This window comes from Pinus tabuliformis, chromosome J (assembly GCF_031772625.1).
Source record: "Pinus tabuliformis cultivar Carrire ecotype Pingquan chromosome J, CPIR1, whole genome shotgun sequence".
Taxonomy (NCBI): Eukaryota; Viridiplantae; Streptophyta; class Pinopsida; order Pinales; family Pinaceae; genus Pinus; species Pinus tabuliformis.
The window spans coordinates 147,686,131-147,758,219 of record NC_142295.1 but is presented as its reverse complement, the minus strand read 5'-3'; positions in this window follow the sequence as shown (position 1 = coordinate 147,758,219).

Genomic DNA, 72,089 nt, shown 5'->3' with positions numbered 1-72,089 from the left:
TCCAGCACAAATTTCAAAAAATTTTGAGCATTTTGGGTCATTTTTGATTTTTTTTGGCATAAAACAGGTTTTCCTCCCTGACGGGTCGCGCACGACCCTTTCGATTGGCAACTCCATTTTGGAAAAACTCAGCATTTCTGGATTTGTCATGAAAAGTTACACTTGCTCAGCCATTACTAAGAAATTTCACCAAGTTTTGGGCCTCTAGAAAGTCAAAAAAACAAGCAAAAAATGACTTTCTGCCAAATTTTTGACACACAGGGAGCAGTCTTGGGAGATTGCAATTTTGGAGGGGCAAATGACAACCAAATTCAGAAATTCCACTTGGGTTGGAAAGTAGACATCCAGACCTTTCCAACAAGTCCACTTTTGCCTCATTTGGACACCTGCAAGTTCCTCACAAGTGCCTCCAAAGGCGCGTGACCCGTCTAGGAAATGCGCGCGACCCATCAGGCAATTTTCACAATTTTTCACTTACAGCTCATGGATTCGCCCAGCTTTTATTAGTTTTGACTTTTGATGGGATTTTTCACCCTCTTTGATGTAATTTATGTATTTTCATGTTGATATGACACTTATTTACCTTCTCTAGAAGATTCATTCATGAAATAGCATGCATTTAATGAATGAATTGGTTTCCTAGCTTACAGAGGCAAGTTGTTTTGATTGCCTAGTTTTCAGTGCTTAGTTTAGAATTGGTTGAAACAGCTCCTAGAAGGATGAGCTCGACCCCTAGAGGCAGGGAAAGATGTTAGATGGCCTATATTATTTACTTTCTTTCTCATTTTCATGGTTGGACTCTTGAGGGAGAAGCTCTTATTGTATTACTTAATGTATCTCTGCAATTTTTGGCAAAGGAAGACCAGGGCTTTGCAGTCCTTTTTGGGATTCTTGTGGTCACATGTGTTGATGGTGTGTTTCTTTTTGTACTTGTAAGTGTGTTATGTGAATCATTTCCTTACTTTTCTTTCTGCAAATTAGGCAAATGAAGTGTTAAAGTAGAATTCATGACTGTCATGCTCTGCTTTTAAGTTTGCTTAATATCAATGTTTTCAACTGTTTAAGGGGAATTCAAGGTTATTGCTTGCTCTCCTTAACTCCTCATCGATCATTCTCATCCATCCATCTCTATCAAAGGCATCAATACTGTTTCCTACCTTGCCCCAAAGAACCCCCTGCGAAAACTGTGTCCAATCCCCGCACCCGAAATTGCCATTCCCCAATTTTCCACCAAAACTTTAAAAATCCCAAATTTAAACCTCTTGATCAGTTTACTAGCCTAAAATCAGTGTTTTCCTATTGGTCATCTCGCTCATTGAAGATCTTTACTGAGATAGACCGGAGAGAGCCCTCTCCTGCCCCGTAGGGCTAGCTACGAGGCTAAGTGGTTTGATGTTGCCTTGAAGTTTACCTTTCTCAGCCTGAGGTGAAATTTCAAGTGCTAACATATTGGCGACCATACTGGGGAGAAAAACTTGTCTGTTGATTGATGTGTTTGCTTCATAAGTCTTAGACGGAGCCTGAAGTTACGCCAGGTAGCCTTCGAAACGCTTTTGCTTTGCATGAGCGGAAGTAGATAAACGCTGCTTCAGTCAATCTCCGTGAGCTTGTGAATACAGCACTTCAATTGCATTTTACCCCAGTATATTTGTAAACTTTGAACTTGGATGATTAGTTAAGAGTTTTCACAGGCTGATTGGTTATTTGTTCCTTGATTTCCAAACTGGATTCCAGTTCTGGTCGTATATTCAAATCTCATTCATGTCCAGCTGTTTTTGAATATCTTGAAGACATTGATTTTGACGAGAGTTTCGAGTTGTCCTTGTTCAAAACTAAATCTGAAAGTGCACTTGATTCTCTAGTTCCTAACCCTGATTTCGCAGCTGCTCTTGAAATTGAAAGACACAATAAATTGGTTGACAATTTCATCTTAAGATCTCTTCAGTCAGATATTCACGCTACAAATCTTGCTGAGTTCGTTGAAACTATATCTGGTCATATTGGATCTACTATCACGGCGCATGAGCAGTCCAGTCCTCCTTTTATTTCGATTTCTCCTATAGTCACTTATCCGGAATCTACAGTTGGTTCGCCCTCTACATCCCATACCACTTCTCCTCCTCATACTCCTCATACTACAACTACACTCACTCCACCCGCTACTCCTAGACCCAATCTACCTAAAGCAATGGCTGCCCGGTTTGCCCCACTTGCTCTTCCCCAAAATTTGCATGATATGCCAGCTGACTATCAAAGTAAAATCCCTATGTTTGATGGCACTCCACAAAGTATCTCTGCTCAGCAACATATTAACAAAATGACAACTTTCTTTGATCTATATGAGATAGATGAAGAAGATGTTACCATGCGATTGTTCGTGCAAACATTTGGAGGAGAAGTTAGAAAGTGGTTCAGAGGATTGACAGCTAGAAGCATTCCCTCCTTGGAAGCACTTCAGAACCAGTTTCTAGATCGATGGGAAATCAGAAAGGATCCGCTTCAGATTAATGCCGAATACAACAACCTCAAGCGTAATCATGGTGAGTCGGTCCAATATTATATTATCAGATTTAATACGGTTTACAATGCCATTCTAGATGATTTGAGGCCATCAAGAAAGTCAACTCTTCTTAAATTCCCGGATGGTTTTGATCCGGAGATGGCTTACTCATTGAGAGATAGAGATCCTCCTACCTTGGAGGATATGCAGAAAATTGTTGTTAGTGTTGAAGTGAATCTGAATGATAAAAGAGCAAGGATGAAGGCCGAAAAGCGAGTCACAATCAAAGAGGAAGCATCCACATCAGATCAGCTTCTTCGTGAAGTTGAAAAGCTTAAAAGGGCATTTGAAAATGTTCGTATTGATAAGCCGAAGCCTCATATTCGTAATCCTAATTTCTGAGGTGCACAACAGCCACAATATAGAATCAAGAAGCGTGAAACAAAGGCACAAGAGGCAGCAGTTCAGCAGCAAATTAAACCTCCTTTTCAGCAGAATTTTGTTAGCCAAGAATCAGAGGATGAAGGTGATACAGTGGGAGAGGAAAATCACTTCTTCACTCCTGATGATCTGCCCACCTATGTTACAGAAGAAGAAGAGTTGATAAGTCACTCCATCATCCCTCAGGATGAACATTATATCTTGTCAAATGATGCAGCACTTGAAGAAGAAACAGAAGAGTATCAAAGAGGGTACCTAAATGCTTTATCCGCTCAGCAGAGACAATTAAGAAATCGAGTTGTTCCCATAAATCCCATTCAGAAAAGGAAAGATACTTCAGCAAAGAATGATTCAGTTTCCCTACACACAAAAGGAAAAGACATAATTGGTCCTTCAACAAGTCAATCATCATCAGCAAGCAAGATAGATCAGCCATCAAATACACCAAGAGATAAAGTTGAAAAAAGAGACAATCCAGCCAAAGAAGGTGAAAAGGTTTCAGTTTTCAGTTTGGAGAATGAAATTTCAAAGTTGAAAGTGTCCATTCCTTTGACGGAAATCATGAAGAACAGCGCTTACCGAGGCCAAATTTCCAAGATGCTGAATTTTGATCCAATGCTAGACACGGTGAATGTAGAAGATGATCAGCCGGAGCTGATTTTTGGGCCTACTTTAAATGGTGAGTCTCCCGAAAGTGATGTTCCTCCATTCTATATCAGTTTTCGATTGCATGAGTATGTGTTGCACAATGCCATGTTTGACTCGGGAGCTTCACATAATTTGATGCCAAAAGCAATTATGGAAAAGCTGGGACTAGCCATCACAAGGAAATATCATGATTTGTATTCATTCGATTCCAGCCGGGTGAAATGTATTGGTTTGATCAAAGACTTGGTGGTGAGTCTAGATCAAATTCCAGCGAAGAATGTTTTGATGGATGTGGTGGTGGCAGATATTCCTCCGCGGTTCGGCATGTTGCTTTCGAGATCTTGGGGAGCCAAGCTCAAAGGTACACTTCAACTCGATTTTTCCTATGCTACAATTCCGGTCTTTGGTCAGATGAGGAAGTTATATCGGGAACAAAAGATTAAATACATGATCACTAGTAAAGAAAAGCCAGTTAATCATCCTGTAAATTATGTACATACAGATTTAGAGTTTTGTTTGCGGAGGATTTTAATGAGATAGATAGCCAGTTAGTTCAAGCAGAAGATATACCAGACATTTCAGAAAATTTCAGAGAAATTTTGAGAAAGGAAAGTGAAGAAAGGTCCATTGTCATAAAGCCAACAGCTGAAATAAATGGGCAGCAAACAGAAAATGCAGAGACATCACATTTTCAGCACTTAGAGGATGATGAGGATGGTCTTTGGACCATGGATTTTGATGGCGCTGTGGGCAGCGATGGTGCTGGTATAGGTGTGTGGATTCGAAGCCCATTTTCTGTCCGAAACAAAGTCCCAAGCAAGGTACGGGTATGCTCTTACAAATTGGCATTTGATTGTTCAAATAATGAGGCGGAATATGAGGCTCTCATTGCTGGTCTGAAGATCCTCCGTAAGTTGAAGGCAAAGAAGATAGCGGTATATGGCGACTCCGAGTTGGTTATAAAGCAAGTGAAAGGTGAATTTCAGGCCAAACACCATCGTATGCAAGCATATCGAAATGTTGTCCTAGATATCTTGAAACTGTTTTCTGAACATACTTTGACATGTGTGCCCCATATCCAAAATGGTGTTGCGGATGCATTGGCTAAAGCAGCAAGCAATCTAAAAATCCCCATGAATTCCAGCAATAAGTTTGAGATTTATGTGAAGCACCGTCCTACAGTTCCAGATAATCAAAGATGTTGGCAAGTTTTCCAAGATGACGAAGAAATCAAGGATTTTCTGCAAGTTGAAGGTGATTTCAAAGACATCTCCATAGACACGGAAGCTGAAGGAGTAAATCAAATGGATGTGTTGCAGCTTAAGGACAATTTCATTCCTAAGGGCTTGATTCCTTTGGAAGAATTGTTTGATCAAGATGACGTGGCCCGCAAACCCACCTTAAGGCCCACGGAAGGAGGTGTTGAAGAGGTGAATCTCGGGACAGCTGAAAATCCAAAGATGGTGAAGCTATCGAGAGCATTGTCACCTAAGGTAAAGAAAGAATATATCAGATTGTTGTCTTCGTTTTCTAATGTTTTTGCATGGGACTATTCAAATTTGAAAACTTATGACACAAGTATCATTCAGCACACCATTCCCATAAAGCCAAATCAAAAGCCTTTCCGACAAAAATTGAGAAGAATTAATCCTAAGTTGCTGCCATTGATTGAGAAGGAAGTCAACAGGTTGTATAAGTCTGGAATCATAGTGCCAATCAGATTTTCCGACTGGATTTCCAACTTGGTGCCCGTGAGAAAGAAGACCGGCGAGATTCGCTTGTGTATAGACTTTAGAAATCTGAACAAGGTGTCGCTAAAGGACAATTATCCGCTGCCCAAGATGGATCATATATTGCAACGTGTAGTTGGTGCGTCAAGGATGTCTCTACTTGATGGATATTCCGGGTACAATCAGATTTTGGTGCATGAGGATGACCGCGACAAGACTGCATTCACTACTCCATGGGGAACATTTCATTATGCCAAGATGCTATTTGGATTGAAAAATGCAAGTGCAACCTTTCAGCGAGCGATGGACATGGCCTTTGCTAATGAGAAGGATGTATTCTTGGTCGTTTATCTTGATGATTTAACTGTGTTTTCTAAATCTGATGAAGAGCATTTGTATCATTTAACAATGGTGTTTCAAAAGTGCAGAAAATATGGTATCTCATTGAATCCGAAGAAAAGCCTTTTCACTATGAGCGAAGGCAAGCTGTTGGGCCACATCATTTCCAAAGATGGCATTCGTATAGATCCTGCACGTGTGGAAGCAATTCAGCAATTAGAGCAGCCCCGAAACAAGAAGGAGATTCAGTCCTTTAATGGCAAGTTGAATTTTCTGCGTCGTTTCATCCCGAATCTTGCCGAACATCTCAGAGAAATAACCAACATGCTCAAAAAGGACAGCCAGCTCAAATGGACCGAAGAGGCGGTAAAGTCTTTCAATTTGGTAAAGTTAATTTTATCTTCAGCCCCAACTCTAATCAGCCCGGATTATACACAAGATTTTATTTTATTTTCATTTGCTTCTGAGCATACATTGGCAGTTGTGCTGATGCAAAAGAGAGATGGAGTTGAGAAGCCCATAGCTTTTTTCAACCGTATTATAAGGGATGGAGCGCTGAAGTACAATATCATTGAAAAACAAGCATTGGCGTTGGTAAAAGCTTTGAAAGACTTCTGTGTATACATATTAAATTCTCATATTTTAGCATATGTTCCTAATGCAGCTGTTAAAGATGTTTTGGTACAAGCAGAACCGGAAGGAAAGAGGGGTAAGTGGATCACTGCACTATTAGAGTATGATGTGGAAATTAAGCCTACTAAGTTGATCAAGGGTCAAGGTCTTGCTAAGTTGATGGCTGAAACAAATCTCCATGTCCTTGACATCAATTTGATTGCTGCCTTATCCGATGAAGATGAAGAAAATTCAGCTCTACAGGTATCCGATATCTTTGTTTCCTCTCCTTGGTATGCTGATATTGTATATGTGCTTCAAAATTTATCTTCACCCCCTGGGATGCCTCGAAACAAAGCTAGGACATTGAAATTAAAAGCTGCCAAATTTTGCATCATCAAATCTGCACTTTATTGGAAAGACCCCGGTGGTATATTGCTGAATTGTTTAGTCAAGGAAGAAGCTAAGAGAGCTGTTGAGGATTTTCACAAAGGTGACTGTGGGGGCCACTTGTTTTGGAAGACCACGGCTAATAAAATCCTAAGAGCAGGTTTCTATTGGCCTTCATTGTTTTCTGATGTCTATAAAGCAGTTAAGAGTTGTCATGAATGTCAAATTTTTCAAGGAAAGCAAAAATTACAGCCGTTACCACTCAAGCCCATTGAAATCAGTGCACCATTTCAGCAATGGGGCTTGGATTTTATTGGCGAAATCCACCCAGCATCTTCCGGGCAGCATCGATGGATATTGACCGCCACTGATTACTTCACGAAGTGGATTGAAGCCATTCCCACCCGGCAGGCCACGGACTCGGTAATTATTTCTTTCCTTGAGAATAACATATTGTCACGTTTCGGCTGTCCACATAAGTTGATTACAGATAATGCAGCAACATTTAAATCAAAGAAGATGGTTGATTTTTGCTACAAATATAACATCAGTTTGGGGCATTCAACCACCTACCATCCGCAAGGAAATGGGCTGGCCGAATCTTCGAATAAATCTCTAGTCAACATCATAAAGAAATTGCTGGAAATCAATAAAAAGAGCTGGCACAAAAAGTTAGTAAATGCATTATGGGCTGATCGGGTAAGTCAAAAGAAGTCAATTGGTATGTCACCCTTTGAACTGGTTTACAGGACAGATGCAGTGTTTCCTACTTCTCTTAGTATTCTGGTAGCAAAGTTGCTTCAAGAAGCTGATGGTGAGGAGGATCCTATGCAACGGCGGATTAGTCAAATGATTCATTTACAGCAGACACGAGAGGAAGTTCTTCAAAATTCCCTTAAGTTGCAAGAGCGCATAAAGAAAATCTATGACAAAAAAGCCAAACCGGATGATTTTCAGATAGATGATGTTGTTTTGAGATGGGATGCCCGAAATGAAGATAAAGGGAAACATGGAAAATTCGACAACTTGTGGAAAGGTCCCTACAAAATTGCAGCATACCGTGGTCCAAATGCCTTTCTTCTCAAAGAAATGAACAGTGATGATTGTCTCGGTGGGTCGGTAAATGGCCGGCTGCTCAAAAGGTATCATGTTTGAGCATTTTCTGCTCTAGTCACTATCATTTTAATTACCATTTTGCTTCATTCTGCAGCAAGTGTGAACTGATCTTTCATCTTTAGTCTGGGGCCCGCGGTGAAGGCTATAATTCTGAAGATAGAGATTAGTTGGTGTGAGTTTTTCAGGATTGTTTTAATCAGTCCATTTTCTGCACAAAGTTGAGTTAGTTTGTGTCAAAGTTAGTTCGATTTTCAGTCAATTGTCAAAGTAAATAAAGTTGTCCAAATTTGGGTCACATGTGTAAATAATGACTCCATTGCCCAATGATTATAAAGCACTAGTCTGCTCTCCCAGAGGTCTAAGGTTCTTGGTATCTCCAAGGAGCTACCATCCCCATTGGAGCCAATGTTAGAGTCGGTCTAGTAGCCCTCCATCAGCGATCAAAGCTCTTTGCATTTGCATAAGTAGGTGTCTCATTAGTGTCATCTTATTGCATTCCATTAGGCATGCCATAACCCTGATGGAGGAGCTGGTGTCTTTATTCCCCTCTTGGCACTGCAGGATCAGGTTGTTTTAGTCATTAAACTATTTCAAAGTTGTTTGTCTTGTCTTGAGGTCAAAGTTTTAGGTCTAGGGTTTAGGTCCAGTTTGTTTTCAAGGTCACGTCTCTGAAGGTCAATAAGTGCCCAGCAAGCCAGAGGGATGATTTTCAAAGTATTTCTTCGAAAGATTCTATCTTGTGCAGCTAATTTTCACCTTGGATTTAAAAACCTTTTTTTTAAAGCCAAGGTCATTTCACAAAATTTTGTAAAACTTGTAAAAATTCAAAATGATTCAAAGGACAGCATACAACCCTGGCTCCCTTGCCAAGACCCCTCAGAAGCTATCCCTGCAAAAAATTATCAAGGAAAACATCAAATCAATCAATTTCAAGACAAAAGGAAACCAAAAAGACAACAACATTCAAAGTTTAAAAAGTGTCATGGAAAAACATTAGAAAGTGGGTTGTGACATGAAATTTATTCAAAGCAAAGCTATAAAGGCTCTATTTCCCTCCATCAAGCTCCATTGTGCATCCAAGTGATAGAGAAATCAGTTGCAAGAGCGTTTGAGTGAATTCAGTGAGTTTGGGAGGCGCGCGACCCGTCAGGCCACCTCCGCCAGTGTTAATTCTCAACGGGCGCGACCCGTCAAGCGCGCGCGACCTGTTTGGTGAGGCGCGCGACCTATCAGCGTTCCCTCTACACAAAACCGCTAGCAAGATGCCAAGGAACCACAAGTTACTAAATTTTGCAAGGTAGGCCCTCAATCATGAAAAATTATTGCTTGCTACAGTTCAAGAAGATCATGATTGTATTTTTAAAGGTCTTCATTTGCAAGTAAAAGTCTCCATTGTGCTTTTGGGCTTGAAGTTGTCAAAATTGCTAGGGTTTATTATGTTGTTTTGAGGTATCCCTTTTCTTTCCTATTGTCCACCTCCCATTACATATTCCTTATCATTTTATTTAAACTTCCCTTCCAAATTTGCTAAGAGCCTAAAACCCTATCCCTCTCCCCAAGAAATCAAAAAATTAAAATCCTAACCCTACCTCCCATAAGTATCCTTGTAAGTAAAATTGTATAATGATGTATATGCAATGATTTTTCCCCTAAAACTCCCTGTTTCATTATTATTCCCAATTTCCCTTTAAAGTATCCCTTCCCTAACATTTCCCTTGTGCTTCTTGTCCCCTTAAAACAACATTTTAATCAGCAGTTTTCAAAGCAGAAACAGCAGTACATTTCAGCCACTTTGTGTTGGAAATAATACTGAGAGGGGGGGTGAATCAGTATTATCTAACTCTTTTAATAAATCTTCCTTATTTGTTCCTTGAATTATTTTTGCATGTCAGTACCATAAAATAATGAACATGAATAAAGAAAACAGATAGTCACACCAAAGAACACAAGATGTAAGGTGGAAACCCAATGTGGGTGAAAACCACCTGCTGCAATATGTCTCTATCTTCTTTCAAATTAGAAACTCCTTTTACAATGGTTATGTACTGGTGCAGTCATTTACCAGTACGCAGGCTGCAACCTGCAGAGAGCTACAACCCCCTATTTTTTTCTTACAAGGACCACTTTTCATAAATTTTCAAACTGGATCCATAAGCATCAAATGATCATCAATTATAAGAGAATCACCCAATCAACTGTAGTAACCAGATCAACAATAATAGGACCAAACCTAGAACACAGCAATGATAAACAAAGATTTTAAGAGAAGTAAGCAGCTTCACCCATGTACTGCCTGCTTACAGTAAGCACCCTGCTCAATTTCTCGCCTGCTTACGTACGCACCCTGCTCAACTGCTCGCCTGCTTACGTACGCACCCTGCTCAACTGCTCGCCTGCTTACGTACGCACTGTAGTCAACTGCTCACCTGTGTACCTCGCTCTGAGTCCATTGAACTGCCTGCGGACCTCCGCACCTACAACCCTTCTGTGCCTGTGTACCTGCGCACCTGAAACGCTTCGTTCCTGCGTATGTACGCAATTTTCTTTCACTGTACCTGCGTACCTTCGGGCATAGATGATTTCAAGACTTCAGAAATAACCCAGACAGTCAGATCTACAGATTTGAACATGCGCCGAAGAGATCTCAATTCATCAGTAGATTCGCCTTATTTAGATCTAGACATACTCCCAAGAGATCATAATATTTCAGATCTAGCCCTCATAAGATATTCAACCCAAAACATGCTCAAGCCAAATGATCTCCTTTGCTTTATATAGGAAAGCTCTTCCTCAAATCATGGATCAATACCACGGGCCGACACCATAATAACACAATACCGTCGGCTAAATACCAAAGGTTAAACATAAGAAACCCCACGTGTGATTTTTTTGCCTTGAAATGTGTGCACTGGGGGTACGCACCTCCTGAACGGGATAACTGCGGGTATGTACGCACTTTATGTAACACCGACCTGTGTGTACGCACCTTATGTAAGGTGTACCTGCGTACCCCTTATTTTCTTCAATATTTGATAGCTGATCATCAATCTCTGCTGCTGACTTGAAGTACTGTGATCTATCACCTGAATGGGTTGCCATCAAGGACAACACATTAGCCATAATGCCAACACTTTGCTCCTAAAACAATGTCAGAAACCGAAACCAATTATGAGCAAAGTGATGACCATGAGTCAGCTTCAGAGTTTGAGGTACAGAGGAGACCTCACAAAGGTGGAAAGAGCGGTCATCATAGGAGAGAGGAGCCCACCTCTTTGACTGATTTGCAGGCTTGTCCAATTGCAGTCTCATGTTTCCGTTATATGTCTTGTTATGAGTTTTGCGAGAGGATCTCTCAGATTCAGCATCATAGGGAGTTGGCTCGCTTGTTTGTTTTGCATTTGCATGATGGGCATGTGAACCTTGCAGGGGTGGATTTTACATTGACACCTGAGATGATTGCTCAGGCAACAGGGATACCAAATTATGAAGTTTCCTCAGAACCTCAACAGGGACAATGGGAGTGAAATCAGTGGAAATTGGCTTCCTCTGATCAAGCAAATAAACCCCCGCGGACCCTTGGAAGCATAAGATCAGAATAAGGGGTCTTCCATTGAGTAGGTTTAATTAATTAATTAATTTAAACAATTATATAAAATTAATCTAATTATTTTAATTTAATTAATTTAATTTAATTTAATTAATTAAATTAATTAAATTAATGGTTTAATTAATTAAATTAAAGTAATCTAATCTAATTTAATCAATTTAATTAATTTAATCTAATTTAATTCAATTAATTAATTATATTAATTTAACTAAATTAAATTAATCTAATTAATTTAATCAATTTAATTAATTTAATCTAATCTAATTTAATTCAATTAATTAATTATATTAATTTAACTAATTTAATTCAATTAATTAACTATATTAATTTAATTAATTTAATTAATTATAGTAATTATATTAATTAAATCATGATTTAATTCTTAAATAAAAGAAATGAATTTGATCAGATATCAAAATCTTTTAAATAATTAATAAATTAATTTAATTTAATTTGATTTAATTTAAAATTTTTAAAAATTATAAAATTTAATGAAATTGAAAATTAAATATAAATTTAATGAAAATAAATAAATAAAAAATTTTAAATTAAATAATAATTTTAATCAAATAAAATTCAATTTGAAATAATTTTAATCAATTAAAAATAAAAATTCAATTGGTATGAAAAAGAAAAAAAAAAAATTAAATAAATAATAATTTTAATCAAATAATTCATTTGGATAAAAATTTTAAATTAAAAAATCCTAATGAAATTTAAATAAAGTCTTATTAATTGATAAAAAACAAAAATTTACTAACCAACCAATTTATAAAAATTAATAAATAAACCAATTTAATTAATAAAAAAATTAATCAAGCAAGATTTATTTGAATTAAATTAAAATAAAATTATATCATGAGTCGGCCATTATTAGAATTAGGGTTCTTAGTTTATTTATATCCTGGTTGCTTGCTCTCTCCTCTCAATAATAATTTCTCATTCATATTCTTTCTGTTTTGTCCTGATGATGGACCCCCTCTGGGGTTTGAAACGTTGGCAGAATGAACAAGAAACTGTGGATAATCGGGTCATGAAGCTACGGGATACCAAATGTTGGAGAAGTGTGAAACAAGCGCAAAATATTGGACAATGTTCAGTTTGAGCCTTACATTAAACCTGCATTCATGAGACAAGTGACAGGTGTATTTCCTTTCAGATTTTTGAGGAATGAGTATGCTCCATTGATGAGACTTATCATGCGCTATTTCACCTGTGAGGGCAGATTTTCACTTGTGTATTCATATCATATTCGCTTATTGATGCATTTCACACGGGTACGGATGATGAACATCCCGGTTTTCTTGTGCCAGAATATTGAGAGGATGGTGCCTTTGATGCAAAGGAAGAGCCCAGCACAACAATATAGGAGCCTCTATCATTATGGTTTGATTCAGCTTGTGGTCATACATCAGTTGGCACAGCAGGGCATCCCATGGGAAGAGTTTATCTCTCATGAGTTTTTCACAGCACCACTACCACATCCTGAGATTGTTCATGAGGAGGGAGGACCATCACAGCAGCATGATATCCATGAGACTAGACATGTCAGCTCTCCTCCATTGGTCACTTATCAGAGAGGCTACAGGGCCTTATTTGCAGCAGCTCAGCGAGTATTTTCTCCACACCAGGTGGAAGGGGTCTCGCCTTCTTCATCAGCACCACGAGTGTTATCTCCACATCAGGTGGAAGGGGCCTCATCTCTGACAGCAGCACAGGTATCAAAGAGGGGCAAACAGCCCAGGATTGATGAGGGGCCATCAGGTGTTCCAGAAATAGAGGTGGTAGACCTTGATATTAGTTCTCCTAGCCTAGAGTCAAAGGAGATCATTCAGCACCTAAGAGCTGAAAATGATTCATTGCAGCGAAGATTGGAAGGGGCACAATGAACGATCACCTATTTAGAGCAGCGCAACAAGCAGTTGGAGGATGAGCACAATCTTGATGAGTTGCGGAGGATCCATGAGGACCGCAACTTGGCTCAAAAGAGACCCGGCGATTTGGTACCCGTTGAGCGAGAGGCTATGCTTCTTCGGGTCAGTGCTCATTTGGAGAGGTTGCTGGCCAAGGCCAACCAAGATAAGAACTTGCTCCGGAACATGAAAAATCATTATTGGGCACGGATGCACGTATGCAAGGCAAGAATGAAAGTGCTCCAAAGACGGTTGGTCAAAGCACAAAAACAAAGGAAAAGGCCCGACCCCCTCCATATCTTGGCTGAGGCTTCTTTGAAGGAGCATGATACTAAATAACTCAACTCCAGCACAAATTTCAAAAAAAATTGAGCATTTTGGGTCATTTTTTATTTTTTTGGCAAAAAACAGGTTTTCCTCCCTGAAGGCGCGCGACCCTTTCGATTGGCAACTCCATTTTGGAAAAACTCAGCATTTCTGGATTTTTCATGAAAAGTTACACTTGCTCAGCCATTACTAAGAAATTTCACCAAGTTTTGGGCCTCCAGAAAGTCAAAAAACAAGCAAAAAATGACTTTCTGCCACATTTTTGACACACAGGGAGCAGTCTTGGGAGATTGCAATTGTTGAGGGGCAAATGACAACCAAATTCAGAAATTCCACTTGGGTTGGAAAGTAGACATCCAGAACTTTCCAACAAGCCCACTTTTGCCTCATTTGGACACCTGCAAGTGCCTCAAAAGTGCCTCCAAAGGCGCGCGACCCGTCCAGGAAATGCGCGCGACCCATCAGGCAATTTTCACAATTTTTCACTTACAGCTCATGGATTCGCCCAGCTTTTACTAGTTTTGACTTTTGATGGGATTTTTCACCCTCTTTGATGTAATTTATGTATTTTCATGTTGATATGACACTTATTTACCTTCTCTAGAAGATTCATTCATGAAATAGCATGCATTTAATGAATGAATTGGTTTCCTAGCTTATAGAGGCAAGTTGTTTTGATTGCCTAGTTTTCAGTGCTTAGTTTAGAATTGGTTGAAACAGCTCCTAGAAGGATGAGCTCGACCCCTAGAGGTAGGGAAAGATGTTAGATGGCCTATATTATGTACTTTCTTGCTCATTTTCATGGTTGGACTCTTGAGGGAGAAGCTCTTATTGTATTACTTACTGTATCTCTGCAATTTTTGGCAAAGGAAGACCAGGGTTTTGCAGTCCTTTTTGGGATTCTTGTGGTCACATGTGTTGATGGTGTGTTTCTTTTTGTACTTGTAAGTGTGTTATGTGAATCATTTCCTTACTTTTCTTTCTGCAAATTAGGCAAATGAAGTGTTAAAGTAGAATTAATGACTGTCATGCTCTGCTTTTAAGTTTGCTTAATATCAATGTTTTCAACTGTTTAAGGGGAATTCAAGGTTATTGCTTGCTCTCCTTAACTCCTCATCGGTCATTCTCATCCATCCATCTCTATCAAAGGCATCAATATTGTTTCCTACCTTGCCCCAAAGAACCCCCTGCGAAAACTGTGTCCAATCCTCGCACCCGAAATTGCCATTCCCCAATTTTCCACCAAAACTTTAAAAATCCCAAATTTAAACCTCTTGATCAGTTTACTAGCCTAAAATCAGTGTTTTCCTATTGGTCATCTCGCTCATTGAAGATCTTTACTGAGATAGTCCGGAGAGAGCCCTCTCCTGCCCCGTAGGGCTAGCTACGAGGCTAAGTGGTTTGATGTTGCCTTGAAGTTTACCTTTCTCAGCCTGAGGTGAAATTTCAAGCGCTAACATATTGGCGACCATACTGGGGAGAACAACTTGTCTGTTGATTGATGTGTTTGCTTCATAAGTCTTAGACGGAGCCTGAAGTTACGCCAGGTAGCCTTCGAAACGCTTTTGCTTTGCATGAGCGGAAGTAGATAAACGCTGCTTCAGTCAATCTCCGTGAGCTTGTGAATACAGCACTTCAATTGCATTTTACCCCAGTATATTTGTAAACTCTGAACTTGGATGATTAGTTAAGAGTTTTCACAGGCTGATTGGTTATTTGTTCCTTGATTTCCAAACTGGCTTCCAGTTCTGGTCGTATATTCAAATCTCATTCATGTCCAGCTGTTTTTGAGTATCTTGAAGACATTGATTTTGACGAGAGTTTCGAGTTGTCCTTGTTCAAAACTAAATCTGAAAGTGCACTTGATTCTCTAGTTCCTAACCCTGATTTCGCAGCTGCTCTTGAAATTGAAAGACACAATAAATTGGTTGACAATTTCATCTTAAGATCTCTTCAGTCATATATTCACGCTACAAATCTTGCTGAGTTCGTTGAAACTATATCTGGTCATATTGGATCTACTATCACGGCGCATGAGCAATCCAGTCCTCCTTTTATTTCGATTTCTCCTATAGTCACTTATCCAGAATCTACAGTTGGTTCGCCCTCTACATCCCATACCACTTCTCCTCCTCATACTCCTCATACTACAGCTACACTCACTCCACCCGCTACTCCTAGACCCAATCTACCTAAAGCAATGGCTGCCCGGTTTGCCCCACTTGCCCTTCCCCAAAATTTGCATGATATGCCAGCTGACTATCAAAGTAAAATCCCTATGTTTGATGGCACTCCACAAAGTATCTCTGCTCAGCAACATATTGACAAAATGACAAATTTCTTCGATCTATATGAGATAGATGAAGAAGATGTTACCATGCAATTGTTCATGCAAACATTTGGAGGAGAAGTTAGAAAGTGGTTCAGAGGATTGACAGCTAGAAGCATTCCCACCTTGGAAGCACTTCAGAACCAGTTTCTAGATCGATGGGAAATCAGAAAGGATCCGCTTCAGATTAATGCCGAATACAACAACCTCAAGCGTAATCATGGTGAGTCGGTCCAAGATTATATTATCAGATTTAATACGGTTTACAATGCCATTCCAGATGATTTGAGGCCATCAAGAAAGTCAGCTCTTCTTAAATTCCCGGATGGTTTTGATCCGGAGATGGCTTACTCATTGAGAGATAGAGATCCTCCTACCTTGGAGGATATGCAGAAAATTGTTGTTAGTGTTGAAGCGAATCTGAATGATAAAAGAGCAAGGATGAAGGCCGAAAAGCGAGTCACAATCAAAGAGGAAGCATCCACATCAGATCAGCTTCTTCGTGAAGTTGAAAAGCTTAAAAGGGCATTTGAAAATGTTCGTATTGATAAGCCGGAGCTTCAGATTCGTAATCCTAATTTCCGAGGTGCACAGCAGCCACAATATAGAATCAAGCAACGTGAAACAAAGGCATAAGAGGCAGCAGTTCAGCAGCAAATTAAACCTCCTTTTCAGCAAAATTTTGTTAGCCAAGAATCAGAGGATGAAGGTGATACGGTGGGAGAGGAAAATCACTTCTTCACTCCTGATGATCTGCCCACCTATGTTACAGAAGAAGAAGAGTTGATAAATCACTCCATCATCCCTCAGGATGAACATTATATCTTGTCAAATGATGCAGCACTTGAAGAAGAAACAGAAGAGTATCAAAGAGGGTACCTAAATGCTTTATCCGCTCAGCAGAGACAATTAAGAAACCGAGCTGTTCCCATAAATCCCATTCAGAAAAGGAAAGATACTTCAGCAAAGAATGATTCAGTTTCCCTACACACAAAAGGAAAAGACATAATTGGTCCTTCAACAAGTCAATCATCATCAGCAAGCAAGATAGATCAGCCATCAAATACACCAAGAGATAAAGTTGAAAAAAGAGACAATCCGGCCAAAGAAGGTGAAAACGTTTCAGTTTTCAGTTTAGAGAATGAAATTTCAAAGTTGAAAGTGTCCATTCCTTTGACGAAAATCATGAAGAACAGCGCTTACCGAGGTCAAATTTCCAAGATGCTGAATTTTGATCCAATGCTAGACACGGTGAATGTAGAAGATGATCAGCCGGAGCTGATTTTTGGGCCTGCTTTAAATGGTGAGTCTCCCGAAAGTGATGTTCCTCCATTCTATATCAGTTTGCGATTACATGAGTATGTGTTGCACAATGCCATGTTTGACTCGGGAGCTTCACATAATTTGATGCCGAAAGCAATTATGGAAAAGCTGGGACTAGACATCACAAGGAAATATCATGATTTGTATTCATTCGATTCCAGCCGGGTGAAATGTATTGGTTTGATCAAAGACTTGGTGGTGAGTCTAGATCAAATTCCAACGAAGAATGTTTTGATTGATGTGGTGGTGGCGGATATTCCTCCGCGGTTCGGCATGTTGCTTTCGAGATCTTGGGGAGCCAAGCTCAAAGGTACACTTCAGCTCGATTTTTCCTATGCTACAATTCCGGTCTTTGGTCAGATGAGGAAGTTATATCGGGAACAAAAGATGAAATACATGATCACTAGTAAAGAAAAGCCAGTTAATCATCCTGTAAATTATGTACATACAGATTTAGAGTCATTTGTTTTGTTTGTGGAGGATTTTAATGAGATAGATGGCCAGTTAGTTCAAGCAGAAGATATACCAGACATTTCAGAAAATTTCAGAGAAATTTTGAGAAAGGAAAGTGAAGAAAGGTCCGCTGTCATAAAGCCAACAGCTGAAATAAATGGGCAGCAAACAGAAAATGCAGAGACATCACATTTTCAGCACTTAGAGGATGATGAGGATGGTCTTTGGACCATGGATTTTGATGGCGCTGTGGGCAGCGATGGTGCTAGTATAGGTGTGTGGATTCGAAGCCCATTTTCTGTCCGAAACAAAGTCCCAAGCAAGGTACGAGTATGCTCTTACAAATTGGCATTTGATTGTTCAAACAATGAGGCGGAATATGAGGCTCTCATTGCTGGTCTGAAGATCCTCCGGAAGTTGAAGGCAAAGAAGATAGCGGTATATGGCGACTCCGAGTTGGTTATAAAGCAAGTGAAAGGTGAATTTCAGGCCAAACACCCTCGTATGCGAGCATATCGAAATGCTGTCCTAGATATCTTGAAATTGTTTTCTGAACATACTTTGACATGTGTGCCCCGTATCCAAAATGGTGTTGCGGATGCATTGGCTAAAGCAGCAAGCAATCTAAAAATCCCCATGAATTCCAGCAATAAGTTTGAGATTTATGTGAAGCACCGTCCTACAGTTCCAGATAATCAAAGATGTTGGCAAGTTTTCCAAGATGACGAAGAAATCAAGGATTTTCTGCAAGTTGAAGGTGATTTCAAAGACATCTCCATAGACACGGAAGCTGAAGGAGTAAATCAGATGGATGTGTTGCAGCTTAAGGACAATTTCATTACTAAGGGCTTGATTCCTTTGGAAGAGTTGTTTGATCAAGATGACGTGGCCCGCAAACCCACCTTAAGGCCCACGGAAGGAGGTGTTGAAGAGGTGAATCTCGGGACAGCTGAGAATCCAAAGATGGTGAAGCTATCGAGAGCATTGTCACCTAAGGTAAAGAAAAAATATATCAGATAGTTGTCTTCGTTTTCTAATGTTTTTACATGGGACTATTCAGATTTGAAAACTTATGACACAAGTATCATTCAGCACACCATTCCCATAAAGCCAAATCAAAAGCCTTTCCGACAAAAATTGAGAAGAATTAATCCTAAGTTGCTGCCATTGATTGAGAAGGAAGTCAACAGGTTGTATAAGTCTAGAATCATAGTGCCAATCAGATTTTCCGACTGGATTTCCAACATGGTGCCCGTGAGAAAGAAGACCGGCGAGATTCGCTTGTGTATAGACTTTAGAAATCTGAACAAGGTGTCGCTAAAGGACAATTATCCGCTGCCCAAGATGGATCATATATTGCAACGTGTAGTTGGCGCGTCAAGGATGTCTCTACTTGATGGATATTCCGGGTACAATCAAATTTTGGTGCATGAGGATGACCGCGACAAGACTGCATTCACTACTCCATGGGGAACATTTCATTATGCCAAGATGCCATTTGGATTGAAAAATGCAGGTGCAACCTTTCAGCGGGCGATGGACATGGCCTTTGCTAATGAGAAGGATGTCTTCTTGGTCGTTTATCTTGATGATTTAACTATATTTTCTAAATCTGATGAAGAGCATTTGTATCATTTAACAATGGTGTTTCAAAAGTGCAGAAAATATGGTATCTCATTGAATCCGAAGAAAAGCCTTTTCGCTATGAGTGAAGGCAAGCTGTTGGGCCACATCATTTCCAAAGATGGCATTCATATAGATCCTGCACGTGTGGAAGCAATTCAGCAATTAGAGCAGCCCCGAAACAAGAAGGAGATTCAGTCCTTTAATGGCAAGTTGAATTTTATGTGTCGTTTCATCCCGAATCTTGCCGAACATCTCAGAGAAATAACCAACATGCTCAAAAAGGATAGCCAGCTCAAATGGACCGAAGAGGCGGTAAAGTCTTTCAATTTGGTAAAGTTAATTTTATCTTCAGCCCCAACTCTAATCAGCCCGGATTATACACAAGATTTTATTTTATTTTCATTTGCTTCTAAGCATACATTGGCAGCTGTGCTAATGCAAAAGAGAGATGGAGTTGAGAAGCCCATAGCTTTTTTCAACCGTATTATAAGGGATGGAGCGCTGAAGTACAATATCATTGAAAAACAAGCATTGGTGTTGGTAAAAGCTTTGAAAGACTTCCGTGTATACATATTAAATTCTCATATTTTAGCATATGTTCCTAGTGCAGCTGTTAAAGATGTTTTGGTACAAGCAGAACCGGAAGGAAAGAGGGGTAAGTGGATCGCTGCACTATTAGAGTATGATGTGGAAATTAAGCCTACTAAGTTGATCAAGGGTCAAGGTCTTGCTAAGTTGATGGCTGAAACAAATCTCCATGTCCTTGACATCAATTTGATTGCTGCCTTATCCGATGAAGATGAAGAAAATTCAGCTCTACAGGTATCCGATATCTTTGTTTCCTCTCCTTGGTATGCTGATATTGTATATGTGCTTCAAAATTTATCTTCACCCCCTGGGATGCCTCGAAACAAAGCTAGGACATTGAAATTAAAAGCTGCCAAATTTTGCATCATCAAATCTGCACTTTATTGGAAAGACCCCAGTGGTATATTGCTGAATTGTTTAGTCGAGGAAGAAGCTAAGAGAGCTGTTGAGGATTTTCACAAAGGTGACTGTGGGGGCCACTTGTTTTGGAAGACCACGGCTAATAAAATCCTAAGAGTAGGTTTCTATTGGCCTTCATTGTTTTCTGATGTCTATAAAGCAGTTAAGAGTTGTCATGAATGTCAAATTTTTCAAGGAAAGCAGAAATTACAGCCGTTACCACTCAAGCCCATTGAAATCAGTGCACCATTTCAGCAATGGGGCTTGGATTTTATTGGCGAAATCCACCCAGCATCTTCCGGGCAGCATCGATGGATATTGACCGCCACTGATTACTTCACGAAGTGGATTGAAGCCACTCCCACCCGGCAGGCCACGGACTCGGTAATTATTTCTTTCCTTGAGAATAACATATTGTCACGTTTCGGCTGTCCACATAAGTTGATTACAGATAATGCAACAGCATTTAAATCAAAGAAGATGGTTGATTTTTGCTACAAATATAACATCAGTTTGGGGCATTCGACTGCCTACCATCCGCAAGGAAATGGGCTGGCCGAATCTTCGAATAAATCTCTAGTCAACATCATAAAGAAATTGCTGGAAATCAATAAAAAGCGCTGGCACAAAAAGTTAGTAAATGCATTATGGGCTGATCGGGTAAGTCAAAAGAAGTCAATTGGTATGTCACCCTTTGAACTGGTTTACGGGACAGATGCAGTGTTTCCTACTTCTCTTAGTATTCCGGTAGCAAAGTTGCTTCAAGAAGCTGATGGTGAGGAGGATCCTATGCAACGATGGATTAGTCAAATGATTCATTTACAACAGACACGAGAGGAAGTTCTTCAAAATTCCCTTAAGTTGCAAGAGCGCATAAAGAAAATCTATGACAAAAAAGCCAAACCGGATGATTTTCAGATAGATGATGTTGTTTTGAGATAGGATGCCCGAAATGAAGATAAATGGAAACATGGAAAATTCGACAACTTGTGGAAAGGTCCCTACAAAATTGCAGCATACCGTGGTCCAAATGCCTTTCTTCTCAAAGAAATGAACGGTGATGATTGTCTCGGTGGGTCGGTAAATGGTCGGCTGCTCAAAAGGTATCATGTTTGAGCATTTTCTGCTCTAGTCACTATCATTGTAATTACCATTTTACTTCATTCTGCAGCAAGTGTGAACTGATCTTTCATCTTTAGTCTAGGGCCCGCGGTGAAGGCTATAATTCTGAAGATAGAGATTAGTTGGTGTGAGTTTTTCAGGATTGTTTTAATCAATCCATTTTCTGCACAAAGTTGAGTTAGTTTGTGTCAAAGTTAGTTCGATTTTCAGTCAATTGTCAAAGTAAATAAAGTTGTCCAAATTTGGGTCACATGTGTAAATAATGACTCCATTGCCCAATGATTATAAAGCACTGATCTGCTCTCCCAGAGGTCTAAGGTTCTTGGTATCTCCAAGGAGCTACCATCCCCATTGGAGCCAATGTTAGAGTCGGTCTAGTAGCCCTCCATTAGCGATCAAAGCTCTTTGCATTTGCATAAGTAGGTGTCTCATCAGTGTCATCTTATTGCATTCCATTAGGCATGCCATAACCCTGATGGAGGAGCTGGTGTCTTTATTCCCCTCTTGGCACTGCTGGATCAGGTTGTTTTAGTCATTAAACTATTTCAAAGTTGTTTGTCTTGTCTTGAGGTCAAAGTCTTAGGTCTAGGGTTTAGGTCCAGTTTGTTTTCAAGGTCACGTCTCTGAAGGTCAATAAGTGCCCAGCAAGCCAGAGGGATGATTTTCAAAGTATTTCTTCGAAAGATTCTATCTTGTGCAGCTAATTTTCACCTTGGATTTAAAAACCTTGTTTTTAAAGCCAAGGTCATTTCACAAAATTTTGTAAAACTTGTAAAAATTCAAAATGATTCAAAGGACAGCATACAACCCTGGCTCCCTTGCCAAGACCCCTCAGAAGCTATCCCTGCAAAAAATTATCAAGGACAACATCAAATCAATCAATTTCAGGACAAAAGGAAACCAAAAAGACAACAGCATTCAAAGTTTAAAAAGTGTCATGGAAAAACATTAGAAAGTGGGTTGTGACATGAAATTTATTCAAAGCAAGGCTATAAAGGCTCTATTTCCCTCCATCAAGCTCCATTGTGCATCCAAGTGATAGAGAAATCAGTTGCAAGAGCGTTTGAGTGAATTCGGTGAGTTTGGGAGGCGCGCGACCCGTCGAGACTGGCGCGAGACCCGTCAGGCGAGCGCGACCCGTCAGGCCACCTCCGCCAGTGTTAATTCTCAACGGACGCAACCCGTCAAGTGCGCGCGACCTGTTGGGTGAGGCACACCTATCAGCGTTCCCTCTACACAAAACCGCCAGCAAGCTGCCAAGGAACCACAAGTTACTAAATTTTGCAAGGTAGGCCCTCAATCATGAAAAATTATTGCTTGCTACAGTTCAAGAAGATCATGATTGTATTTTTAAAGGTCTTCATTTGCAAGTAAAAGTCTCCATTGTGCTTTTGGGCTTGAAGTTGTCAAAATTGCTAGGGTTTATTATGTTGTTTTGAGGTATCCCTTTTCTTTCCTATTGTCCACCTCCCATTACATATTCCTTATCATTTTATTTAAACTTCCCTTCCAAATTTGCTAAGAGCCTAAAACCCTATCCCTCTCCCCAAGAAATCAAAAAATTAAAATCCTAACCCTACCTCCAATAACATCCTTGTAAGTAAAATTGTATAATGATGTATATGCAATGATTTTTCCCCTAAAACTCCCTGTTTCATTATTATTCCCAATTTCCCTTTAAAGTATCCCTTCCCTAACATTTCCCTTGTGCTTCTTGTCCCCTTAAAACAACATTTTAATCAGCAGTTTTCAAAGCAGAAACAGCAGTACATTTCAGCCACTTTGCTCCTAAAACAATGTCAGAAACCGAAACCAATTATGAGCAAAGTGATGACCATGAGTCAGCTTCAGAGTTTGAGGTACAGAGGAGACCTCACAAAGGTGGAAAGAGCGGTCATCATAGGAGAGAGGAGCCCACCTCTTTGACTGATTTGCAGGCTTGTCCAATTGCAGTCTCATGTTTCCGTTATATGTCTTGTTATGAGTTTTGCGAGAGGATCTCTCAGATTCAGCATCACAGGGAGTTGGCTCGCTTGTTTGTTTTGCATTTGCATGATGGGCATGTGAACCTTGCAGGGGTGGATTTTACATTGACACCTGAGATGATTGCTCAGGCAACAGGGATACCAAATGTTGGAGAAGTGTGGAACAAGCGCAAAATATTGGACAATGTTCAGTTTGAGCCTTACATTAAACTTGCATTCATGAGACAAGTGAAGGGTGTATTTCCTTTCAGATTTTTGAGGAATGAGTATGCTCCATTGATGAGACTTATCATGCGCTATTTCACCTGTGAGAGTAGATTTTCACTTGTGTATTCATATCATATTCGCTTATTGATGCATTTCACACGGGTACGGATGATGAACATCCCGGTTTTCTTGTGCCAGAATATTGAGAGGATGGTGCCTTTGATGCAGAAGAAGAGCCCAGCACAACAATATAGGAGCCTCTATCATTATGGTTTGATTCAGCTTGTGGTCATACATCAGTTGGCACAGCAGGGCATCCCATGGGAAGAGTTTATCTCTCATGAGTTTTTCACAGCACCACTACCACATCCTGAGATTGTTCATGAGGAGGGAGGACCATCACAGCAGCATGATATCCATGAGACTAGACATGTCAGCTCTCCTCCATTGGTCACTTATCAGAGAGGCCACAGGGCCTTATTTGCAGCAGCTCGGCGAGTATTTTCTCCACACCAGGTGGAAGGGGTCTCGCCTTCTTCATCAGCACCACGAGTGTTATCTCCACATCAGGTGGAAGGGGCCTCGTCTCCGATAGCAGCACAGGTATCAGAGAGGGGAAAACAGCCCAAGATTGATGAGGGGCCATCAGGTGTTCCAGACATAGAGGTGGTAGACCTTGATATTAGTTCTCCTAGCCTAGAGTCAAAGGAGATCATTCAACACCTAAGAGCTGAAAATGATTCATTGCAGCGAAGATTGGAAGGGGCACAATGGACGATCACCTATTTAGAGCAGTGCAACAAGCAGTTGGAGGATGAGCACAATCTTGATGAGTTGCGGAGGATCCATGAGGACCGCAACTTGGCTCGAAAGAGACCCAGCGATTTGGTACCCATTGAGCGAGAGGCTATGCTTCTTCAGGTCAATGCTCATTTGGAGAGGTTGCTGGCCAAGGCCAACCAAGATAAGAACTTGCTCCGGAACATGAAAAATCATTATTGGGCACGGATGCACGTATGCAAGGCAAGAATGAAAGTGCTCCAAAGACGGTTGGTCAAAGCACAAAAACAAAGGAAAAGGTCCGACCCCCTCCATATCTTGGCTGAGGCTTCTTTGAAGGAGCATGATACTAAATAACTCAAGTGCAGCACAAATTTCAAAAAAAATTGAGCATTTTGGGTCATTTTTTATTTTTTTTGGCAAAAAACAGGTTTTCCTCCCTGACGGGTCGCGCGCCACACGTGACCCTTTTGATTGGCAACTCCATTTTGGAAAAACTCAGCATTTCTGGATTTGTCATGAAAAGTTACACTTGCTCAGCCATTACTAAGAAATTTCACCAAGTTTTGGGCCTCCAGAAAGTCAAAAAACAAGCAAAAAATGACTTTCTGCCACATTTTTGACACACAGGGAGCAGTCTTGGGAGATTTCAATTTTGGAGGGGCAAATGACAACCAAATTCAGAAATTCCATTTGGGTTGGAAAGTAGACATCCAGACCTTTCCAACAAGCCCACTTTTGCCTCATTTGGACACCTGCAAGTGCCTCCAAAGGCGCGCGACCCGTCCAGGAAATGCGCGCGACCCATCAGGCAATTTTCACAATTTTTCACTTACAGCTCATGGATTCGCCCAGCTTTTACTAGTTTTGACTTTTGATGGGATTTTTCACCCTCTTTGATGTAATTTATGTATTTTCATGTTGATATGACACTTATTTACCTTCTCTAGAAGATTCATTCATGAAATAGCATGCATTTAATGAATGAATTGGTTTCCTAGCTTATAGAGGCAAGTTGTTTTGATTGCCTAGTTTTCAGTGCTTAGTTTAGAATTGGTTGAAACAGCTCCTAGAAGGATGAGCTCGACCCCTAGAGGCAGGGAAAGATGTTAGATGGCCTATATTATGTACTTTCTTGCTCATTTTCATGGTTGGACTCTTGAGGGAGAAGCTCTTATTGTATTACTTACTGTATCTCTGCAATTTTTGGCAAAGGAAGACCAGGGTTTTGCAGTCCTTTTTGGGATTCTTGTGGTCACATGTGTTGATGGTGTGTTTCTTTTTGTACTTGTAAGTGTGTTATGTGAATCATTTCCTTACTTTTCTTTCTGCAAATTAGGCAAATGAAGTGTTAAAGTAGAATTCATGACTGTCATGCTCTGCTTTTAAGTTTGCTTAATATCAATGTTTTCAACTGTTTAAGGGGAATTCAAGGTTATTGCTTGCTCTCCTTAACTCCTCATCGGTCATTCTCATCCATCCATCTCTATCAAAGCATCAATACTGTTTCCTACCTTGCCCCAAAGAACCCCCTGCGAAAACTGTGTCCAATCCCCGCACCCGAAATTGCCATTCCCCAATTTTCCTCCAAAACTTTAAAAATCCCAAACTTAAACCTCTTGATCAATTTACTAGCCTAAAATCAGTGTTTTCCTTTTGGTCATCTCGCTCATTGAAGATCTTTACTGAGATAGACCGGAGAGAGCCCTCTCCTGCCCCGTAGGGCTAGCTACGAGGCTAAGTGGTTTGATGTTGCCTTGAAGTTTACCTTTCTCAGCCTGAGGTGAAATTTCAAGCACTAACAGGTTGTAAAGGAAAAGAAACCTGATAAAACCAATGTATTTGAGGGCTATAATGCTGAAAAACAAACTGATATAGAAAAGTTTGTTTCAGAGTATGATGTCTTGTTTCAAGAACCTAAAGGTTTGCCACCCAAAAAGGGAATAGTACATGATATTATTTTGCAGCAAGATGTTCCATTGCCTAATATTAGGATGTATAGGTTGTCTGCTTTAGAGAATGCTGAAATCAAGAAGCGGGTGTAGGAGTTGCTCAAGAAAGGGTTCATCAGGCTTAGCACATCACCATGTGGGTCATCAATCATTTTGGTGAGAAAGAAAGATGGCTCGTGGAGAATGTGCATTGATTACCGAGCACTGAATAAGATAACAATAAAAAATCGTTACTCCCTTCCTTGCATAGATGATCTTTTAGATCAATTAAAGGAAGCTATTTATTTCACCAAGCTAGATTTGCACATTGGATACCATCAGGTCAGGGTTGCAAAGCAAGATGCATGGAAGACTACTTTCAAAACAAAGCAGGGATTGTATGAATGGCTGGTTATGCCTTTTGGCTTAACTAATGCTCCTACTACTTTCATGAGATTAATGAATGATGTACTCAGACCTTTTCTTGATGATTTTGTTATTGTGTACCTGGATGACATTCTGATTTTTAGTAAAATGTGGGAAGAACATTTAAAGCATGTTAAGCAGACACTAGATGTTTTGAAAAGAGAAAAACTTTATGTTAAACTCTCAAAATGTGAATTTGGCAAAACATCTCTAAACTACTTGGGTCATATAGTAGGGGGAGGTGAATTAAAAATAGATCCCTCTAAAGTGGCAGTCATTGTGAACTGGCCTAAAACCAAGTCTGCTACAGAAGTGAGAAGCTTCTTAGGAGTAGCACAATATTGGAGGAAGTTCATTTCTAACTTTTCCTCAATTGCAGCTTTATATGCTTAAACAGGATTGAATAAGGTGTTTCAGTGGGGAGGAAAACATCAGAAAGCCTTCGACACCTTGAAAGAAAAGATTAGTACAACACCTGTACTAGCACTGCTAGATCTACAAAGACCATTCGAGATCCAAACTAGTTCCAGTGACTATGCCACGAGAGCAGTGTTGACACAGCACGGTAAACCCATATGTTATCATTCTGAGACTTTTGATTCTGCAGTGGTTAACTATCCTACATATGATAAGGAATTGTATGCATTAGTTCAAAGTGTGAAAAATGGAAACATTACTTAATGGGCAAAGAGATAGTAATACATACTGATCATCAACCACTTCAATTTCTACACTCCAAAACTAAGTTGCAAAAATCAATACATTACAGATGGATGGGTTTTCTACAACAGTTTCATTTAGTCATCAGATATAAAAAGGGCATAAATAACAAGGTTGTAGAAATGTTATCTAGACCCATTATGAATGCATCTACCATACTTAAGCATAATTCTGTGCTACATGAAAGCTACATTGAACAATATGCTCAGGATGTGGACTTTAAAGATGCATATGCAACTTTGAGTCAAGGCAAAAGAGTAGAAGAATTGGACTATCACATGAAGGACCAACTCTTATATCATTGTGGGAAACTCTACATTCCACAAACTAAGAGGATAAAGATAATTAGGGAAGCACACACTTCTCTGATATCAGGTCACTTTGGGGTAAGTAAAACAATTGCACAGCTGCAAAGGTTTTACTATTGGCCGAAAACGAATGAGACAGTTTCTAGATATGTAAGAGGGTGCGCTATGTGTTCTAAGAGAAAGCCCAGCAATAGAAAACTAGGCTTGTACACTCCATTGCCAGTTCCTTCTCACCCTTGGGAAAGTGTTTCCATGGATTTTGTTGGAGGACTGCCTAAATCTAGGAAAGGTTATGATTATCTATATGTTGTTGTGGATAGGTTCAGCAAAATCTGTATTTTGGTACCTTGTAATAAACATATTACAGCTGAAAAAACTGCAAAATTGTTCTTTGAACATGTATGGGTTCATTTTGGATTACCCACTTCCATTGTATCTGATCGAGACACCCGATTTGTGGGGAAGTTTTGGTCGAGTCTATGGGAACTAATGGACACCAAACTAAAGAAAAGCACATCTTTTCATCCACAAACAGATGGCTAGACAGAAGTAGTTAACAGAACAGTGATCTAGTTACTGAAAGGATATTGCCACAAACATCCTAAGCTTTGGGATGAACACTTGTGTTATGTGCAGCACGCTTACAACAGAGCCAAACACTCTTCTACATAGAGATCTCCTTTTGAGACCTGTTTTGGTTTCACGCCAAGGTCTCCTTTGGATTTTGTCTTTGGTAAAGATACCATGGTTGATGGACACAGTGATGTGGACAAGGAAACTAGGTTCATTGAACAGATCCAAGAGATCCACCAGGTAGTACAGGAACAGCTGGAAAAGAGCCAGGCCAAGTATAAGGCTAGGCATGAAAAGCATCAGATGGAGCATAGTTTTCAAGTTGGAGACCAAGTCTGGCTGTATATCAGCAAGGACAGGATGCAAGGTGAAGGTAAAAAGCTAAAGCCTTTCAGGTATGGACCCTTTAGGATACTTGATAAGATTGGTGAAAATTATTTTCGCCTTGATTTACCAGCTTACATGCACATCTACTCAGTTGTAAATGAAGATTGCTTGAGACTGTTTGAACCTTCAATGATTGAGGACCCTGAAGAGTAAATTCAACTGCCTTCTATTGATGACCTGCTACCTAAATATCTTAATGAGTTGTAGGAGGACACAGTGCTGGACAGGAAGGTGAGGACAACGTGCAGGGGAGATATGGAGTACCTCAGGATTGGACTTAAGGGTTCAAAGCCAAGCAGTGCAAATTAGATTGAGATTGGACAAGTGAGAAAGCAGTACCCTCACTTAGTCGATGCTTGAAAACCAACTTTTGGTGGTCCAAAAGCTTTTTCAGTGGGAAGGTCGTGATCCGAATTGGATCCATAAAGAACTGTCAAAGGAACCATGACTGTATCAGGTCGGGACAAACATCAAAGAATTTCAAAACAACGATACAAAACACCCCTGAACCAGTGGTAATGGCAGCCAGCGTGGAACGATGAGGACCTCGATCAAAGCACGCTGACCGAGGCCCATGGAGACTACGCGGGAGGCCGAATTAGCCCCTGGGAGGCCCGAATTAGGAAAAGGAGGTGGATTTTGATCACGCATCACTGGGCGAAAAGGGCCAAAATGGAGAAGCCCTAAGCACTCAATCGCGTGGGGAGCCAGAGAACCACAGGCGAAAGGCGAAAAAGTGCTAAAGGACAAAGCGGGACCCGCGCTCCAAAAAAATGGCGGTATTGATCGAGGCACCCTCAAATAATAAGCAGTTTTGGATGGAAGCGGAGTGATCCCACTCAATGATCGATGTGTGGCAAGCGGAGGAGAGAGAAAACCACCATTGATCGCATGCTAACAGTCGAGCAAGTCAACCACACGAAATGAGCGAATGGCATTGGATCTAGGGGACCCAGATCGGACGGTTGACATCGTGCCCGATGGGGGAAGTGGAATCGATGAAGGAATGAGCCGTAATTTAGAAGGATTTGGAGTCCGTTTTGACCACCATGGTGGAGGAAGACTTCATCCACGACGTAACTGAAGAATCGAACCAAGGAAGCAGGCTGGCCCTATTTACAGGAGGACATGTGGCCACTCCCTGCAAGTTGATGATGACGCCGAGCCAGGGAAGGTGATTCCAAGCACAGCTACAGAAGGTGATTTGATGGAGGCGGAAGAGGAACCGAATAGACATGGTAACATATGGCTTCAAATCCATGAACAGAGACAGAATACACAGTCAGAGACACAGAGAGGGACAGAGAACCCTGAGAGACAAAGAGACCAGAATCCAGAGAGGAGGACGGAACACAGAGAAAAGAAGACAGAGGGCCGAGCTGACCAAAGGCAGCATCAAGCACCAAAGAGCTTGGGAGATTCAAGCCATCCCAGAGAGGATTTGTTCGGGCTGAGCACCACATTGAGCTCTCTCCACCGTAGACCAAAAGGTCACAGAGCTGGTAGGCAACAGAGTCTGTGCACTCTAGTGGCTTGGGGAATCCAACAACCACCCTGCCAAGCAAATCTGCTTTAGGAGACTTATATTTAGCTCCTACATTGTAATTCTCTGCTTAAGACACAATAAAACAAGGCCACCATTGAGAGCTGGACCGGAGATGTAGCCCTGGAGGATAGGGTGAACTCCTTATTAATTTCTTGTGTTCTTGTATTTGCTTACTGTATTTCTCTATTGTCTTTCCATTTAATTGTTTGTGTATTGGCAATTTGATCGATCCGTTGCTTAAATAACATAGACACACACCAGCACATGAGTATATAATACCTTTATTCAATAAATCTTTAATTGAGGTCACTCATAGGGTGATTATCAGATCAGTGGGCTGCAAACTTGTCAAGATGGACATTCTGTTAAAACAACAATATTGGGATTGCTATGTAGAAATTGAGGCACAAGACATTGTGAAGTGAGAACATGAGCAGTGCAAATTGATTCGTGTTGAAAAGTTGGCAAATTAATTTTTTAAAACCATTATTGTTTCTACAAGTACATTTTTTGTCATTTATTGACTTGATTGTTTAAATAATGGAGAAAATTCATGGATTACTGAAGTTATTAAGCACTCTAATCTTATCTACTGGTGGAAGCACAGTTAAAGTCAGCAAAGACACTCTCAGAGATATTCAAACATCTTTACAACATGCACAAGAAAAAATTGATTTTTTGCAGCTTGAATCTCAGCTTCAGCAAGAAGAATTAAAATAGAGGAATCATCATTCTGAACCTGTTTCTGTTCAGAACATTAAGACAACAACCCATCAGCAACAAGTCAATAATGTTATAGTTCATTCAGATTTAGTACCCAATAAATCAGCAAGGTTATATGCAGATGCAGAAGTTCGGCTTGCACTTCCCAAGCCCATCATCAGACCTTGGGAACAGCTTGTCCACAACAAGCACAGAACTGGTCTTGTATATGACAAGGACTTGTCCTTTCATATTCCAAACTACTCCAAGCCAATCCAATTTCAAAGTGTTGGATTTCTTCAGGACGGTTCATCTTCACCTGCTCCTCATGACAGTTCACCTCCAGCTGTTCCATATTCTACTCCTCTTCCATAGCAACAACAACAAATTGTGAAATGCCAACACTATGACTGAGTTGACCATCTGAAAGATCACTGTTTTGATCTTTATCCATGTAAGCATTGTCATAAAACCAGTCATTCTTCAAACATATGCTTCACAAACAAACCACTTGCAAGAACAAAGATTCATCTTGGATGGATCGCTTCTTGGCAATGGGCATCAACAGCCAAGAAGATATTTCAGTCATATGTCAGAACTTGTTCAATAGTATTGAACAGTCTTGCAGTTGAGTTTTCTCCATCATCTCATCTTGTATCTGACGGGGGGGAAATGATGGTCATCTACAAGCTTCAAAGCCACATCAAGCGAGCCTGCGCCACAACCTGCCATACCATATTCAAAGTTGTAGCCAGAGACAAATATGCCCCTGAGCATGCCTTTAGTCGATGATACTTCTTCAAAGAATTGGGGACACTTCCTCTAGCAGAAGACTTCAGCTTCTTGCCAGTTTCGGAAGAGTTCCAGGAATTTCATTAAGCATTCCAAAGTTGTTGTTCATCCTTAAACCATCAGAGGTTGAGACTTCCCTTTTCAGGTTGAAGTTCTCCCTTTTATGCGGGGTGAGACCTCCATTTCATGGTTGAAGGTTTCCCTCTTCAAAAAAATAGGAGCACTTCCTATAGCAGAAGACTTCAGCTTCTTGCCAGTTTTGGAAGAGTTCTAGAAATTGCACTAAGCATTCCAGTGTTGGTGGTCATCCTTAAACCACCGCGCTTTATATCAACATTTTAGAGAGCACATTCAGCCTAGTGCTACCATGCATTTTTGCACATTTTGTATTACAGCTCTCTTCTTGGACTCATACATAACCCTTCGGATTAAACGAGGGAATGTTGGACACCTAATCCTCTAAGGGTTAGTGTGGAAGCCGAATAGACTAAAGGAGTCCAAGAGACCTTGGGATGTGGAACCCAACGGTCAAACCATGTACTATAAATGTATATGTTTTGTTAATAAAAAACGTACTCTCATGTTTTATCTTTCATATTATCTTGCTGCCATGTGTGTGTTTAACAAAGTCCTTTGATGCATTGAAGGAAAAGATCAGTACAACTCTAGTACTTGCACTTCCAGACTTTAGACAGTCATTTGAGATTCAGACTGATGCTAGTGACTACGCTCTGGGTGCAGACCTTATGCAACATGGTAATCCTATCTGTTTTCATTCGGAAAAATTTAATGGTGCAGTGATTAACTATCCTACATATGACAAGGAATTGTATGCATTGGTACAAAGTGTGAAAAAATGGAAACACTACTTGATGGATAAGGAAACATTCATTCACACTGATCATCAACCATTGCAATACCTGCAATAACAATCAAAGTTGCAGCAATCAAGGCACTTCTGATGGATGGGTTTTCTTCAACAATTCCACTTGGTAGTCAGGTATAAAAAAGGTATCTCTAGTAAAGTTGTTGATATGCTTTCTAGGCCTATTGTTAGTGCAACTACTTTACTCAAGCATAATTTTGTTTTACATGAAAGTTATATTGAGCAATATGCATTAGATAGTGACTTTCAAGATGTTTATGAAATATTGAGTCAAGGTAACCAAGTAGAGGAATTGGATTATCATTTGCATGATAACTTGTTGTACCATCTTGGCAAGCTTTGTATTCCATAGGGAGAAAGAGTTAACATCATAAGAGAGGCACATACTTCTCTTATTGCTGGTCATTTCGGTGTAAGTAAGATGGTGGCACATCTACAGAGGTATTGTTATTGGCCTCGTATGCTTGAAAGTGTGTCTCGTTTTATTAAAGGATGTTCATTATGTGCACTCAGTAAGCCTAGCAATAGGAAGTTAGGATTGTACACACCACTTCCGGTTCCTATACGGCCATGGGAGAGTGTTTCTATGGATTTCGTAGCAGGTCTTCCATTGTCAAAAAGAGGTCATAACTATTTGTATGTAGTTGTTGTTAGGTTCAGAAAAATGTGTATTTTGGTGCCATGTAAAAAGCAAGTTACAGCTAAACAAACTGCTCAGTTATTCTTTCATAATTTTTGGGTTCATTTTGGATTGCCCACATCCATTGTTAGTGATTGAGATTCTCACTTTGCTGGGAATTTTTTGTCAAGCTTGTGGGGATTCATGGATACCAAATTGAAAAAGAGTACAACCTTTCATCCACAAATATATGGTCAAACAAAAGTGGTGAACAAAACAATGATACATCTTCTTCATGCTTATTGCAGCAAGCATCCTATAGTTGTGGGATGAACATTTTCACTATATTCAGCATGCTTACAACCGAAACAAGCACTCTTCAACTCAAACTTCACCATTTGAGGCATGCTTGGGATACTTGCCTAAATATTTTTTGGATTTTACTTTTGGAAAAGATGTTTCTATTGAAATTCATAGCGACATAGACAAAGAAAGGAAGTTCATTGAACAAATCCAATTAGTACACCAACAGGTTCAAGAACAACTTGAGAAAATCCAAGGCAAGTACAAAGCAAGGCACGATAAGCATCGTCAAGATGATAAGTTCCAATTTGGTGATGAATTTTGGCTTCACATTAACAAATATATGCTCCAAGGAGAAGGTAAAAAACTAAAAACAATTAGATATGGTCCATTCATAATTTTGGAAAAGATTGGTAACAAAGCCTTCAGGTTGGATTTGCCTTCATATATGCAAATTTATGTTGTTGTTAATGTTGATAATTTAAGGTTGTATGAGCCTTCTTTGATTGAATATCAAGGAGAGAATATTCAAATTCCATCTATTGAATACTTTTCTCCATAATTCCTTGATGAGCTTCAACAAGACACTATACTTGACAAAAGAACAAGGAGATCAAAAAGGGGAAGTATCAATTATCTTCGAGTGAGGCTCAAGGGTAAAAATCCTTTAAAATCCAAACAGATAGATATTAGAAAGGTAAGGGAAATGTACCCTCACCTATTGGACAATTGAAAGTGATCCTTTTGGGGTCTAAAAGGCTTCTAGTGGGGAGGAGTGATCAGGTGCTCAAAATTAGGCTCAAAACTCAAAGTATTAGAATCTCTATAAAATTAGCTTCAAATCGAAGAGCTCATCATCCTGATTCCAACGTTGTGAACAACACTCGAATCTGAGTCCGTATGAAGAAATTAGAGCAAGTCAAATTTTAGGTTTAACTTGGACAGATGGTAGGAAAAGATGATGTGGTAGGGCTCTTCAGCGAATGGGGAAGCACCAAGTAGTAGGTCACCATTAGCCCCCGCATTTCACAAATCACATGTTGCAGGTGGGTCAGTGTTAAAAACTAGCCCCGGAAAAATCCAGGGTACAATGTGATAATCGCAATCGTATATCGCAATAGGGCAGGCAGAAAGGCATTAAAGAATCGGCTTGGCAGTTGCGATGCAACGATTTACCCCCAAGCAGGGAAAGGTTGCGATGAGATAATCGCAATCGCACACCGAATAAAATAGAGTCCCGCATATATAAGACCATCAGTACTCCACCGATTGCGAATTGAAAAAGGATCCTGGATGCGATAAGTTTATGAGTTTCAGTTAATTGTTCTATCGGGTCCTCCATATCGCAATCGCACATCACCTTGTCGCATTTACAAACCATAAGCCCGCCGGTTCTCACTGATTACGATTTGCGATGGGACAGTCAGTGCTGATAGATTATGGACCACCAAGCGGTGAAATCTTCGCTCAGTTAGTGCTTTTTGGAGCTAATTTGTAGGATCATGCTGGATTTGGAGCAATTTGTGGAGCGAATAGTCGAAAAACTAGGATAGGTCATAACTTCTTCATTTTTCCACCAAATTGGATGAAAAAGGAGGCTAGATATCCATTTTTTGACATTCTGGACTCATTGGAGCAGGTTTTAGAAGCATTTGAACAATGTAAACACATTTTATTACACTTTTAAGCATAATAGAGAGGCCCAAGCCATTGGAAGTTGGACCAAGGAGACGTAGCCTAGGATGGGTGAACTCCCTTATCATGTTCTTGATGTAATGTGATTTTGATGATGTTCTATGCATGTTTATGTTGTTGTTCAGTCTCTTATTTATGTTAAATTGTGCATAAAATTAACATTGAAAAAAAAAAAACCCTCATCATTTCACTTGCAAAAATTCATGAATCCTTAAGCACAATGAAAGAATTTGATTTCTAATCTGAAGAGGATCTTAGCACATAAATATAATATTCTAAATCAGATCAGTCCGCAAGAAGGTGTATACCCCTTGAAGCCATTTCACCCCAGACATAACCCATCTTGGAGGAAACTTCATTCTCGGTAAAACTGACCTTGGCGAGAAAACTTCTAGTCAAAAACGCGTTCTTGCTTAGAACCCTTCCATGATAGTCTTTGCAAAAGCCTTCTAGGTGGGGTCCCGTTCTTGGCGAGAACCCTTCCAGGCCATTCTCAACGAAAATATTCTAGATAAGATCCCGTTCTCAATGAGAACCCTTCCATGCCATTATTGGTGAAAACATTCTAGGTAGAATCCCATTCTTTGTGAGAACCGTTCCAGGCCATTCTTGGAAAAAAACCCATCCCGGTAGAAACTCATTCACAGTGGAGGACCATTCTCGGTGATAATTGTTATAAGCCATTTTGTAACATCTGATCAGTAAGCCTCCTACTGGGATCAATCAAGATCCTATTCCTCCTTGTCACCATCTTGCACAAAGCCCTAAGCATGTTCCCTTCATCCCCCAAAATTTCAATCCTAAATTGCATCATCTAAGCCAGTTTTAGGACCAACACTCCCTATATGCCTACTGGAGTGTCTACAGGTTGCTCCACTGTGGCATTTGTTAGTCACTGCAGGTTTCTCCCCTTTGCACCTACGTTGGTTCTATAAATTTGGGAGAATGATCGGGATTCTGGAAGCTTCCCCTTCTAGGAGTTTCCAAAATTTGTTTTAACTACTTACCTTTGATAAAACATTCGGATCCTATCCTACCCGACTTTGGAGTTTTCAAAACTTATTCTTTGATCCTATCCCTCCATCAAAGGTGGATCGCAAACCCTAGATTAGTAATTGGATAAGAACTCCCAACTTACCTTACTTCTCTATATATTCCCAGACTTCTATGTGGTTGGGGGTTGGATTTTGGAAAGTGATTATGCCCTTATGTTGCTGCAGTGAGTGGTTATTATCTCATGCATTTAGTGTGATTGGAGGTTCATATTGTGACAAGGAAAGGACAAGTCAACAACTTGGAGGATCTCTTCTACAAGATCAACTACTACTTATGGTTGTAATCTCCTTTCATTTATATTAATGAAAACAATTCATTCTTTTCCTATATATGATGTTGTTATTTCATATATTTCAATACCATGTTGATCTATTGAATGAAGTATTTAGATGATATTGCATGGATCTCGTAGTTTCTTGGCTTGTGTTATCTGACTGTGCAGGTTCTAATTTTGGCATTCAGAGCTAGAATTGGAGCTTCTAATCTAAGGAAGGAGTGAAGTGTGTGAAATATTCGAGGTAGGGCTCACTCCATTATCTATTTACTTTAAGGAAAATCATTTAGTTCCTTGTCTCTTTGTTGTTCTAGTTTAGCCACCGACCTAGGGGAGATACTTTTGTCTGCAATTGTAAATCTAGTATAACAAATTGGTGACTCCACTAGGGGACGGAGTAATTCCTTGGTGATTTCCTTGTCCATTTTATTTGATTACCTCCTTGACAAAACAAACCTAGGAAGTGATTTCATTGAGCCTATTTTGCAAGTTTTGTGCAAAAATCCTCTTTCCCAGGCCCAACACTCCCCAGTCCCTCTGATAGAGTGTTGCATCTCACCCATGCCCATTTTGTACTAGCATAACAATGCACTAATGCCTCTTCTGCACCATCGTTGGTCCCTATTTTTGCACAAATTTTACCTTGGTTCTTAAGCCTCTATTTGGTCATCCTACTTCCAGCTGAACTTCCCTGAGTCTTGAGTGCCTTGTGGTCTCTCTAAAGCCTCCATTTGGTTTTCATTTTTGTTATTTTCATTTGGTAAGAATTGGTTTGATTTTTTTCTTATCATTTGGTCACTTGCAAATTGATTTCATTTGATTATTGATCTCTTAGATGAATTTTTGTTGTAGTACTGATTCTGAAAAGTGTAATTGAATCAGTAATTGAACATTTTCATATTAGTTTTATTCATTTCGAAAATTAACTTTGGTGAAAGAAAAATTTTGAAATGGCATTTATGGTTTTGGATGTACATTAGCATAGGAATAGTTGCATCGAAAAGGGAAATTTCATCTTGCATCTTGTTTGTTACATATTGTGTGATGCATCTTGATTGTTCCTTCCCTTCCTTAGCTAGATTTTCATTGAAAGAGAAAAGATTTCTATTTTCTCATGCTAGATTTTCATTTTAGGATATTTAGGTGACATTCGTGGTGAGCCTCAAAAATGAAAAATAATCAAAGATAAAGAGTAAAATTTATTGAATCAACTGAAGGAGAATTTGTAACATTAACACAAACATCTAGAGGTCTAGGCTAGAGACGTGTTCCGATGTCGTTAAACGTACGAGTTGTGTTGTTTTACAACATTGCATCCAAAGGGTGAAATCTCGTTCCACGTATGTGAGTGTATAGGATCATACTCCACGTACCTTCGGGTATATTGGTGGTGCTCCACACATGTAAAGTATATGGGAATGCTCTCATCGAACGGTTACGCATTAGACAACACTACTACAGACTACACTCCCACGTACCATCGTGTATATTTTTGGAGTCCCCAATAGGTTGCTATCCATCCATAGGTAACCGAGTCTGTCACCTTGTATATTGTGATACACCAAACATAGCATTTAGGGATATTGGTTGACGTATATTAAGTCCTTGGTTCGCCAAGGTGTATATTTCAGTTCATGGTTGCTTGGTAATCCTTTTTGCGTAGATTACCCTCTTTTTTATTTATTTCTTTTTAAGTTAATAAAATTTATTATCCAATGTGGAAGAACAAAACCCCCTCCCCGTCGTTTGCGTAGAATGCAAAATAAGCCTCTTCTTCCTCTAGAGGCTACTCCTAACCATCCTCAAAATCATAAGAAAATGCAAGTTACCAAATGAGGAACATCAGGAACTACTTCTGGCCCTCCTCCCAATATTGATAAGTGAGAATCATCTATCCCTTTGAGTTTTGAACCCAAGATTACATCTATTCTTGTAGATGACACTAACATAATTGAAACAAAAGTTGTTGAAACTTTGTTACCTAAGGTCATTGAATCTGACCTCCCTTAGTCAGAAACTTTGTTTCCTGAGGTTGTTGAACCTAAGGAGCCTCAACCATCTTCACCTTATTCTTTGGGACTTTCATCTTCTCTTCCTTTGTCTTAGATAGAACTTGGGCCTAATGGTGAACCTCTTCCATACAGACTTGTGAGTATTGAATAGGTCCCTCAAGAAGAGCCTCGTCCTTCTACTCGTGTTCATTAGGAAGGACTTTATCCTCTTCCATCCCTTCAATGTCTAACACAATCTCCTTTACCTGATTCTTTGGGCCTATCCACAGATCTCTCGCAACAATCTTCATCAGGATTGTTAACCATGACTGGAACTGATTCAAACCCCCAACCCATTTCCACCACTATGGTTGAGGCATTAAGTGTCGCCTCCTCATCTATGTTTGCAACATCACCAAAAACTCATTTGTATGGTGGCACATCCATCTCACCTAGCTATCAGTCATTATCTGGTAACTTTTCTGGTGTGGCTTCCAGTCCTTGGACCTCTACCATGTCATCTAATTCAGAAATAATGTCTAGTACTTATCTTATGAATTCCACGCAGTCTACTCCTCTTCCTCCACCTACACCGATAGTAGAGCAGCAGGCTGGGCCTTATGTCAGTGGGAAAAGTTACCCTCAACAGCCTAACCCTTCGTATGTTGGGTACCCTCCATCTAGATTGCAATTTCCTCCATTATCCCCTCCTCCTAGTGTAGGGGGGAAACTTGTTGTTGGTATACATAAATATGCTAACCCACCTAATTTAGTCCTCCTTATTTTGGAATGGTTGCCAGTGTTTGGAAACCTACTTTACCCATTCAACCTGGTTCTTTTTGGGATCGATTTTTAAATCCTCAAACTATGCCGTCTTCATCACAAATTCCCACCTATTCATCAGCACTTCAACAATCTCAAATACATGTGATCCAACCTTTATAGCCTATTCCAACGGTGTTTGGTTCTCCCAAAATCCTGGTTAGTCAACCTGTACAAGGTCCTTCACCTTCTCAACCAATTTCGCAAGGTAATCGTCAAGTTTCGATAGGTCAAATTCTTCAAAATTTGGCATAGTCTCAATCAAACCCATACCAGGGGGCAATGCAAACCCCTATCGGGAAATAGTATGGATTACATCAAGCGCCTTTTCAAGGCCAGCAAATCCAAACCCAACCATTCCAATAGCTTTATCGTCATCATGGGATTGGGAAACAAACTCACTTGTATGTTGGTTATCGTAACCCTCCATATCCTAGTAACCAAGTTCCTTATTATGAGAACCCTCCTTACCCAGGAATGAAAGTGCATGTTGCCGAGGCCATCCCTTCATATCATGGTCATCTGCCTTCGTACTTTAATCAGTAGATACCTTTTGTGGCTACTCTTGAATTATCGTATTTAATTCGGTTTACTAACGACCCCATTGCTCATTCACCATGGTGGCCAATTATTCCCACTAAGTTGTCTTCTGATATCCCAAAGTTCAATGGGAATCCTGGAGAATAGCTGTCAACACATGTTATGACCTATCATCTATGGTGTTCATACAACTCCCTTAATGATGATTCCATTCGATTTCATCTTTTCCAATGAACGCTTACGTGTACCACATCTAAATGGTATATTGAGTTACCTAGAGCGTAGTTTCATGATTTCAGCACTTTAGCCACCAACTTCCTCACACATTTCCAATTACCCATCAAATACGAAATTGGAACGAAACTATTGACCAACTTCAAACAATCAAACTCTACTCACATTTCAAATCACATTCATGAGTGGAGGCGTTGTTGTCGGTTGGTCAAGACTTATGTTCTCGATCAATTTTTAGCGGAATGGTTTATTAAATATTTGTTAGCTCCCATAACATAAGATGTGTCCAAAGGTGGAGTCGTGAATGAAAAGAAAGTTATTGCTCATGCTCAATATTTAGATCTGGTTTATACCCAATCGGGCACACTCTATGATAAGATACCAAACGCTTTGAGATCTCCAAATATTGTTCCTCCTCCACCTAGTAAAGAATTTCATGATGTCGATGGCATTACGGGTTCTGCCAATTCGCAGTCAGCAAGTAAGCCATCTAGTATTTCTCACACCGCTCTTGCACAAAACCCTCAATCCCATCCTCCCGCAGCTTCTGCTTCTGAGATAAATGTCCTTTCATCTGATAAAGGTAAGTCTCAATAGCAACCTAGAATCAAGAAGAAAGGTAATGGTAAGAAAAAGAAGGATTCCTTACCGCAGGATAAACAAAAAAATTCGTCTTCCAGTGAGAAACGAAAGCCTTAATACCCATGCTTGATTTGCAATGAGGATCACTTTACACACGATTGTCTAGACCGCGCTATAGTGAACTGGTTTCTTAAATCATCCACTTCTCTCGCTATGTTGACCAACCCGTTTCACAATATGGAGACTCATATGGTTGCCCGAGATGCTTCTTCCTCTAACACGGTTTTGAGGCTTTCCTCCTCAAAGCGAAAATTTGATGTCATGGTGGCCACTTGGAATAAGGACTATGGGAATGCAAATCCATCAAACAGCCAGGCTACTGATCAACCTGCCAGTTCAACACCACCTTCATCTGATCTTGTTCCACCTACGGTTCCTACGGAATTGACTATCAAGCCTCTGAAGGGTGTTATCCATAAGTATACTTTCAACCCTCGTTCGAGAGCCACCCAAAATTATAATGTAGTTGAATACTTGGCTCAGTCTCCATCAACTATGTCGACTCTTGAGGTGTTGTAAAACTGCCCCACCCAAAATAAGGCCTTGTTGTCAATCGGATGTGTGGATCCATTGGATTCCAACCTAGTGGTTTTCTTGTTGAAGGAAATGTAACTAGGTTTGGTCTTCATAAATGCACTTTTGATATTTGTATTTATTCAAGAAAAGAAATATTATTTCTCATAGTATTTTTCAATGAGTTTCTTTCTCATTGAAGTAGGTCAAGCACATGGTTAAGTGATTCTAGGAAGTCAAAAGGTTAATATATTTATAAGACCCTTATAGGGCATGTTACACTATGTACAAGGTCAAAGGAATACCTCAAAGACAAGTGCAAGTCCTCTCCATGCAGCAACGTCCTCCACAAGAAGCCATCTGAAGCAAGCATAAAAAGTCGGCCTGCAAACTGTCCTCAAGTCGACCTTATAGTCGGCCTAAAAGGAGGGACAATCATCTATATATAAAGGTTATCCACACCACTATAACACACTCATTTATCTTTGAAATCAACGAAGTGAAGTAACCAAAAAAGATAAGGGAAAGACTAGTCTAAAGGATCTCCAAGACAAGCGAAGGGAGGAAGAAGGTTGAAGTGAAGAGGATTGTTTCTAGGGCTAGAAACAGTCACACGTGCAAAGAATAGGAGGGTAAGTCTGTGACATTACAACATCTAGAGAACAGTCCATGAAATATTATTTTTTGGGTGATAAATCAAATCTACAAGGACTCCCAAGCCTAGCGAAGGAAAAAGGACCCTAATTCTCTAGCATTCCTACCTCACGTGGGAAAAACTAGGGCATAGAACAATATTATAGCCATACTTCAAGAAGGATCTCATTTGGTCAAGGATAGAAGAGGAACATCTCAGCTAGAAGGATCACTCAAGGAAGGTCATCTCTAGACAAGAAACAAAGAAGGAGGACGAAATTTTGGGGAGAAAACTTGTCAAAAGGAGGAAGCCTATGTGTCGGGCAACCAAGTGCAGAAAATAGGAAGGAATTGACTTGTGCTTGGAGGACATCCTAGTTAAGGGTCTAGGTTTTGGCAGTGATCAATAGTAAGCTTCAATAACATAAACTTATTGAAGGGTTTTCCTCTCTAAGAGAGATATCTTTTGGCCCTGGAAGAGAGCCAGCGTTTGTGTTCTTTTTTTTATGCTTTTGGTAGCATTTTGATGAAGTACACAAACATGCATTAATAATAAGAAGAAGAATATTAAGCTAACAAGCAAAAGTAAAAATACTCCACAAACTGTTATCAAGTCAAGAAGAATCACACTACACCTAATTGCCCTAGATTCTTCAACATGGTATCGAAGCTAAGGTGACACATCAAGGAAAGGGCAACTCAAGAACACTCATCAAGGAAAGGCATCTACAAGGTTGAAGCATCAAGCCAAATCTACTCAAGGAAAAGAAGGCCTACCATTTATCATTCATCAAGGAAGACTTCATAGCAAGAATAAGAGCCTTACACACAAGCACCTACAAAGGAGAGTAGATCAAAGAGGGGCCTACATCATCTACAAGTTACCAAGCAAATCTCATCATCAAGCAAGTCCACTTGGAGAAGACAACTTAAAGAACATCAAGATCCTAGAAAGGCAAGCCATCAAGTCTTCAAGGAGAAATCAAATCCACTACATCTCAAAATCTATCAAGTAAGTATATGCCCCCTTCTAAATATACATCAATGTCTTTTTGCAAGGAAAGCAACAAATTGGTAGGTACCAATAACTTTCTTGCATGGAAGAAGAGGATTGATTTACTTCTCAAGGAGAATGAACTCCTAGAACATGTTAAAGGGAATATCACTATCCCTACTAAGGAACAAACTCAAGCCTTAGCAAATTATAATAAGGATGAGACAAGAGATCAAAGGATTCTAATAGAATCAATCAAAGACTCTCTCATTCCTTATGTCTCCAAATTTGAAACATCAAAAGGAATTCATGATAAGTTAGTAGAGCTATTCTCGGTATCCACAGTCAGAGAAGTGATATATCTAAGAAATTAATTGTACAAGATGAAGATATCAAAGGAAGGAATAGATCCCTACTTCATGAAGATATCTGAGATGAGGGATCAACTTCAAGAGCTTGGGGAAGTCATGTCTGACAGAGAAATGACAATTGTAGTACTCAATGCTCTACCTGAGGATTGGGAAACTTCACATCAACATATATGCCAAGAAGGAAGCAACCACACTCAGTGAAATGTGGTCTCTATGCAAGAGAGAGGAAACCAGACTAAGCAAAGGAAGATGTGGGATCAAAGGAGCAAGCATTTCCTATCATGGCCAAAAGAAGGGAAAAATTTGGAAATTTTGGTCCATGAAGAACAAACAACAAAGACATGTCCAAAATCCAATGCTACGGATGCCAGGAATATGGACACTATAAAAGTAATTGTCCTAAGCTTAAGAAGGACAAAAACAACAAAAGAAAGAGGGAAGAATCTCACATGACTCAAGAGGTGAAAGAATAAGAAAAGAAGCAAAAGAAGGAAAATATTCTTGATCTCTACTATAACTAAGTTAAACTCTTTACTTCAAGTCTTCTTTGAAAGTTTTGAGTAGGATAGGAGCATGTAGGAAGAAAATAAAATTGCATGGCTAGAATCATCTTCTAGAATCTAGAAGCATGAAGTATATATAGTTCTAGATACTCATGAAGAAGTAGCATTTATAATGAGAAAAAAATTTCATGGTTAGAAATATCTTCTAGAATATAGGAGCATGGTAGATATAGCTCAAGGTATTCATGTAGAAGGAGCATACCTAGTATAAGACCTCATCCATGATGAAAGAAAAATCGGTCATGATTAAGAATCTTAGAAGACTTCCATCATCAAAAGAAAAGAAACATTTGCAAGGCAAGGGTCCTTAAGATCCTATGATGGAATCTTCAAAAGAAGGTTCATGAACCAAAGCAGATGTTTCACTGGGAATCCCATTCATGGGATTCAAGAAGAGGATGATATGCATGCAAACTAATATGAAGCAAGAAGGGCCACACCAAGGACAACCAAATGAATCTACGATCAAGATGAGTTATGTATGCATCAAATTTATTCATGTTATCATTTGTATATTATTGAGTCACGGGAATAGTTCTATAACATGATCAAGTAGGAAAGAATCTCTTTCACCAATTAAATGCTCAAATTCATGTACTACAATGCAATGAAGGTCAACAAAAGGATATGCTCACATAAGGAGTATAAGATTGTTAACCAAGAAGCAAGAAGAAATGTTGACTAGTCCAGGAAGCAAGCAATGAAGAAGTGCTCTCACAAGGAGAATAAGGTGGTTGACTAATCTATCCAAGAAGAAGAAAATGAAGAAAGAGATCAAGCATGTGAAGAACACCATGATCACAAAGAATCACTATCTGGCAAAGAACCATTTAAGACATCTCCCGAAAGAAGGCAGGACAACTCTGACAAAGGAAGGAAGGGCCCTTGACACCTATGAAGGCCTTAGAGATATGAAAGATGCAGATAACTAATCCTACTCTACAAATGATGTCATGATGAAGTATCCTCCAGAAAAAGCACTAGTTAATGTTGAATCAATATCATGATAAAGTCATGATGTGCTACTAGGTCGAAGCATGTAAACAAGCAAGTACAATGAAGCATCGATGAGAAGAGTATTCTAAAGCTTGGACAGATGAAAAAGGAGTAGCCAGATGACAAAAAACCTGATGTATGACAAGAAATCCACTTTCCACAAAGGAAGAAATGACATGAAAAACTAGGAAGGAAAGTGATCGATGGATGGTGCCCTACCTAGAAGAAGTTTGAACAAAGAATTCAAGACATCAAAGAAAGGAAGGAGATCAAGCAGCTATAGGACCCATGAAGAAGAAGTTTCAGATGAATGAAAGAGTCCCTAGTTAAGAGTAAGCTCTAACAAATCCCTAATCAAGAGGGAGTTTTGGATCACCCCTGATTACAAAGGAGTGACAATTGTGTTTTTCCATTTCATGGGTTATGCACTAGACTAGGACTAACAACCATAAGTCTAGATGAAGGCCATGAATGTAAATGTATACACAAGATAGACACAACATTCTTGTATTCACTTGGGAAGAAAGAATGGGAGGATTGGGTAATCACCTGGCATCTGATACTCGTTGAGGATGTGTAGGGCATCCAAGACAAGAGTAGGCAAGAGGACCGATATTCTTCGAGGGTTGGGAAACCAAGACAGGAGTAGTCCTAGAAGGTCATACTTAGTGAACACCCGAGTGGGTATGTACCTTGAGAGATGATGAATAGGGTGTTTATAAGTCATTGGTGTTGCCAATATTGTGCTCTGATCTATTGAAAGATATAGTTGTCAGTCAAGGCCTTACTATGGAAACAATGTTGGTTATTATGATGCTATAACAAATGAACTGCAAATCAGGTTTCTCTTATCTGAATTCTTCAAGATTGATAATAGCCACACACCTTGTAAGGTTGTATGAATAGCTCCCTAGTTAAGAGGGAGAGTTGAAGGAAACATAACTAGGTTTGGTCTTCATAAATGTACTTTTGATATTTGTATTTATTCAAGAAAAGAAATATTATTTTTACAGTATTTGTCAATAAGTTTCTTGCTCGTTCAAGTAGGTCAAGCACATGGTTAGGTGCTTCTAGGAAGTCAAAAGGTCAATATATTTATAAGACCCTTAAAGGGCATGTTACACTATGTATAAGGTCAAAGAAATACCTCTAAGACAAGTGAAAGTCCTCTCCATGTAGCAACGTCCTCCACAAGAAGCCATCCAAAGCAAGCATAACAAGTCGGCCTACAAACTATCCTCAATTCAGCCTTCTAGTCGGCCTAAAAGGAGGGACAATCCTCTATATATAGATGATGTCCACTCAACTACAACGCACTCATATATCTTTGAAATCAGCGAAGTGAAGTAGCAAGGGAAATCCTAGTCTAAAGGGTTTCCAAGAAAAGCGAAGGAAGGAGGAAGAAGGCCGAAGTGAAGAGAACTATTTCTGGGGCTAGAAACAGTCACACGTGAGAAGAAGAGAAGGGTAAGTCTGCAACATTACGACAGCTAGAGAATAGTCCATGAAATGTTATTTTTTGGGTGAGAAATCAAGTCTACAAGGACTCCCAAGCCTAGCGAAGGAGCCTATCTCTCTAGCAAAGGAAAAAGGACCCTATTTCTCTAGGGTTCCTACCTCACGTGGGAAAAACTAGGGCAGCAGAAAATATTACATCCATACTTCAAGAAGGATCTCGTTTGGTCAAGGATAGAAGAGGAACATATCACCTGGAAGGCTCGCTCAAGGAAGGTCTATCTCTAGACAACAAACAAAGAAGGAGGATGAAGTTCTGGGGAGAAAAAGTGTCTGAAGGAGGAAGCCTATGTGTTGGGGAACCAAGTGAAGAAAAGAGGAAGGACTTGGCTTGTGCTTTGAGGACATCCTAGTCAAAGGTCTAGGGTTTTGCAGTGATCAATGGGAAGCTTCAATAAGAGAAACTTATTGAAGGGTTTTCCTCTCTAAGAGAGAGACGTTTTGGCCCTAGTAGAGAGCCAACATTTGTGTTCTTGTTTTTATTTTTTTGGTAGCAGTTTGATGAAGTACACACACATGAATTAATAAGAAGAATATGAATATTAAGCTAAGAAGAAAAAGTAAAAAGACTCCACAAACAGTTATCAAGTCAAGAAGAATCACACTACACCTAATTACCCTAGATTCTTCAACATTTCTCTCACGAAAACTATACCCCTCAACTTTTATCTCAATTAGATTTTATGATTCAAGTCATTTTCCATGGTAAGAACATTCATTGTGGTATTGTGGATGAGGGAGCCTTGACCTGCATCATGTCCATGTCTTACTGGAAGGCGATTGGTTCACTTCAACTGACTCAATCAACCACCACGAACCTCTTAATTATAATGTTCTATTGGGACATACATGGGTTTATCCTATGGTTGTTGTCATTTCGACTTACTTCCGAATGATCACCTTTCCTCATAAAGGCGGGATCGTGGCCATATATCAACTCACCTTTTTCGCCTTTGATTCCAATGTTACTGGAAGTGTCCCTCTTGTAGGGGAAGCTCTACATTCCTATCATTATGTCAGAGTTGGATTTTTTAAGGATTCATCGCTTATGGGAACCTTTTCACTCTCTCCTCTCTTCCCAACTCCTCCCCTTCGGTTTCTTATATCAACATGATATCATCCTCTACGATCTTGGTCGATCCATGGATTGTACCTGATGAAATTTACATCCAAAGTTTTGGTAACCGAGTGTTGCTTAGCCCCGTTGAGCAAGATTACAAATCCATCTATTCAGCCTATGTGGCCCATACTTTTTCTTCAATTAATTGGGTAGATCGATCACTGGATTATGTCATGCCCTCTGATCCTTTCTTGTGCATATTCTCTATTGATGAAAGCATCATGGATATCATGATTTCAGATGACGCGTCATGGGGCGAACATCACCGTCATTCCTCCTTATCTGATTCCATTAAGGATAATCTTAGTGATGTATACTTACCTAATTTTGTTGAGCCTTGTATGCATCCCATTATCGTTCTTGGTCCCTTTGCAAAATGGGGTATTGACTTTATGACATGTAACCCTCACTTGATCAGGGGGCATGGTTATATCATTTTCATTGTTGACTACTTTACTAAGTGGCCGAAGTGATGCCTACATTTAACAGCGCTAGCGAAACAACTACATACTTTTTCTTCAACCACGTTATTGCTAGGTTTGGTGTTCTGCGTGCAATAGTTATCGATCACTGGAAGCATTTTCAGAATCATGTGATGATTTAATTAGCTACCAAATTGGGACTCTTGCATGAAAATTCCACTCCCTATTATCCTCAGGCTAACAGACAAGTTGAGGCTATCAACAAAGTTTTTAAGATTATGCTTCAATGATGATAGGGTCCATAAATCGAACTCACACTTGCATCTCTATGTTTCCTTGTGGGCATACTGAACCTCATTTTGGACTCCTATTGGATTCACACCCTTCCAGTTAGTTTATAGTATGAAAGTTATCCTTCTCATCGAATGCAAAATTCCATCATTGAAACTAGCTATCGAACTTCTTCTTGCTACTTCCACAGAGGAGGAACACGTTTTACATGTAACTCATTTGGATGAAACCCAATGCAATGCCACTTTAGCCAATGAATCTCATAAAATACGCATCAAATCGCAATATGACAAGAGTGTCAAGCCTAGAGTCTTCTCAGAAGGATATATGGTTCTCTTATATGACCAGGAGGCCGATAAGTTAGGTCTAGGAAAGTTCCAGCCTATGTGGTTGGGCCCATACATTGTCAAGTGTGTCCTTGCAAAAGGGGTCTATGAGTTAGTAGATTTCGATGGAGTTCCACTAGCGCAACCTAGAAATGGGTTGTACCTCAAAAAATACTATGCTTGATCCCATGCGTAGTACACTGTGTACATACTATCTATAAGTGTGTTGAGAGTTTTTACAGTGTGTTTTTCAGAGTTTCCCATGGTTTCTATTGATTCCTTTTACTTTTGGATTGCATATTTAAACTTCTCTCGAATCGTATATTGGTTATGCCGATGGTGCTAGCCGTAGTACTCGAAACCTATCCTCCACAGGATAGGTTTATCTTTTCTCTAAATGGAATGCTAGCGAGCATGCAAGGGATTTGCATTGGTCGCTCTAATAAAAACATCGTTGAGTATATAGAAGTGGTTGAGCTCCTATTTGATGCTATTTCAAATGGTATCTATCTTATAGTCATCAGGCTTGACTCACAATCGTAGTACTACAACTCGCTAATATTTATTCAGTGATAAATCCTGGCATCCTTCACATGGTTTTGAGAGTGAATCTTCTGGAAATACATTTTGATTTCATATGATATGAACATATTACTAGAAATATAAACACATTAGAAGATGCCCTAGATAATTTTGTTTTAGATAGATATTTGCAATGAATGTAAATAACTTTCAATTCACATCACATCATATTGAAAGCTGAATAGGAACTAGGAAATATATATATATATACATATATATATTAAGTTTGGTTTTAGAAAATGTGTGCCCAAAGACACATATGGCTACATCACCATATAAAAACTACATGCAAACATCTAAGTATACAAATCATTGGTTCTCATGATAAAACGACATTGCACGAGATATCTTGCAATGTAATCAACCAATATGTCTAGGAACTCAAATAGTGTTTCATTGAAGTTGCAATGGAATCTAATCGACCACGGTCTCATCAATACCATGTGTCATTTCCTCCATGTGGCGCTCCACCTCTGATAGGATCTCAGCTACCTCAAGATCCCTAGCGCATCCCGTCCTGCTGAATCAACATGTACTGGTTCCATTACATCCTCCTGTGGTTGTCTCTCTGTGTGACATAGATATGTAGCACCTACTGTTCGAATAGGTTCAATATTTTAGTCTCCAAAACATCAAAAAATTAATGGTCAAAGTATCTTACCTAAAGCATCCCATTGCTCACCCTTAGGCAGCTCAAGCTCAATATCATCACAGAAATCCATCCCCGCGTATGGATAATCATCAATAATGGATGAACTGTCTATGCAACCACCCAAAGAAGGTTGGTGAAAAGTTGATCGATGATGGACCCACATGTTGGGACATGTGTTCTATCCACCTCCTCATTTGTGGGACCCTCGGATCAATGGGCTCAAGTACAATATGATGAGGCATCAGTAATGGTACGCACTCTAGAGAAAAATAGACCAAGATCGCACCATAGTCAAATTTGTTCAACTTCCCCTCCTTTTCTTTAGTAAGATGTTCCTTTAAATTGACCAAAACACCCTTACTCCAGTTAAATATTGTCGGCTCTAGACACTCTATCCCATACAGCATGTATGATCTACTCGCTACATGTAGTGTTGAGCTGCCTGCCAATATTAAAATAATGAACAATATCATTCTCAAAGGTAATTGGGTCACATCCTTTATGTTGATCTTTCCATCCCTAGTAGGAAGGGCTCAAGGTCTGTAATAGGTAGCGATATAGTCTTTCACAGTCTCACTGCCACTTCTTCCACCTAGAAGGGAGATGGGGGCACCTCACTTTAACAAACTCGTCAGAAAGTAAATATCCTCTACCTATATATTGAGTACATTTTCCCCAAACCTGAACGCCTGTGCTTGAATATCCCATGAATGGACAAGGTATTTCAACAAATCTATATTTTTCCTCATACCAAGAAGCCAAAAGAATTTCAATAACCCACACTTTTTTAGTGCCTGGATGGTAGCAGGGTCATTTGCCACATTCAAATATTGTTCCTCATGTTCTCTTTCTCTCCAAATGAATGAAATTTTTTGCTAATGGGTACCTGAAACATCAACAAGGAATTAATTAGGCTCTTTCCCATGAAAAAGATCTAACAAAATTTGATGAAAAACTGAAAGAAAACTTGGACATATGAGCCCAACGCACCCCAGGAGTGTTTGATAGAGCCTTGCACCTCTATCTGCAGTGTTTATATGCCTAGGTGCAATGCTTTTTTCGACAAAGTGGGGGGCGGGGGGGTGTGTTGGTCCTAGGGAATTTTTGATGAAACCTAGGGGACTCAAAACCTTAAAAAATGCATGAAAACACAAAAATGATCCATGGAAAGATAAAGAAAGGTTTCATTTCCTACCTAGAAGCAACCGCACTCGCAATGGTTCCCTGGATTGGCCACAATTAGCTGCAGAAGATCAAGAGAAAAAGGGAACCAAATACTCAATGTTGAAGGTAAAATGTGAAATGGTGAAAATGAAAAGCCATTTTGAATATTTATGGTCATTTTCTCATTATTTTTAATTCATTTTTAGTATTTTGACCTAGATATGCTTTGTTTTTACTATGAAACATGTATGTTTAATCCTTCTTGTGGTGTTTTGAGCAAGTCAACAATTGTTTGCAGGTTTTTTTATTATGTTTTGAGCAGGTTATTTTGAACAAAGAGTATATTTTTATCTCTTTTTCAGGCTTTATAAACCTACAAAAAAGGAACCCCCTGAAGTCCTCTTTCATCTCTTTTCAGACCCAAAATATGAAAATAGTGTCAAGCACTTGTCTTTTCGAACACGTTAAAGTAAATGAAAAGACGTCTACTCAGTATAAGTTTAACCCTTTTTCAGACTGAGATAGACTGGCTACGAAAAAGGAATACCTTAGTCAAACATGGCTAAAAGGTTCTCTTGGGTATTATTTTCTACCTTTTTGAACCTAAGGGACTACCTATGAAAAGGGACATTTGGAGTTTTATTTTTCACTTCTTTTTCAAACTCTCTAAACATGAAAAAGATGTCAAGTTTTACCTTCACTGGACTCGTTAAAACATAAAACAGTGATGGACTTGTCGATCATGACGAGATCGAACCACCCCTGCTCAGGGTTCGTTAAATATACTCATAGGGATTCATTTGAAGGATGAACTTACAGATCAAGCAGATGTTATCCTCCTCAATATTGTTAAAAAATAAATAGGTACTAATGAGTATGGTTGGGGAAATTGGGAAAACAAGGGATTCATATTTTCTAATGGCAGCGAGTCACTCTTGAGCACGACACTCTTCCACTTCATCTCCGTGGTTTTTGGGTTGGGTAATCTACTTGTCTTTTGGTTATCATACCATTTTCAGATCCTCCATTTCGGTTTTGGGTCAATGCTGCCAACTTCATTCAGTGTCGCCAGTCTGTTCAAGAGAAGATATTTTTGCTACAATACTCTTATGCATTCATTTCATGTATGTATTTCTTGATCTAGTTCCATGTCAGCATCATTCTGATTATTTTGTCTCAACCATGATACCTGTTTTGTGTCATTGATGGGGGATACATCAAGGCCCTCATGTGACAAATCACTTCATGTAAACATCAACACATCATCCAGGAAGTTGACTTAGAAACACACCTTTGGTACCTTTGTGCTTGCATACATCAATGGCAAGTTTCCTCGCTCTCGGCCATAGGTTTACATCAATGGCCTTCGACCGAAAGGTTCTGTGTGGTGTTCGACATAAACTCATTTACTCACACCACACAGATTGTACCGTAGTACCTTGACAGCCATTAACATCATCAATGGTTTCTCTTGCGTCCATTAACGACTTACATCATTGGCTAGTAATCATATGGTGTATACCATGTTCAACTTCAGCCCATTGATTCACATGGTTAGACTTGTACATTGGTTGGTTGTGTGAATGAAATGGAAGACCCCGAATCTAGTTTCATCCATTTGGGTTGCAATTTCAGGAGTTATACAAAGATCACAATGTATGATGGTCATGATCATATAAATAGTCATCCAGTCATGGGTCCACCATTTGCATCTGTGGATGCGTATTTTGATCATTATACATGTTATGTTAGCTTATGTGTTGATTATGGGTATGCCTCCTTCAGCAAACAAATATGTCATGTTGTAAATATATTGTAACAGATGAAGCTTGTTGGTTGTCCTTGATCCCAACTTGTCACAAGGTAAAGCACTTCAGTTATTAGTCATCATCTTTGACTTTGTGCTTTAAGGGGCATTTTTTATAGGCCATTTTATCACATATGATCAATGAGCCTCTACTAATGAGATCAATCAACATACTATTCCCCTTGTCACCATCTTGCACAAAGCCCTAAGCATGTTCCCTTCATCCCCCATGATTTCAACCCTAAACTGTATCATCTAAGCCAGTTTTAGGACCAACGCTCCTTGTATGCCTACTCTGGTGTGATCACCTATAGGTTGCTCCAATGTGGCCTACGTTGGTCACCAAAAAGTTCCTCCACTTTTCACCTACGTTGGTTCTCGAAATCTGGGAGAATGATCAAGATTTGAGAAGCTGCCCCTTCTAGGAGTTTCCAAAAGTTGTTTTAACTACTTACCTTTGATAAAACATTTGAATCCTATCCTACCCTACTTTGGAGTTTTCGACACTTATCCTTTGATCCTATCCCTCCATCAAAGGTGGATCTCAAACCCTATATTGGTAATTGGATAAGAGCTCCCAACTTACCCTACTTCTCTATATATTCCCAACCTTCTATGTGGTTGGGTGTTGGCTTTTGGAGAGTGATTATGCCCTTATGCTACTGCAGTGAGTGGTTATTATCTCATGCATTTAGGGTGATTGGAGGTGCATACTATGACAAGGAAAGGACAAGTCAACAACTTGGAGGAGCTCTTATACAAGATCAACTACTACTTATGGTTGTAATCTCCTTCCATTTATATTAATGAAAAGAATTCATTGTTTTCCTATATGTGATGTTTTTTTTTTTTTTTACGGGTGGTTCACGGACATTGGGTAGTCACAACATCCATGGAAAATCTGGGCAGATCAACCCTAAAGGGAATCAAGCCTGTCGTCCATACTAGCAGGGCCTAAACCCAAGGGCGTTGAGGAGAATTGACCATGTGACCTCCCGATCGGCGAGGTACTTAACAACGGGGACTCAACCAGTTGAGCTAACCCTTGGGGCTAGTTGAGTTTCCTATATGTGCTTTTGTTATTTCACATATTTCAATACTATGTTGATCTATTGAATGAAGTATTTAGATGATACTTATTGGATGTCGTAGTTTCTTGGCTTCTGTTATCTGACTATGTAGGTTCTAATTTTGGCATTAGGAGCTGGAGTTAGAGCTTCCAAGCTAAATAAGGAGCGAAGTGTGCGAAATATTCCAGGTAGACCTCACTATGTTGTCTATTCACTTTAAGGAAAATCATTGATTTCCTTGTCTCTATGTTGTTATAGGTTAGCCACCGACCTAGGGGAGATAATTTTTTCCGCAATTGTAAATCTCTTATAACAATAACCCATCTCATAGAAAACTCTAAGAGTCCTTTTTCGAGAAAATCATCGAGACAAAATTTTGGGAACATGGAAGTTGATGGAAATACTTCTTGTGTCAAGAAATAAATATCAAAGGTTTCTATCTCAGAAGTTAGGGAGGTAGCTTAGTACATAAACTCTGAGATTCGAGATCGAGAACTTTGGTTCTATGCATGGTCACAAGGAGCTAAATAAAGGGAGCTAATTAACGAGAAGGGTTGTGATTAAGAATTAGCCTGTGCATTAGCTCATACTGGGTTAAGGTAGGTTTGGTTGCATATAAAGTAAGGGAATCATTCCTGTGTGCACATTTGTGTAAGTTGGTCGAAGCCACGGTGGTTTTTTCCAATGCTTGGCCATATATACCATAAAGAGCCTTTTGTGAAAGAACTCAACTATGGATCGACTACGGTGGTTCTGTAATCATTTGGACTTGCACTAGAACTTGACTATTTCCATTAAGGTTTTATGAGGCAGACGCAATTGCTATCCCTCCTATGCTTACAACAGGGTTACCCTTCCTGTGTTCTTGATGGTTTAAATGTAATTCACAGTACATGGACTTGTCCATTCAGCATTTCAGCGGTATGTAGTCCCTTGATTCTTAACAATTTACAGGAAACAAGTCGATCTCGTTGCAGAGATATATAGGTATGTTTTGAGGGAAAAATAATCGTAATAGAACTTATAAAGGCCATCAAAAATCATACAGTACCTAAGAAGGTTGCAAAGAGACCATTCCACAGATAAACAAGAAGTATCCCTCCCGATTTGAATTGCAGGCATAACCAAACATTCTGGATCAATATAATAATATTACAAGCCTACAGTCATCACATTTAGGCCGATTCAAATTTCAAGCATAAACCACATAGTTGAACATCAAATGAACATCACTACAAGTCTTAAGCCAACACGATAAACAAATTTTAGACATTCAATTTACAAGAGCTAGAACATTCACTTATCTTATGAATTAGAGGTTCTAGAAATTGATACTAAGAATGCAACTTTCCACCTAACCATAAACAACTACAACCCATCCTTTCTTACATATGTCACCCTTGAGCCTAATTCTAGAGACTGAGATGGTTTTGCTCAAGGGATTGAATACCAACTGTTGGTTGAAACATGGACTCTAAAGTTTCTCCCAACAACCAAATAGCATTCAAAAATTACATAGAAAATGGAGAGGCATGTTTCCTCCACCCTTCATCTATTTAAAAACTATTAAACTCTAGGGAATCCAGAGGCTTCACCTCCACCATGAAAATTGTAACACAATGGTTCTACCCACTAAAGGGAATCTAGAACCCACTGCCAAAACTAGATAACAAGTAAATGAGATTCCAGAACTTCCTGACCAAGATTCCAAGGGCTAAATCTCTACCCCGGGCTATTAAGAGACTCTAAAGAATACCATATCCAACCTCCATACCCTAGGGCGTCATGAGATTTACCCACTAAGAGAAATCTCCTCTCAAACTTTTGTTTCTCAACTGAAAATGAGTAGCTTCTCTGACAATTGTCGAAATTCCTAGCACTTCTTCATGTTCTTGTAGATGTCTTCACTGCCACCAAATCCAATTAGTATCAGTTCTTTTCCTTTGATACCCTTCAAAGCATGTGTTGTTCCTCCCGAGCTTTCTCATAGTGGTGTTGTATTTCCCATGACTGAGCCTCCCACTACCTGCTTACTCTTATGTTTTCCTTCCTTTATTTGTGTGCTTCCTCCATGACTGTGTGTGTGTGTATTCTTCGGAGCCAATTCTCCCATCCATGTTGGCGTCCTCTCCTTAGTTTTCCCAGCCAATCATGCATCCCCTGCTCCATTAAACTTTTCCCTTATTCTGTCTTTTTTCCATTCCTCCCAAGGCAACATGGTCTGCATCCTTTTTTTTCTTCAACTCCAATTCAAACCTAATAGACCATTACATTCACCAACCAACCTTTAATTGCTTTTTCAAACAATTCATACTTTCCTCTAGTGAGGAAACATACACCATCCCCGGCAAGTAACCTCCCCAACCTAGGGAATCTATGTCCCTTACTCAACCAATTTTTAATTTTGAAATTAAAATACATGAAAAATGTTTACATGGAATTCATAAGCAAAATATAACTAGGCACTACAAGGAAAATACCTTCTAGAGGAGGTTATAATGGAGGGTTTTCAATGTTATAAAATTGGAAAAAATTGTCAAAAAAATATTTGTTAAAACATTCGTTTGGGATAGCGAATGTTTTAGCAGAGGTTCTAATGGAACTTCATCACAACTAAAAAAATCTAGGCGGCCGGAGGTTCTAGCGAATGTTTTTTTTGCGGTGCGTTTCATGCAAAAAGTAGCACCGATGCACAACATATATAAAAGCACCAGGCGACATACATAACTAAAAGCATTAAGGCATTGAATGCAAAGAATATTGGTGTGTAATATATACCACACTGATGCTGAGAGATAAAAAATCCTTAGGGTGTTCTTTTAAGGAATGACACTAGGGCACGCAAAAAATAATTGTTGTGCTGATGTTTTTTTTTAACTTGCATCGTCAATGTATATCATTTGTACAACCAATTCAGTGCATTAGTTATACAAAAGAACCAATGTTGTTAGTTTCCATAATGCACCGGGCTGGAAATAATATTTTGTAAGACCGATGAGTTAGTTATATGAAATCAATGGTGCACTAATAATTACAATGTACTGGGGCGTTAATCTCAAACATGACCAGTTCTTCAAGAGATAAACTCATCGGTGCTCTCATTTTCTTAAAAGTCATTGGGCATGCAAAAATACGTCATCACAAAGCTTTTATATAACATAATGCACCGGTGCGTTTTTATGTTATAGATGCACTGGTTTTTTTAATGAGATTTTCTCTTTTTTGGAAACATCGATGTGACAGTTCAATTATTGTAATTTTTTAAACTTGTTATTCATCAAAAAATTGACATATATCTTATAACAATATTAATATAAATTAAAATTTGATTAATATATTTGTATATGATGTTTGGATTAATTTGTTATATTATCATATTTCGCATATCTTCATTATAATATTTAATCATCCATATATTTAATTGGTGGTGTAACATTTCACAATGACATTAGATAACATAATAGAATAAATTAAAATGTATTTTATTATATATCTATAAGAGGCTCTTTGTCATACAAAATGAGATTTTTATTGGTAACTCATTGTCTTTCAATTGAGACACCATTTCCATTACATTAAAAAAAATGTCTGATTTTTACAAACAATTATTTTAAAAAATACAGGTTGCATTGATATCCAACTCGATCATCATTCTTCATTGGAACTATTGTTAGTGATCAAGCTACTTCCATGAATTTGGTTATTTGGAGGAATGTTTTGTTGATTGCATCGATTTTTTTCGTCTTCTTAATCTTGCAGTTCCATCTGTAAACATAAAAATAAAGTGTAATGAGTGTATCTACATTGGTGAGAATAATGAAAATTTAAATAAATAATATATATCAATGTAGATCGAATAGAAATGTACCATAGAAAGAAGTGAATCATAAACTATGCACATGGTTTCAAAACAAAGTCTCATGCCTTGTTTCAACAAGTCTTCTGTTAGCGTAGTTTCATACTTTGTTTCCTGCATGTTGAAAACCCCATTATAAATGATATATTTAATATAAAAGATTTTTTTGTTCTATTAATTAGAAACTTAGAGAAATAAAACAACATAGATACTTACAAATTCCACAGTTAATTTTTGATATGCCAAAATACACTCACAACCCTTATTTAACCAAATGTCAATCTATTCTTTTGATGGCTCTTCTTTGTATGTTAGCGCTTATTCGAAGGCATTCAAGGATGGTTTTTGTAAAACAACCTAAAATATACAAAAATGAAACCTTGAATTGTTACAAAGAAATATTAACAATTACTCACAAACTTTGAAATCAACCATTTTCTTCCTTGTTGTCATGTTTTATGTGTTGAATGAGTTCCATCTTGTTTTCTTTTTTGCAAGAAAATACTTGAAAATTAATATTTAATGCTAAATTATTTTTTTATATGTACAAATTCAATCATGATTACATACATTTGAAGCATGTTGTTGTTGAGATGGCTCCTCCTATGATGCAATTATGTCCATTTCTTTGACCATCTCCTTATACACTTTTTTAGACATTCCTACTAGCATGTTTCGCATATCAGCGCGTTGATAATTTGAGATTTTTGTAATCTTCCTTTAAAAAAGTAATAAATTATTTTTATAATGATATATGAAAACTAAAGATAAGAAAATCAATATTAATAAATGAATGGTTTGTAGTAATATATACATATATTTCTTGAAAATCATTTTATACAATTAGAAATATTACCTTTTGAATGATTCATTTTTGTTGTTGTATGTTTTTGATATTGCAACTTTGGAATGTCTCATTGACCATTGCTCTAGAAACACTTCCTGTAGTTTAGATATAATTTGGTTCTTAGAACATTGGATTGATTTTTGTATTGTAAGTGGAAAATATGTCTATACGTTTGTTCCACTAGATCCCTCATAGTTCTGCAAAAAAATTCCCCCTTTTATTAACCTCCAACACCACAACAAATGAGCTAAGGACCAATTCATCGTCATTTACATGTTCTATAATTTTTCTGTTCTTATAACGACATTGATTTTTCCTTCTTTGTTGTTCCCTGTAAAATACTAAACATATATGAATTAATGAATTGTTTGATACATGTTATCTAATATCCTTAAGTATATTATTAAAAAAAAAAAAAAAAATCCTCGTATTGAATAATAATTTTTCGTTCACCTGATTCATGATTCTGCAATTTTTCCATCAGGCTTTTACGATCTTATGCACTTAGATTAGAAATAATCTTATCAACCTTGTCCATTTTGTGGTTCTGCATGACACACACCAACGAATACATATTAATTAAACTTACATATAGTTCAAACATATTAATTTTATAAAGAATTTACAAAGAACTCGTTTTCTCTGCTTTTTTTTATGTGCGATCATTGTGTCAATCAATATTTTAGTTACTTGAGACATTCTGAGACATTTTGTATCAATATACAACCTATATCATTCAATATGGAAGCCATTAAATATATTTTACAAATAAATCAAATAATTTTTAGCCAAAAAATTTCTGCTAACGGTGTATTTATCTGAATAATTATACATGTGCATTTAGAACATTAAAAGCACCAAATGCTGAATTGTTCAGCACCGTCATGGAAATTTTTTTTAAAATAAATTTAAATTATTACAGTGCTATTTGTAAGGATAAATGCACTGAAATGATTTAAAGGTGTTATTTGGAAGAGGCACGTCAATGTGTTATATTACAACAGGAGCAACGATTAACAGACTTGATAGAATAGAGAGTGTTATAATATATTGGTGCGTTGTATTACACAAGAGCAACAGTGTGTTATATTACAGAGGGTGCATCGTGGAACATATAGCCGTTTAAAAAGAAAAATGGACAGGGCCGACAAGGTTTGGATATAATTCAATAATTGATTCCCCTACTTTACATGTCAAATGTCCTATATATAATAAGGACACAAACCCAATAAATCTAAAATGCCTAATTGAAAAAACCTAATTGTGATGTGGTAGAGGATGTTAAACCCTAAGGTGAAATTTTGTCGGAAGAAGCAAAGGTTTAAGGTAAGTATTGAATTTTTTTGTTTTTTATCTGAATTTTAATTAAATTTAAATAGGAAAGAAAATCGGAAAAAAATTACTAGTAAAATCTATAGTAAATTTTTTATTATACAGGGTTTTTAATTTTATTTTTTTTCTAAATTGTGAATAAATATAAGAGAAATTGTAAAATATTTTAACAGTAAAATTTAATATTTTTGTTAATCAAGGTTTTAAGTGAATCACCATACCATTCAACTTTTGATCTTTCGGCGGATCCAAAATATTTTGTCACTCCACAATGCTCTTAGTATGTTTCTCTTGCAAATGATCTCTCTTTTAATTAAACCCTAATAGAAATAACAATTTTTTTATTAGTAAAATAACAATAAAAGTTAAAAAAATTACTATGCAGGTTTTTGAGTGAATCACCATACCTTTCAGCTTCTGATCTTTTGAATAGTTTTGCTGCTCCAAAATATTATGTTGTTGCGCAATGCTTCTAGTATGTCTCTCTTGCAAACCACTCACTTGAAATTTTGGGTAAAACAATGAAATGGTGAATAACTTTTTAATATTTAAGATACTTTAGAGCACCATATTTTTTTTTGGCAAGTTAGGTTGCAACGGAGTTGAGAAGAATGGCCGCCACTGCAGCAAACCCTACCTCGTTGATGAAAATCCCTGAAGACGCACAGGCGCAGCCGCCATTGTCAAACGTCGATTCTGTACAGGTTAAGGCTGTAGAGGCCGCAATATGGAAGCAGGTATTGAATAAAACTGAGGAAGCAGGAGCAAAATCTGGCGCCGACTCAGAGGCCGGAACAGGGGAATCACCTCGGAAAATATATGTGAACCAGGATCTGACGCGTCTCCCTGCATGCCTGCAACAGGAGAAGATCCTCGTAGCGGCTGAAGAGATAAACTCGGATCCGTCTTTTTATTGTGAAAAGAAAACTAATATGAATGCGGATTTTGGGATGCATTTGAGACCTATTCCAGAGGGAGCCTCGGTCTGCGTCCGGGGTTCTATTGTCAGGTTTTCTGGCAATTTCGCCATCAATGACTGCAGCATTGACATTTACCCTCGGAGTTTTGTGGACAACAGAAAGGAGTCCGCAGGAGAACCAGAACCTAAATCGCTGGTGAATAACCCTCCCTATCCTCGCCATGGGTCTAAGATTTCCTGGACCTGTTGGATCTGAGTAGCAGGGGCCAGATCTGAACCAGATCTGCATGAAGAGTTACATGTTTTCTAGATCCAGGTCAACCTCTCGGGCAAGACAACAATGCAATGGGCACGCGCAACGGATCTTGTACAGGACCTCTTGCAAAATCTTGAAGGTCGGCTAGGGATCCCCTCATCTTGCCTCGGACTAATATACAAGGGTAAGCAACTTCTGAATACCCTTCCTCTCTCTTACTACAACATTCAGAGGGATGCCTCTATTGTAGCTACTTTTCGTTTGAGAGTGGGTTCCTTCAGGCAGACCTCCTCCACCCCTTCTTTCTCTTATAAAGAGGTTGTCCGCAAAGATGCTACACATACACAACCCTCTTCAACAGCAGGCCATCCATTTGAGGCTCCAAAGCCTTTTCTGGTAGACAAATCAGAGGACATTCCTTCCATCAATCTCTCCCATCCTGGAATTGATAATCGATATCAACTTTTTGCAGAATCCACACTTGTATGTAGATTTAATGGGCTATGGACTCGCACATCAGATCTATACCAATGGATTCATACCAACTGGACTAAAAAAATCCAGATATACTTATGTTCAAAAGGATTCTTCATTATGGTTTTTGACCTAAATGAAGATTACCAGAAGGCCTTAACGGGAGGCCCTTGGTTCTGGGGCTCGGCTGGGCTTTTTCTTACTCCTTGGTTTCCAGACTTCGACCCTTCTACAGCTGTTATCACCAAGATCCCCATTTGGGTCAGGCTCCCGAACCTTCCAGCGCATCTATGGCACGTCTCGGTCTTCATAGCCATTGCAGAAACTTTAGGACGCTACCTGGCTGTAGATTCTTCTCGGAAGGAAAATGGGCTCTACACCTATGGTAGAATCTGTGCAGAAATAGATATTAGCAGAGGATTGTCGGATCAGATTAATCTCAAGTATGGAGATTTCCATTGGACTCAAACCTTGGATTACGAGAATACAGCGTTCTGTTGCCGCCATTGTCATCAGACAGGACACCTCCAAAGTTCCTGTCCCCAGTATCTCGACAAAAAGAAGAATCTGAAGCGCAAGCCCAAGTCTAAAAGTTGGAACCACTGTGCACCTCCTCCCCCTGTGGACGATTCAGATTCCTCCAGTTTGGATGAGGAGGAAATTGCTGCAGAAGGGCAGAACGTTGAGATTCCGCTGGAAGCTCCCTTGGACGATCCGGTAAACCCTTCCGTTTCTCAAATATCCCAGAAACGTTCTCATCTCACTTCGTCCTCAGACTCTGAGAAGGATATTCCGCCGCCTGGGCAGAATAGTCTCCAACTTGTTTCAGCTCAGCCAAACTCCTCTGAATGGGTCAAAGTTAGCAAGAAAAAAGGGAAAAAAAGTCGGGTAATAGTAACAGCCCCCTCAGGGTAGTTCTCTCTGCTCAGTTCCAGTTCTTTGTTATTCCATGTTCTCTTTAGCCCTCTCCTGGTTCTTCGCCATGGAGCAAGGTGGAGCCTATCTTCTTGGGCTCCCTTGCTTTTCTGCTTCGCTTGCATGCAAGCCTGATTGTACGATACTCCTCTTACTTTAATAGAATTAGTCTTTACTCAGAAAAAAAATAAATAAATAAATAAAATAAAATATATATATATATATATATATATATATATATAAATAAAATATATATATATATATATATATATATATATATATATATATATATATATATATATATATTTAAGATACTTTATGAAATTAGATTTCGAAAAATCAATTGTCGCTCGTTTTTTAATTTTAAAAAAGAAACAAAATCATGTTTTTTTTTTCAATTTCTCCACACATTGGTGCATTTGATAGTCAAGCACACCAATACATTTATAAAAAATGCACTGACATTGTCAAGGCAGAAAAAATTTTCAACGCACCAACATGATACAAATTTTTTCTTTTATTTTTTGAAATCTTGAAATGGTGCTATTAATTTTTTTAATGCAACAGTGTGGTTTCTATTTAAAAGCGTCGATGTTCTACTTGTTATAAGAGCATTGAGTTGGTTGAATTCGTTTTTATTTTTTAAAATCCGGAAACAGCTCAGTAGCGGTGTTATTTTTTTTTAAACGCATCAGTTCATTTTTGTAGAAAATCATTGATATGATAACATATTTTTGTCTGAATGTCAGAAACATGTGCAGATATTATTTGAATGCCCTGGTGTTGTTGATTTTTTAAATGCATTAGTGTGCTTTGTTCTAACAAGCACACGGGTTAGGTTTGAAAGCTATATGAAATTTTAATTTCACATAAAATGGCATATTAATCTCAAATTATCCTTTAGGATGCTTCCACATGAATTACAGCGGTTCATATTATACATTTTCCGCTTAAAGTTGCTTTATTCTTGAAAAATGATTTGAAAACTATATTTAAGTTCTGATTGTGTTTATATGGTTGTAGAAATTAATTTTGAATATGCACACAAATTTTTATTTCTATTTTTTCTTAAATGCAGGGACAAAATCTCAATAATATTAAATGGTCAATTCTTCAAATTCCAACTCGTTCCATATTGTTGATCAAAATCTTTCATGGAGTTTTCCCTTTCTATCTCCAATAAGTTAAGATTTTATTTATATTTCGATTATCTACTTGAATTTATTTATTTTAATCCATGTCAATTTGAATAAAAATGTATCCAAATTTGTAGGAACTTGATTCTGAATCCAGTTTAGATGCAGAAAATATTACTCCATATTTTTAAAAACATTGGAAGCTCTTATCAGGAGCAGCATATCACAAGCAGTTGGTAGATGAAAATGGACAACCTCTTCACCTTGCCAATTGGAACATGGCATCTTCCAACTACAATCCTAGATGAACGATGGTAATAATTGTTTGGTATAATGTAATTTCAACAAACCAATTGCATTGATGTGCTTACTAATATCATTGATATTGTACTAATGACGTTCAGTATTTTTTTAAATTAGGAATCTATTGATGATGTGGGACCTACCTACCATCTTCCGAAGCACCCCACTACAATTTCAACTTGAGATAAGGTTGCATTAAGAGCAAGAATCAGAGAGTAAGCATACAAAGAATGGTTGAATCAACCACCTATTCAATTCCCACTATGTCTAGATTCACCAATTAGAAATGACTACAACAATAGTAGTTCTTTATCACAAGTTGGAAATGGAGGCAATCAAATGGAGGTTGGTATAGATGATTACTTACGGGATACGTCTACCATGGAGGAAATGTTGTTAGATGTATTCCAGGTTGATGAGCTAGGGGATGATGCTCATATCATTGATACCTTATTCGAGAGCTTGAAATCTACTTCCACCACCCCTCTCTTTGGACATGGAATCAAGTCAAATTCTACTCACCTAGGGACAATGATGTTGTTGTACAAGGTGAAAGAAAATTTTGTCATGTCAAATGCATGTTTCTTGGCAATATTGAGGTAATTGACCTGCATGATCGATCAAGTTCCTTACATTTTGTAACACAATCAAATTTAAAAATGGTTGATTTTATGAATGTTAAATATTTACATTGTATGATTATATTCCCCACAAACCTCAAGATATTCAAAGTTAAAGTTCTTTTGAGTGATAATGTCTTGTTGGGTAGTTGCGAAGAGGCAAAGCAGTTGTTGAAAATGTTGGGTGTTGAGTACATATCATATCATGCATGTCTGAATTATTTTATTATACATAAGAGGAGAATATGTAGACAAAGAGATATGTCTGAAATGTGGGCATGACAAGTATGGTAGTTCAGAAAAAAATGAGTAAATCCCATGGTCCTCCTCATAAGATATTGAGGCACATGAATATAATCCCAAGGATTCAATGACTCTTTCGTTGTAATGAATTAGTTATGTTGCAGGATGACATGCCTCACACATAATTGAGACGTGAGTTATGAAAATCCCAACAGATTCAATAGCCCTGAAGCATATAAATCATACATGGACTAAAAAATTCAAGGATGAAGTACGAAGTCTACGACTCAACATAGTCATGGATGGCATCAACCCATATTCCCTCCAAATCACCAACTATTATGTTTGGCCTATAGTAGTGATCAATAACAATATCCCCCCATGGTTGTCTGTGAAGAATGAACATCTTATGTCGGCTCTCATAGTCCCTGGTAAAAGACAAGTGAATAATATGGATGTCTACTTACAACCATTGGTAGATGAATTGAAGGAATTATGGGAAGGGGTACATGTGTACGACGTATTAAGACCCATTTTACGTTGTATGACATATGTGCTTTCACCATACATGATTATCCAGGCTTAGGAGTTTGCCCTCGTAAATTACATTCTTATTGATTTGTTTAGTAACAATATTGTTTCACATATTATTTTATTTTTATTCGCAATTGTTGAGATCTTCACGGTCTCTAATATGCCAACCTGTATACAATAATTTCGCCAATCTTGTAAAAAAAGGGTATCATGGATGTAAATGTTTTCAACATTCTCTGATGACTAGGTGGTCTGACCACCTATGAAAGCCAGTGTATGAATGCTCTAAGGTATTCCTCCCAAAAGAACACTCTTAAAGAAGGGTAACATCCACTTTCAATGGTAAACCAGAGGGAACCCAAAGTTTTGCAATAATGACACCAGTTGAATGGCTTAGAGCATGTGAGAGATAGAAGGAGAAGGAGTTTGCATAAATGTTAGATTCAAATGGGAAGCATAGTTTTAATGATCCGTAATTCTTCGACACCTATGTTAAGAAATTTCCCATTGGGATGAAAAGGATATCTATCTTTTATGAGCTCCCATATTAGGAGTATCTTTATATTCCCCACTTACTAGATCCCATGCATATATTTAAAAATGTTTCATATTCTTTATGGAGGCACATATCATCGAAAGAAAGTGGCACATCGATTGTTAGGAAAGATATTATTTCTTCAAAAACTAAAAAGAAACATTAAACAAGACAAGAAACTAGAGGACAGTCTAGTCCCTCTTGGTCTTTCAAAGAAGGTGATGTCCTATGGATTTTAAAGAAATATGATCTTTCTTCGGAAAAGGAATTTATAATGAGTGTGAGGGCACCTTCTTTATATGGGCCTTCACTGTGATGCTACTTCACCATGGAAGATCATTTTTCGGGGTTGAAATCACATGACCATTTGAACCTTCTAAAAGTACGCATGTCAAAAACATGATTTTATTATATTTTTTAGTTGTATGTAATGGGATATTTTATAATTAATTTTTGCATAATGTATTATTTATTGTGTAGTGTCATTATCCTTTAGGTGCGTGAACCATGACTTCCCCCAAGACATACAAAGTGCCATATCTAAATTATCTACATTTTTACGTTGGATCACATCAAAAGAGACCTCGTCTCTGGAAACCTCTCAAAAAATAAACAAAAAAGCTCGGAAGCAAAAGGGAAGGCCTCCCTCCCATGTCTCAATGCACGACATCTATCTAAATCCATGCAAAACTGCCTCAAAAAAATCACAGACCATATGATGCAACATGGAAACTAAATCAAAGAATCTTCATAATACAAAAGAGGGAAACTAATGTGTTTCCCATCACTACTAGAGTGTGCAATCATGGTGACTAATAACGAGAGGCACCTAACCTCCTTCGCATCCAAAGAATAAATCTATAGTTGTCATCCACGGACCTGAAAATCTGATGGATGGACCACATGAGGCCCGACATATCTTTGAGTGTATGCAAGCTAACTCTCAGCTGCAACCCCATGTGGAACATTAGGGAATTGGGGAAAATCCTCCCCTCTCCTGGATAGGTCAGTGATAAAGTATATATCCTCCTCAGTGATCCTATACTAGGCCCTAGGAACAACATGAAAAGCCTGCTCCTAGGCACTCCATCAACAGATCAGATGCGCCAATAAGACAGAGTGCACCTTCAAAGATGTAGCCTCCTCATAGTACTTGAGGAGGCCTACATTCCTCAAGAGCGCTCAGGTCACTTCATTAATAGGGCAAGGGTATAAATCCCTCTCCCTCTCTCTAGCCTGCCATGTTTGGACCATATTGTATTGATCTGTCTACTGCTCCTACTCCTGTTGGTGCTCCCTATGTTGACGTCTCTGCTACATGATTGAAATATAAAATACATCAGCCTCATACATAAAATACAATTTTTTTTATTAAATGAAATATATATTTACAAATATGGAAACATAAATTGCAGTTAAAAAAAAATTACCAATGCATTCAATACACAGCCATGCACCAGCGTCGGTGCACTTTCAAATATAATTGCACTAATATTAGTACACACATAAGTATGATGCATCGACGTTAGTTCACAATTTTGAATTTTGATAGTGGTGTGGAAAACTTGTGCATCGGTGTGCACAGATAGCCTTTTCGCACCAGTACGAAACATTCAGGTTATCAAACGCACCAAGCTATGGCTATATTTCAAAGGGGTTAGAAAAAAGTTACAACATAGGCTCTAACTGGGGACTGCTTCCCCCTGTGGAATGCAGGGAACCTGTAGACCTGTGCCTTGAATATGTTGGGCATGGAGTTAGTTCATCAACCTCTAATCTACATATGCATTTTCAAACTAAAACCATATATTGTATACATGTAATTTGTTGTCATTTGAAATCATTTCTACTCATCATCGAGAAAACAACAAGAAACTAGTTACTACAAGCATAAATAAGTATAGAAGCTCCCAATCCATTGGGCTATGGAGTCATTCAGTCAACAACAAAAAATTCCTCCTTCCCATCTTCTGCAACTTATTTCATTTTAAGCAACCAAATTATATACTGCAAATTGAAATCAAACTAAACCAATTGCTGAAAATAAAACCCATTTATAAACTGCACACCAAAATTGAATGATCTATTGCACACCAAATCTGAAAATAACTTATTCAATCCCACACATATCTATCTAAATGAGCTGAAAATCTACACTACTAGGTGTAGTCAAATTTCCAGTGTAACCACGTGGGTAGTGGATTAACTGGAATATCGCCTTGCATGCAGCTTAAGATATGAAATATATTTATAATATGAAACTCAAATTCGATGAGTTGTTTATACTTACAAATGAGCTTTGAAAATTGTATCCATTGTTGATGTGTGAGACTATTAAACACCACTAAGAGGAATGAAAATATACTATTTAATGAAACCATGAATGAGCCTTGAAAAAACACAACAGTAAATACAGTTGAAATCTCTAACTAGTGGAATTGATAACCGAGTAGAATTGCCATATAAACAAAGTGGAATCGTCAAGTGAAGGAATTGCAACCAATATCAAATGCCTACTCCTTGTTCACCAGCAAGGAATAGATCTAGTCTTGATCATTCTTCGGGAAAATATTTCTTTGTTACTTCACTCCCCAACAACGACGCGAAATGTTGTATTTGTTTCTCAAATGTATTTCTTGGCTGTGAAACTGCACTAAGAAACCATCTCGACCAAACTTTAGGTTCAAGCTAGCCCTCGAACCAAAAGGGGCTCCCTCAAGTGTTATGAGGCTTTTTTAAACGTTGTTCACTGTCATTGGACAACAGCCTATGAAACTCAACAGCCAGTTCTATGATTTGTATAAGTGGTTGCTAATGAGTATCTAATCTCTACCCAAAAAAAAATTCCTCTCTTGTTGAGGTTTTATCAAAGTGCCAATGTCCAACTCCGACAAAATAGCATAGCTTTAAAGAGTTCAGAAGATATATAGAAGAGAAATTAGATAATTAAGTATCCTTACTGAATACTCAATCAATCAAATTTAGTAGATGTGTATAAAAGAATTCTACAACCAAACAAATTTTCATTCAAGAGATGACAGAAGACAACAATCAAATGATGTAGAGTAGTTGTTTTAAACATATTGTTCATTTATCTAGTCCCCATAATGATGACAACTTTGTAGTGGGTTTTCAGGGAAGTTAATACTCAAACCTACCCTTGCCCTAGCTCCTATGTTACTTTGAACATATGCGAAAACAGATTATGAAATCACAGGGAAAGGCATACATGAGAAACAAATTGTGTCATGAAACTAAAGCCAGAATACTTCAATTAAAAATTCTGCAACAGAGTCTTTACAAAAATGGCAGGGTTTTGGCATCAAAATCCAACCCTTTTATATTGAAATTGAAACAATATATAGAATATTACACCCAGCTGACTGTGTTTAGATTTTTGAAATAAAAATATGAACAATATACTAAAATAAAAAGAATTTATGAAAAATTGCAGGAAATCTGGAGCTGATTGAAAGTCTTGTGCCTCCAAATATGGGAATTGGCTCACTGATTGTTGATTGATTGTCTTTATTCTTGAAATTAGTTGCCCATTTTTTGTTACAAATCTTCCTTAATCTTCTTCCCGTTGATCTTTTGCCTAATAATTTGGAGTTTGTTGAAGTTTCTCTCTGAAACTCAATTAAAATGCTCGTAATCTAGTTCACTGGTCCCTTCTTATAGAATTTTTCAATCCCCTGTCCTTTGATAATTCAATTATCTTAATTATCCTTCAGGTGCTTAACCATGGTCGAGAAATTTGAAAATGATTTGGAAACCACTGATTTTTTGTCACTCTTTAATTTTCAAAAATATAAATCTTAAATTTTTGGGAATAAGATATTTTGATAAAAACGTTTCCCAAAAATCTATAAATTCATATTTCCATACTTACATAAAAATGATTCATGCCTGTGGTTTTGAAAAACCATGTCTTCACTATATAACCATGCCTTGTTTTGATTTGTAAAATTGTTCCTTTCCTCATGAATTTCATAAATCAAATCCCAATCTACTGTTTTGCTTCCCATGGTTTTGAAAACTATGTCTCCAACCATGTTTGGTAAATTATGAAAATATCTTTCCATCTCCCCCTTTTCACTCTTATAAAAAATTTGGATAAGAAACTATCCAAATTTTCATGTGAAATTTCCTCTTTATAATTCATTTCCTCCTTATAGCATAAATCATGTATTTGTCTGTTGTTTTAAATTTTATTTTTACCTCTGTAAAATTATTCTACATGGAGGAAATATTTATTTATAACATTGGAAACTCAATGATTTGCATTGAAATGTATTTATGGAACATGTATCCTCATTTTACCTAGACAAAAATATATTTCAATTGTTACAACTTTGCAAAGGGGGAGGGGGGTAGGTTAAAGGTTGGATAGGTAGCTCCCCACAAACCATAGATTTATTGCTTCACACATCTTGAGGTTATGTATATAATGGTGTTTTAATGTGTGAAATGCAGGGTGGGGACATAGGTTTGAATGAACAAAAATAATATTTTAATAATACGGGGAGTATGGAATAATGGGGATAAATAAATAAGATAAAAAGTAAGATGAATAATAAAAATAATAGTAGGGTATAGTAAAATATATATAAGAAAAAATATGGGGATATGATAATAAGGGTGAAAAAGCCAATGGAGTCACAAGAATAAAAATATTATTTCTGAAAGAAATATAAGATTTGGAAATAGGTAGAAAGGGACCAAGGAATTTAGATAAAAATTAAGGCTAGATATGGGTTTGGGATATTTGCCAATTTTGACTCATGGAGGACATGAATATTTTGGAAGATTAATTAAGTGAAGGCTTTAGGTGATGGGAACTTGACGGGAATTTATATATATACCTCAAAATTTAGCCAAGAAATCACTTAATACATTTTGAAAAATTTTGTAACTTTTGAAGGTGTTAGAAAAAGTTACAACACCAGACATAACCCATATCGAAGGAAACTTCATTCTTGGTGGAACCAGCCTCAGTGAGAAAACTTCTAGGCAGAAAATATTTCTTGGCGAGAATCCTTCCAAGCCATTCTCGACGAAAACCTTCTGGGCAGGGTCTCATTCTCAACAATAACCCTTCTAGGCCATTCTCAACGAAAATATTCTAGGAGGAAATCTCGTTCTCGGTGAGAACCCTTCCAACACATTCTTGGCAAAATCCTTCTAGGCGAAATCTCATTCTCAACAAGAACCCTTCCCAGCCATTCTCAGCAAAAACCGATCTTGGCGGAAATTCATTCTTGGTGGAATACCATTCTCGATGATAACCCATCTCGAAGAAAACTCCAAGGGTCCCTTTTCGAGAAAATTACCAAGACGGACTTTTGGGAATGTGGTTGTTGACGAAAATATTTCCATATCAAGACAAAAATCTTGGAGATTTCTATCTCAAAATTTAGGAAGGTGGATCAGTACATAAACTCTGAGATCTGAGATTGATAACTGCATTTATATGCATGGTCACGAGGAGATGAAGAAAGGAAGTTGATTAACGAGAAGGGATACTATTAAGAGTCAACCTACACATTAGATCACACTAGGTTAAGGTAGGTATGGCCACGTATATAGTAAGGGAATCCTCCTTGCGTGCACATTTGTATAAAGCTGGTTGAGTCCAATACGATATAGATCCATTTCTGAAAGAACTCAATTGTGGCTCTGCTACAGTGGTTCTATAATCGTTTGGAATTGCGCCAGAACTCTACCGTTGCCATTAAGGTTTTATGAAGAACACGCAGGTGTTATTCCTCCTGAGCTTAAAACGGTGTTACCCTTCCTGGGTTCTTGATGTCTGAAATGTAAGACATAGTACAGGGACTTGTTCATTCATCCTCTCAGAGGTCTGTGGCCCCTTGATTCTTAACGATTTATAGGAAACAAGTTGATCTCATTCCAATTATCTACATGTCTCTTTCAAGGGAACAACATTCCACATATAAATAGGAAGTCTCCTTCCCTATTCGAATTGCAGGCATAACCAAAAATTTAGCCTCCATATTAACAATATTATAGGCCTACAGTTATCACATTTAGGCTGATTCGAATTTCAGGCATAAACCGCACACTTAAAAATCAAATGAACATCACTCTAGGTTTGAAGCCAAAACAGTGAACACATTTCAGACATTCAATTTACAATATCTAGAACATTCACTTATCTTATGAATTAGAGGGTTTGGAAACCAGGATATGGACTA